The 72,089-nt window shown below is 43.5% G+C and overlaps 1 protein-coding gene across 1 annotated transcript; it reads left to right on the forward strand.

The window, feature by feature from the left end:
- Positions 1 to 20,992: 20,992 nt before the first annotated feature.
- Positions 20,993 to 54,954, forward strand: APCDD1 (APC down-regulated 1). Its single transcript, XM_055238496.2, has 5 exons — positions 20,993 to 21,422; positions 34,655 to 34,838; positions 37,723 to 38,254; positions 51,724 to 52,045; positions 53,847 to 54,954. Exons 1-5 carry the CDS (start codon positions 21,365 to 21,367, stop codon positions 54,293 to 54,295), a joined length of 1,545 nt encoding a protein of 514 aa, XP_055094471.2. The 5' UTR covers positions 20,993 to 21,364; the 3' UTR covers positions 54,296 to 54,954.
- The last annotated feature ends 17,135 nt before the right edge of the window (positions 54,955 to 72,089 follow it).

Consider the following 72,089-nt stretch of genomic DNA (forward strand, 5'->3'; position numbering starts at 1 on the left):
CCTTGGAGTCCTCCTACATTCTTCCATGGGTCACTAAGTCCAGTGCACTCAGGCTTCCAGCATAGTTTGCCTCTTTCCCTCCTCATCCATGTGCTGCCCCCAAACACCTGCCTCAGGTCATGGCATCTCCCACCCAGGTCACCTCAGGAGCTTCCTCCCTGCCTGAGTCTCACCCTCTTCTAATCAGTCATCCACATGACTTTCAAAGTGATTTTTTAAAAACAAAAACCTTGTGCCGGGCACAGTGGCTCACGCCTGTAATCCCAGCACTTCGGGAGGCTGAGGCTGGCGGATTGCCTGAGCTCAGGAGTTAGAGACCAGCCTGGGCAACAGGGTGAAACCCCGTCTCTACTAAATACAAAAAAATCAGCTGAGCGTGGTGGTGGGTGCCTGTAATCCCAGCTACTCGGGAGGCTGAGGCAGGAGAATTGCTTGAACCCAGGAGGTGGAGGTTGCAGTGAGCCGAGATCACACCACTGCACTCCAACCTGGGCAACAGAGCAAGACTCTGTCTCCTCACTGCCACCACCCCCCCACCTACAGCAAAAAAAGAGAAAAAAAAACAAAAAAAAAACACCTTGCGATTCTCCCGTTTACCGCCCTTTTTATGGCTCCCAGTGGCTTTCCAGTTAAAGCCCCTTGACCTGGCCCAGGACAATCAAGGTGTGAATTATGCCCACCTGTCTGGTCTCAGCCTCTTGCTGTTCCCAGGTGAACAACTCTCCAAGTTTGCCCAGGACTGTCCTGGTTTTGGTCCTGCATCCTGGGGAACCTCTCAGCCCCTGGCAAGCCAGGGAAATTGGTCTTCTTACCTGGGCCCTTCCCTACAGCCCTAAGACTTCCCCAAAGGCTTCCTACCTGGGGCTTCCCCCTTGGCATTTACAAAAGTATGCCTAGGATGGTCCTCTCCTTTTATTCCTCCTGCAAAACCCACCCAGCATCTCCTCCTCTAGGACAGTGTTTCTCAAAGGGTAGGCTCCCAAACACCAACAGCAGCAGCCCCTGGGGGACTTTCTAGGAATACAAATCCTTGGGCCTCACCCCAGATCTATTGAATCAAACTGTAAGAGTGGGGCCCAGCAATCCTCCAGGGGGTTCTGGGGCACGCTGAAGTATGAGAACCACTGCTCCCTAACACCTTCCCCAAGCAGTGACCGGCTTCCCAAAGCAGACTTGCCTAGTCCCCTCCACACATTACCATGGGCCTGGTTCCTATTTTTATTATTGTACCCATTCCACTAAATTGCAATTATCTGCTAATATGTCTATCTCCCCAATCCAACTACAATTTCTTTGCAGTGTTGCCACTTTCTGTTGCTTTCCAGGTAATATCAGTCTATGTTTATATATCTTTGGCAGTTTTATTAGCTCTTTTATTAAGAGAACATGCTTCTTAAGTTATATTTAGTCTCCTAAGTCAAACCATGTCAGAGAGAAATATGTAATCCTAGTGAGAGGATTGTCAGAAAATGAAGAGAAGCAGGTGCTTATATGCTTCCTTGAAGTATCTGTATGGGTAAATGTTGCCCTAATTCTCAATAAAAGTCACAGATCTTGGATACTGTCATTTAATACTGGAACAAGAGACAGCTTTTATCCTGCTCTAAAGATTGCCACCACTTTTCAAACTATCTTATCCCTTGAACTCTAAGGCTGTACACTGAACTTTCAGGCACTTTAAAAAATAAAAAACAAAACAAAGCCTCTGACTTCTCCCAATCACTCCTGAGCATTTCACAGTCTGAGTTTGCACTGTCTTTGTACTAGGAAGAACCCTCACTTTTGATCTCAATTAAAAACACTACCACATGTCTGCTGTTAATAATGACAGCAATTTACTTCTGTTGAAATTGAAAGGCTTCGATTCACTTTGAAAATCCTAAATGCATTTCACATGGTTTACAGTCATATTTCAAAGCTTTCTTCTCCTTTATAGGTTTTTCTTTCCTTTGTGTTTTTTAAATAGGCTTAACCTTCAAAGTTTATGGTGGCCATTTGGTGTCTGAAGATATAGATCTAGACATACACATATGTATGCATATGTGTGTATGTTTATATTGATTTTATATTGATGTTGATATTTATATGTTGTGGTCAAACAAATAGTTCTGCCTTCTGGGGCAGCTTGTTATTGTTCATGTGAACATAATTTAACTGGTTTTGTTTCCAGAATTTTTACTTGACATGTTGAAAGTCAGTGAATCTAATGAAAAAGAAAAAGAAGGAAAAAAAACCTTGCAATGAGGAAACATAATTGTTTTCAGCAAACCACATGTAACATTTCAGATGTATGTTTTATATGGTATTGTCTTGAAAGAGCATACAATTGGCATGATTTTTAAAAGTAAATCATTAGGAGAAAACCTAAAACAACTAATTAACATTCATCAAATACATAAGAAGAAATGTGATTTTAACTACATCAAATGGCCAATCTTCATGCGCTGAACATTCGAAAAACAGATCCTGATTCAAAAGAATTTTTTCTCCCCCAAACAAGTGCTAATGTTCTGGAAGGGCTAGATGGGTCCGGAAAGGACACCTAGAAGCAGTTAGGGCAAGACTTCCCAACATTCAGTAGGAAGCAAATCCTATGCCAGGGCCTTGGCTTTCCGAAGGACTCAGAAAACAGGGTCAGAACGAGGTAAATGGCTTGTAAGGTCATAACTTGGAAGATTCACTTTTAAAGTTATCTTAAAGCCGTTAACAACAAAGTTTGGGTTTTTGACTGGAATTCATTCAATCGAGTAGCTTACCTGTCCCATTTTTGCTGAATAGACACAAAGTAAGCCCGTGTGCATTCATGCAATTAACTGCAATATAGTTAATCCAGGAAATGTTCTATCTTTATGATGGAACAGCTGAGCATTTTAATTTATTCATTAATTTATTTGTTCATTACTGAAACAGTGATTGGGTCCATTAGATGCTCCACAGATTAAATCTTTTTGTAACTGTTCAGTAACTATTGTGAATTCCTAACAGATAGTATATTTTATTATATTGCCTTTTTAACTTAAGTTTGTGCCCAAGGGTTGAACCAATCAAATATTTTAGGATTATATATTCACGGAGCCATAAAGTGAAAGGCGTAGATAGATGTTGGGGTGGTGATTAATGAGAAACTAGATGGAAGTGACAATATATTGGTGAATCAAAAGTAGGCAGGTAAATAGACTGAAAATTCAAATGCTGCTGTATTATTGTCTCCACAGGAGTGTGCAATTAAAATCAACTAAATATTAATCATAAAGAGCTCAGTTAAAATAACCAGATTTCAGTGAACATACAGAATATGCAAATCTTTGCAATAAAGTTAACATGGCATACACTATCCTGAACAGACTAATGCATGAAAAGAAAACCGAACACTGCCTGTTCTCACTAATGAGTGGGAACTAAACATTGAGTACACAAGGACACAAAGAGGGGAACAGCAGACAGTGAGGCCTACTTAAGAGTGGAGGATGGGAGGATCAAAAAACTACCTGTTGGGAACTATGCATATTACCTGGGTGTTGAAATAATCTGTACACCAAACCCCCAAGACATGCAATTTACCTATATAACAAACCTGCACATGTATTCCTAAACTTAAAACCAAAGGTTTTTTATTTAAAGTTAATGTGGCATAAACATTCACCAAAATTCCACTTTAGAGCATATCATTTACATGAGCCCTTCAAAAAAAAAAACTGGTATTATTTAGTAAACCAATTATTTAAAATGTATCAAAATTAGAGGCTGGAAATAAGCCTTTTAAGACAAATGCAATTAAATTAAACAGGTTACTATATTCAAGTGGTCAACAATTTCTGTATGATTTTTCATGTACTGCTATCAGCTATTTTTGACCCTTGCTTATTAATGTAATGTTAAAAATCTCATAGTCAATGTGTTTATAAATAGTTAAACATTTAAAATTATACACACTTTCTCAGGTTAATACTCTTTGTCCTTCACTTCTTATTTGAGACATGAAATTAGCAAATTTCAGTAATCTCCTTGAAGTTTTAAATTTAGCTTTAAATTTTATATGGTGCAATTAAAGCACCTTCTAACTTTAGAAGGAAGTTCAGTGGAGAAGAGATCATCTTCCATTTGCCTCACCTGAAGGAAAGAAATCAAATTTCTCCAAATTTATAAAATATTTAGAGCTGAAGTCTCTTATTACTATTTTTTTTTACCACATTAGTCCTATTGATTAAAGAAAAAAAAAGTGTCACACTGCTATTTCCTTAAGGAGACATATAGGAAGACTGAGATTTTTAAAATGATGAGATAAAGGTAAACCAGGCAATATTTTAAAGGTTATCAATGATACATAAATCTTGTTCCTTCGTGGTTGACTATGCTTCTTTGAAAATCTTGCCTTAGCACTTTGTGATAAAATGATTTAAATATCTGGCTCTCAGCTGATTTATCTGATTCTTTGCTATAGTGGCTCTGGTGGCTGAAGATGGCAAGACTCACATTACATAGCTACAAATGGAAGAAACTCTATTGGCTGGGCATCCTAAATCACAACACTTATTTTTCAATCCCATCCACCAATTTTATCAGTGTTTTAGAAATTTACATAAAAAGTTTTCATTTCCTTATTTCAATCAAGATTTTGCAGTGTTCTGTTTCTTTGCAAACTAGTCAGAAAGTTTTGCACTTTAATTTTTAGACATTATTAAATTGGACATTTTAGAGAATTTTCTTTCCAACTGGAAAGAGTTTGGAAGAGTAGAGATATGAAGGTTTTTGTATTATTTTAGTAACAAAATCATATAATGATTGAAATAATCACAAACATCTACTTTCATCTTTTTCTACAGCAAGTGTTTTTTTTGAAACCCTTCCTTCCTTCCTTCCTTCCTCCCCCCTTCCCTCCCTCCCTTTCCTCCTTTCTTCTTTCTTTTGTAAGTCACTTTTAAGTCACTTTTGCTATTATTTATTTTTGAGGCTTGCTTCTCTAGGAGATAGCTTCCCACCGACCACCCAACAAAAACCCTGCTAGGTAGCTCTCCACTGACATACAATGAACTTTTGTTATAGAAAAGGTCAGAATTTCTAAAACATGTTGCCTTTTATTAATAAGAAATAATGCACTACTTATTTGTATATTAGACAACTTTTCTAAGAACTTTACCATAAAATAGCAGTAAACTTCAGTGTGGTACAAAAGATTTTCATGTTAACTCAGAATCTCATTACAAAATATTGTAAGTATTTCCATTTAAGATTCTTAGTGAGGCCAGGCGTGGTAGCTCATGCCTATAATCCCAGCACTTTTGGAGGCTAAGGCAGGTGGATCACTTGAGGTCGGGAGTTCGAGACAAGCCAGGCCAACATGGCGAAACCCAGTCTCTTCGAAAAATACAAAAATTAGCTGGGCGTGGTGGTGTACGCCTGTAGTCCCAGCTACTTGGGAGACTGAGGCAGGAGAATCGCTTGAACCTGAGAGGCAGAAGTTGCAGTGAGCCAAGATCACACCATTGCACTCCAGCTTGGCCAACAGATGGAGACTCTGTCTTAAAAAAAAAAAAAAAAAAAAAAAAAAAAGATTATTAGTGAATATTAGTGAAAGAGCCAGTGGCTGACACCCTAGGCAGATGACATGCCACCTGTCATGGACTGGAAGGGAACAGGGAGAAAAGGTGCCTCCTTCTGTGTGGGGATCCCCATGGGCACACGGCATTTGATGTATGATTCGAGACTTCCTGACATAGAGACCAACTGAGGATGATGGGCCAGCCTATGAATTAAAAATTAGGGAATCTTCAGTATTTCTTATTTTTAACATAAGAATAACAACAAGACAAAGTACTACTATTTCCTTCCTGTCCTGACTAAGGCAGGAGGCACAAGCACACCACCTTGGAAACCTCCTCCCTGGCTTTCCCAGTCATGCCCTGTGGTTCTATCCTCCAGTCTCCAACCTACTTTCCGCCCAGGAAGAGGCAAAGCTATAGCTGCATTGAATGGTGTAGCATCAACACGTGCCAGTGATACCCTAAAAAGCTCTAGCTAAGTCTATGTTCTCCCTAGAAAACCTCTACCTACTTGGGGTTAGGGAAAGCTTTGATGATGTTCCATGAACTTTGCTGGCAGGGCTTATCTAGGAGTAAAAGCTCACTGAGCACAGGGAGGGACATGGGGAGTTTCTTCAACCTCTCTCAGTACACAGGGTTGGGACTCCAATAGCCCAGGCCTGAGCCTGTGACAATGAATATGACACGCTGAGCTCATCTCCCGGCAACCCAGGCATCCCCGACTTCTCAGGACCACAGTCCCAGGTGCCGGAGATTTGAGTCAGCTCTCCCGTCTGACCTCTCATCTCAACGTCCGGCGTTGTCTTCCATCTTCACGTCTCAACACGTTACTTTCTATTCCCAATTTGTTCTCCCTGGCTTCATCTCCTAGATACCTTCTATAAGGAGGCCTGCCAGTTTCCTCCTTCTGAGCTTTAGAGAAGATGGAGGGAGTTTCAGGTGGGTTGAGTCAAAGGAAAACACGTGGGCCTGCAAAGCCCAGGTATCAGCCAGTCCTCAAACCTGGCTTCCTCTTGACACGGTCGCAGGGGCTGGAATCCACTCGGGAGCTCCAGTGAAGAATCAGGCAGTCCCATGAGACAGCCACGCAGAAAGCCTGAGTAACTTCAAGGGACCCCAAGGCAGAAAGCCCCCAGGAACACAAAGGGAGTCCTCCTATGCCTAATGCAGTCAGTAAGAAAGGAACTCTCATTTCTGTGTCTTGTGAGGTGGTTGCACAGACCCAGCCCCTGCCTAAGCCCCATTGCCTCTCGGCTCGTGTCTCCATGCCTGGACTATATGCCTTCTCTGTCTTTTCCTCCTATCTTTGACCTCTTTCCTGGTTCAGGACACAGCTTTTCTCATGATCAAAGAACACTTGGATTCTGTTGGAGACAGGAAGCCCAAACCCAGAGCATGAGGCTCCCATAAACGATTTATTCTTCAAGTGTGCTAAGAAGTACAAGAAGAGGCCATGGGAGAGGAATCTTAAGGACCCTCCAACAACACAGGCATGATTCTAACCATCATCTCAGGAGGTAATCAAAGCTCAAGGACCAAACCATCTGAGGGCACCGAATGCCGACTATGTCCCAGGGACTGTCGTAAATGTCATGTAATTTATTCTTACAGTTCCCTTAGATAGTTATGATGATGATGCTCATTTTTCAGATACAGCAACTGGCATCCAGAGATCTGCTGTAACGACTCCACAAAGCTAGTAATCTCACAAAGCTAGTAAGTGATAGCCCGGATTGCACCAGGTCTCCTGACTCTGTCCAGTCCTCTTTCCGCCACCCACACTCTGTCTCAACTGTCAGATACGTAGAAGGTCTTTAAACATGCGAGCTCACTTCCCACTTCTGAGGCTGTGAGGAAATGGTACTCCCTTCACATTGGGCGTAAAAGCAATGAACATAATCCAGGATATGAGAGAAAATTTTCTGCCTTGTCAAATACTCCAAACATCAGTCTATCATTGGCCTCTAGGGAATCAGTTCATTATTACAAGCTGAGTGTGCAGACACTAAGTAGACAATTACAGGAAACTCTAGGGACATCTGCCAGGGTCCTTGTAGTAGACATTTGTCATTTTTTCTGGCCTCCCAGCTCGTGAACTCCATGGACGTGATTAGTGGAGGAGCCCGCCCCCCACAGAAAAGCTAAAAATGCCTGCCCCCTCGCAGGTAGGGGGTTCAGGCATGAGATCTAGGTATTGCCAAACAGCCCATCCACCCTAAGTTTGGATCATAAGCTCATGGTGATAAGACAGGTTCTCTAGGAATCCTTTCTGCTATGGGTGGGGGCAGCAGGGGCAGCCAGCCACCATTTCAGAGGGGACAGGGCCATAGTTCTAGTGGCTATTCCCAGAGCCCAATGTCAGTGGTGTCTGTGAGGCAATCTGCACGGTCTGGCCTGATGGTGCAGTGACTATGTCTTTACCAGGCCAGCTCTAGGCTTTGTGATTAAATGAACCAAACTTAGCCTCTGCTGCTCTACAACTGAGGGCCCTCCTAGCTTGTGCAATCTGATAAGTGGATCCAAGTCTGTGTGGAGTACTGCAGTCTGCTCTCATAATTGGCTGTGGACATGGGCCCAGGCAAAGGCCAGCACCGGGAGGAGCTCACCTGCTCAGCTTCTCTCTGGGCTGCTCACCCATCACCACGATTGAACTTTCCATGGTCGTCTCATCGAATCTTCACAGCAGCCCTCAGAGATCAGCTCTGCTGCTGCTACCACTTTACAAAGGAGAAAGTGGGTGTTCAAGAGATCCAGTGACAGTGCTGGTTGCGGTGGCTCATGCTTGTAATTTCAGCACTTTGGGAGGCTGAGGCGGGCAGATCCCTTGAGGTTAGGAGTTCAAGACCAGACTGGCCAACATGGTGAAACCCCGTCTCCACTAAAAATATGAAAACTAGCCAGGCGTGGTGGCGCGCACCTGTAATCCCGGCTACTCAGGAGGCTAAAGCAGAAGAATTGCTTGAACCCGGGAGGTGGAGGTTGTAATCACCCGAGATCGCACCACTGCACTCCAGCCTGGGAGACAGAGGGAAAGTCCATCACAAAAAAAAAAAAAGAGAGACAGAGAGATCCAGCAATGCATCAGAGTCACACCGATACAATGAAAACTTCATTGCAGCTCATCAGACACTAACGTCCTCACTTCTATCTGCTTCAGCACTCCAATCTCACCAGCCATTCCTCCCAGACTCAGAGATATTTATTACTACGCAGATCAGCAACTCATTGCTAACCCTGACAGGGGTCTCACCTTTGATCCAGCATGAACTGATTTTAAAATGGGGAACAGGTTTCAACCTAGACATTCAGACCTCTGCTGCCAACAGCACAAGTTTGAGACACACCTCAAACAGCCAATTCAAGTCATGTCAAATGCAGCTGTGACTTTCGATGTGACTGAAAAAAAGTTTGCCTAAAAAACTGTTGAGTACTTAGCCTTAAGGAACAGAATAGAAAGTTGCTCTTCCACCATTAGGCAGTCTGTGGCACTCTCTCCTGGGAGCCTGCTACAACGTCCTGCCTTAGAGACCAAACACCCTATCACTGATAACGCAGTCTAGTGGTTTTATGTTGCCAGACCATGAAACATTATCAGAATCCTCCCTGTGCCTCTGATCAGCTGCCTGTCTGCCTTGGCCCTGTGGGTCCTAACTACTGTGGTGCTACATCATTAAAAATCTTTTTTGTCATCTGTGTTGAGGCTGGGCGAGGCCATCATAGAGTTGGTACAATAGAAAATCAGTGCTCTGAATGCTCATTCAATGCAGATACAAGGCCCAATAATGCCTCCCTGTGCATGGATCTTTTTGAACAGATGGTTTGTTTTAGTGTTACAAAGCCATGTTGTCTAATCTAGTGACACGTCTCCACTTTATGTAAAAGGAGTGGGCTCTGGACTTTATGGTTTTAATATTGTCCTTTTTTGTATGAATGTTCATGTTAAAATGCTCAAAGAAGATTGTAAACTGGCTGGCAGTATTAATTTTGTCCAATTCTGCTTTGTTTTTCTCTAACTTATTCAGTTTATTCATATTACCATGTGTATTTTGTAAATGTATGAAGTGGGCACCACACACACGTGCACACACACACAAAGCTTGATTGTTTAACAGCTGCCTGAAGATGGCTTCATTTGGGTAATAATATACAATGTCATTTAATACCATTTTTTTCGTGTAAATTCAGGCTGTATTTTAGTCATTCTGCATATTTTATGAACTTTAAATTAAATTGCACCCCAAAAAGAAAATGAAAGCTAAACCATCCCATTTCTGCTTTTGTAATGGAAGTTTTGTAAAAACTTTGTAAGAACTTGTATCTCCATTTAAAATGAAATTAACTTAATGGGTTGAAGACACCACATCTTCATAGTGCTAGAAAAAGTTGTTCTACTTCGAAAGAAGAAAATAAAGGGGAAATTTCAAATAAACATGGACAGTACACCTCTCAGTAGGACTAAAAGAAACTTCTCTTTGCATTTCCCATGTCTTTTAAAGAGTCATGAGGCTTACTGCAGTCCAGAGAAATGTTTTTAGGTTTTTTGTTTGTTTTTGTCTTTTTGTTTCTATTTATTTTAACTTCAAAGACTTTTGTATCTAAATGGAATAGAAAGTGCAAAAAATTACATGGGAATTCTGGTAAGAACATATCTTTGCTTTCATCTGCAAGACTGGCAAACCTCTAGCAATCCTCCGATGTCTGTCAAGGTCTGTACCACTTATTTATTTAAGCCAGGTACACTAATTTTTATAATGAGCTATAAATAAGCTTGTTATGGCAGACATTTATGAGATCAAGGTCCCAAATGTAAAGATAGACTATTTGTCTTTTCCTTAGATAATAGTGAAATACCAGAGTAATCTGTTTGGGTCTTGGGCCAGCCATCACTCACTCCACCCAGCCCCAGGCCACTGTCACCACTTTTGGGGCCCTTGACACAGCTTGAGATCCATCTAGAGCCTGCAAAATCCATCCTGACACAGCCTGCTACTTGCAGGTATCCTCAGCCTTTTCCATCTCACAGTGTTCTTGGACAATACGGTGGATCATCACCATATTCAATGCCAGCTCTTGCCAGGTGTGGAATGCATCAACTGCTCATCTATTGGAGAAGACCTTAGGAGTGGGGCCACAGGCCATCAGGGACAAGCACTAGAAATCACAGATCCCCAGCTTGCTAGTGATGGAGAAATCACCACTAGGAAATGGAAGACAGTGATCAAGGCAAAGCGTGGAATAAAAAGTTGGTAGTCTTTGGTTACTGCCCTGAGTGTGAAGTCTTTCTCAGTAATACCTTATATCCCCTCTCTCCCAGGGGAGAGTGAGGAGAAGGGAGGGAAAGGAAGGGGAAAGAAAGGGAGAGTGAGGGAGGGTACTGTATGTGAGAAGCAGACAATCCTAAAAATCCAACTAACGGGTGTGGTGGCGATCTGTAGACAAGTCCCGCTCTTCCTTTTTGCTTTCACATGGGAAACAGAAAGGTTTTGCAACCTGATTAATGGCTCAGATAATTGAGATCCTGGATCTATATTACATAAAGTGGAAAACAGAATAGAACTAGATAACATTTACAAGTTAGAACAGAGCCAAAAGACAACACTCAGTGACGTTACCAAATTCCCCACCCCCAGCTAAAATCAATAAATAAAACGACCACAGCTATAATGTAAATGAAAGAGAAATCTGGCTGGCCCAGGGCTCAAGATAAACACAGCAAAGCCAAGTCTCCACCACTCCCTCCAAACTCACACTCCAAGAGGGGGAGGGCGGTCTCTGAAACACAAGTCAGTGGTTCACCGGTGGTAAAGGTGACAGTGACACATTGTGAGTGCCATGGAATTCCACCTTTCCAGGTCTCTTCTGGCTCAGGGCTTCATTTGCAGTTTAAATGCAAAAATCCAGATAAAGGCTAATGCTTTTGGACTTACAAATTGTTTATATTTTAGCATGAATGCGTTTATAAGATCAGTTCTTATTCTGTTAAGAAAGAAAGACAGAGGACATAAGAATACTCTGGTATCTTTCGGGAGGATAAGGGCAGAAAAAAGAAGCCCAAATAGATGAATGTTGAGCCCTGCAAAGCAGAGCACAGCACAGGGGACCTGGGAGTGAGAGAAGCTGGAAACCACTTCTCACTGAGAGTCTTTCATCTAGTCTGGATGCTCTTCTGTGCCTTCCTAATGAGAGTAGTGGTGCACTTAAGTACCTGGTGTCTGAAATACAGTGGATGCTAAGTAAATATTCATTGAATGTATGAGTGACTCAAAGTAGACATGGAAAGCACATGTCCATGTTCCAAGCAATAGTCATAATAGGTGGCATAGAATGTGGGAGGGCTTAAACGGAGGCAATCGGAGCTGCAGCCCCTTGGGCCACCCCACTTGACCGTGGATGAAGCACATTCATGAATCAGGCAGTGCATTAAGTACTTTCCATCATCTGCTTCCCTAACCCACCATCGACTCTAGGCAGCAACTCGCATCACTCTTGCACTGGCTTGCACAAGGAGTCACAGGTGGCAAGTGATAGAATCAGAATTTTCATCCTGTTCCAACAAACCCCAAAGCCTGTACTCTTAACCACAGGTGATGCTGCCTCCCTTCTTGTGGAAAAAGTGAAAATATCATTATGATTCTTTCAACTCTTATCACAAGTGTTTGGCAAGACCTTAGATATAACTCGGTAGATTCTCTTGGGAAATTCTGGAAAACCACTGGTTTTCAAATGAAGAGTGTATCTGCCGGCAGTAGTTCCCACACATGTGACTAGACTTGTCACTGTAGAGATCTTAATTTTCAAAAACATACATGTGTAAAAGGAAGAATAAGATTTGGTTCTCAGTAAAGCTTTGTGGAAAAAAAAAGGTCTGACATGCTTCTCTCTCTTTATTGCTTGGCTCTCTGTAGACAGCATTCTTCAAGGATTGCTCTGCAACATTTCTTTTCCTTATTCTTCTTTATTCTCATATCTACCTATTCTCTGGCTGGTTAGAGAGAGAGAATTTTGTTTCCAAATTATTTTGGTAATAGATGATTTCAGTTTTTGCTTGTCTAGAAGTCTCTGGCCACAGCCGTGCTTAACCAGCCTCCTATCTCTTGGAGCTAACCTGGCCAGCAGCAGATAGAATAGAGCATATTTGTCAGCATCACTTATTATCCAAGGTGAGGACTTAGGTCTTGGAGCTGGACAACACATACGTGGATGTGTCCTCTGGTGGTAGTTGTAGTAACTCCTGACTGGAAGCACTTTATAGTTCTTCCATTCCAGCATCTTCTACACCCCAGAGGTCAGACCTGCATGAATGAATGCTTAGGTTCCATGGCAGGGATTTCTTTCTGGCAGAGTGGGAGGTGAATGTGTAGGAGGGGATAGGGGAGGGTCTTTAACGCAAAGTTTTGTGCAGGTGATTGGTCAAGATTTAAAACCCAAGCTATTGAATTCAGTACAATAGGCTGGGTCAGCCATCTTCAGACGGCTTTATAGCAAGAAGACCCACCTTGAAGAGTGTTTGCTTTCATGAGGTCTGTCTGCCACAGTGGCTTCCATGGAATCGGTGACAATGTGCACCAACTTAATTTCAGCTTGGGATGGGAATAACTTCGTCTTTTTTCCATAAAGCATGAACCAAATGCTGCCCTTATCGTCCCCTCCCTGTATTCTTGGAGGGCCACTAGTCTTAGCATACTCCGCACATCCAGCTATGCAGTAGCAAAGAACGTTTTCTGTACTTTATTCTGCATTAAAATACAGGAAAGACAGTTTGAGGACCTACAAAGTATGGCAGATTGCACACGGGAATGTGGCCTCTGATGTCTCTGCTTGTCTATCACTCTCCCAGTCAATCCAGGCCTGCTCTGCAACAAGAATAGATTCTTCTGGAATGTTTTCCCCATGGCTCATCCTCATGGAAGCACAAAGGCCATCCCACAGAGGGGCACAAAGGAAACAGCTACGACGAGCAAGGCCAACACAACACAAAACAACACCCACAAGTACCACAAGTAAGACTGACATTGCTTAGTTTACTGTGTTAAAAGACTGTATAATGGTTAGAAACCAGGGGCTTGTGGTGAAGTAGAAAATACTTGGATACCAGAACAGGAAAGCCTAACATATCTTTAGAAGCAGCAAAGGTGGAATTGATGCAATGAAGAAAGGAATTTGTGATGTGGTATACACATTTAACAGGAATCTGGCAAACAATTAATTGAATACACATAATATTTCATAAGGCCCTTGCTTTCCAAGTTTTTAACCATTATGAGAGATAAAATATGACCCTGAAGCACGGGAAGTGGAAGTGGAGGTGGAAGAGGCCCTAAAATGAGATGAGGAGACCTGGAATCTAAATAAGAGTTCATACTCAGGAGAAGGTCTGACTTCAAGGGGTCTCGGTTTCCTTGTAGCCCTAAACCCTCCGCTGAGACTCAAGGCTCTCTTGCACCCATCACGGGTGGACACCACCTCCGCAAGATGAAGAGTTCCACCTGAGTGCTGCTTGCATCTACTTCTACTGATGATTTTGGAGTTGCTCAACCCTTCTTGAGTTCCAAGAGAAAAGCACAAAGGTCTGGTCTAAATGCCAGCAGTCCAGCTTTACAGTTTACCACCTGCTGCATCTCTGGGGCACCCTGTGGACACCACATCTGATGGAGACTGTGCTCATCCAGCTGTCTCACTGGGGGAGATGTTTTGTGCCCACCGCTGTATGGCCATCCCCACTGACATAAGATCAGCCAACTAACTGATTGACCTCTTATGCCCAGAGACTCCTGCCTAAACCTGCTGTCCTGTAGCTCATTCTGGATGAGCTCATAGCCATGTTGATCTTTTGTTCTATAAATTCTCCAGAGTTTGGTTGGTGTCCTTGACCCTGCTTCAAGAAATTTTCCTTCCTTGCCACTGCAGAACAACGTGTGCTGAGTATGCAGACTTAGAGGCTCTCCAAGAATACAGGGATTGGGAGTAGAAGCAGCAGATAGTTCATGCTTTACACAAGTAAGGCTAAGCCATTCCCAGACCAAGCTGAACTTAACATGGTGCACATTATGATGCTAGTCTCTTCTCCAGTATGATTTGCCACCATATTTGCTGCTGCTCATTTAACTCAAATGGGTCTGCTGGAGTAAAACATTTGGTTTCATCTAATCAATCAAGAGTCTATGAAGAGTTACTAATTTAGGCACTGGGCTAAAGCCTATGAAAAATTTAGAGACACATTGTAAGACAATAAACTATACAAGCATATAAGGTTTCCTTAGGTTTATAGGGTTAATTTATTTTTGACTCTGGGGCATTTTTTTTTTTCTTAGAGACAAGATCTCTGTCTGTCGCCCAGGCTGGAGTGCAGTGGTGCAATCGTAGCTCACTGCAGCCTTGACCTCCTGGGCTCAAGTGATCCTCCCACCTCAGCCTCTCAAGTTGCTGGGACTAGAGGCATGTGCCACCAAGCCTGGCTGATTAAAAAAAATCGTAGAAACAGGGTCTTGCAGTGTTTCCCATGATGGTCTCAAACTCCTGATCTCAAGCAATCCTCCAGCCTTGGGTTTGTGTCTGTTTATAGAAGTTTTCTCTTTTTGTAAGGACAGAAGCATCAAAGTCACCAAGTTCTGTATGTGAAAATAGAACACATTCTAAGTTAGCGCCTGGTATGCTCTCGCAGAACAGAAGGTACATATTCTCAGCGCCTGTAGAGGCATCTCAAAACTTTCTGAACTTCAAGTTTGCGTCTCCACATTAAACAGCCTTGGCTGTCCTCTGACCCTCAAAAAAATGGCATGGTGATCAAAAGAGACCATGTATTTGAAAAATCTTCTGAGCATTTCAAAGTGTTACATAACTATGGAGATTAGGCATCATGTTAACTTTGTGATGTTGAATTTGGTGGCCCAGAGGACTGTTCTGTTTTCGCTTAGCTCTGCTTTAGAGACCTAAGCTTCAGCTAGATGAAATGTGATTTCATATGGCTCCTCTCCCTGAATATGCACAATCCAAAACATACACACACAAACGTGTACATTCTAAAAGGACTAGTCAAGTCCTAATACTGAAAATTTCAGAGATTCATGGCAGTGGGCAGCATTTTAGTAGTTAGCTGGTCCACTTGCCTATCTTATAGAGTGCAATAATCTGTTTTAAACACTAAAACGTTTGAATATTTTATGCATGAAATAATGAACTATACTACCAGATACCAACTGCAATAAATGTCCAAATAGCCTATGTAACATTCCTACCTTTCCCCTTTAGCTTGAATGTCTCAAAACACATCTAAATCAATTTTTCTACTTTCTACTTTTTTTTTTGGTCTAGCCTTAGAGCTGCAAATGGCACCTCACTGAGAGCCAGAAAACCCAGTGACTCTACTCCTTTAAAGTTGTGACTTTTAGGCAAACCACTCTTTGGCCTCAGTTTTCCCATCTGCAAAGAGAGACTAGTAATAGCTGAATTATCTCAGTGAAAGATAAACAACACTGAATGTAATGTTACAATGATGTAATCAGATGGTAGATTGCCACTCCAGATGGTCAGTTGAAGTAAAACATATTTGGTTTCAAATAATCAAAACATAGTGAATTAAAGGAACAAAGTTATTAAAATGTTTGATACACGATTAATTGTAATACGACTAATCTTATAATTTTTCATCTTATACAATGTTTCTCGAACTTCCTTTTTATTATTGCCCCTGAAGGAAGCTTTTTAAACATTTTTTTCTACTCATCCCATTAGATTGTAAGTACCATGGATACATTTTACATCTGTTTAAGTACTGTCTTTTTGGAGGGCTATAAATCATTGTAATATCTAAATTTTTTCACCTCTCCCTCTAAGAACCAATTTTTGCTCCCTTGGGGGCAATTTTGCTATTGGTGAGAATGTATGGTCTAGTCTAAACTCATTATTGTCAGTGAATTATTATTTAGGGTACACTTATGTAATGCTTAACTATGTGCAGGTATATGCTGCTATTATCCCCATGTTATAGATGGGGAAACTGGGGCACAGCCAGATTAAGTAACTTGCCCAGGGTCATAGAGCTGAGAGATTGTGCCCAGGGAATCTGGCTCCTTAGCAATTGTGCCAGGCTGCCTGTTATTTGTTGCATTTGTTTGAGTGTTGCTATGTGTGCCATAACAACCTCGGGTGTGCTCGGAGTGAATACCAGAGTTTTTGTATCTTCCTGTTTCTGTAGTTGGGTGCCAAAGTGGCTTAGGGTGGTGTTGGTTCATAAAGACTCTTTTTTGATGGTCTGATCTTATCCTGCCTCATTTACGAGTCCAACAAATGCCCATTATGGAAGGACTTGTGAAGGGGCTGGGGGAGGAGACACACACATAATACCCGATTTTCTTCCTGCCTTCAAAGGGCCAGATAATTTAGTTGTGCAGATAAAGCAGTTGGACATAGAAGGCAATCAGCACTAAAAGGAAGAGTCGTCTCTAAGTCACATGAAGGTACAGACAAAAATGCTGTTGAGGTCCTTGAGTGTCTCCTGTCCCTGAGTAGGTCTCATATTTTCTTCCAAAGGGAAGGGTCCCTAGTCTTCTCATCACTCCCCCAAACAGACTCGTGACAGAGGGTAAATGAACAGTTAAGCCGAATCCCCTTCATACATATCTGTTCCTAATTTCAGATGGTTGTACGTATGTATCTGATACTCAGCAGTTGGTCAAAACATGAATGAATATTTGCTAAGCTCACAAACATTTTATTTGTTTTCTCTGATAAACGCCAGGAGTATAAAATGGAATGTAACATTTAATTTCTTAACCTCAGAGGTTGTGTTGCTCAGGGATATATCTAAACTGCATTTTATGTTCAAAATAGAGCTTGTTCTAGTTAATGTGTTTAAAAAATGTAACTCCAAAATATGCCCCCTTCTAAGGGTCCCTCAGGATAATTTCATTGTCTTTGCCTCTGAGGGAGCCGTGTAGGATTCTTGAAATTTTATATCTACCATTTCTCAAAGTCGTGCTGTGGGCAAAAGACTGGAAATACTGGCTTAGGTGCTAAAAGGGGAATGGTGATGACTCAACCACTCCTGGCTTTTGGATGCTTCCAGTCTGTGGGAATTTAATGGAACCTCACAAGCTTGGAACTGATATCTGACAAGTTTCAAGAAAAGTCTATTCCAGGTGACATTTTGCAGGCTCTGAGGACTCAGAGGGTAGTCAAATGCTTTCGACCATACTCATAGTTGACTGTGTTCTAGAATCCATGTTTTAAATACCCTGGCTCTTCTTAGAACCAAAAGGCCTAGAATCTCAGAAATTCCAAATGACTAAATGACTTGCACGATGGCCCAACTTTATACCAATTTTCACAGTGACTCCATTAGAAAACCAAACTGTGGCCCAGGTTTTAAGGGGCATTGGTCCTTGTGCCTCCCAAGACAACAATGAAATAGAGCGTTCTACTACTCTGTACTCACTAAAAATCAAGGCACTCTCCTAAGAAAATCAAGCCAAGGTGATCACCCAAGCTCTACATCCCAGGAAATTTACTCATGATTGAGCGTTCCTAGGGAAAAGCAAAGGACTGGTTCTGACTCAAAGACAGGCGATTATAGAGGCTCATAGGGCAACTGCGTTTGAGGAAAAAGACTGCTTGGTAGACATGTGACAGGCCTCGTGAGTTGGTGACTGAACAAATCACAGGCGTTCCAAGAGCACTGGTGATGTGTTGTGTGGCTGGGAACTTAGCTCCTTTGAGTTTCCTCTTCTCCATCAGCATGGCCAAGGTTATTTACGAACAGCTCTAGATATTCTAACACACTTGTTGATGCTCTTAAGGGGATCCTGTCCAGCTGTCCCTGCCAAAGACACTCCCATTATCACCAGGACCTGGGCTCCACATGCTCCTGCTTGAGGCTTGGGTTCTCATAAGTGGTTTGGGAAATTCCCTGTGCTTATTTCAGGGGTCCCGATTCTGTGCCCGATTTAACAGCCACTTCATTACCTCCCTAGCAATGCCTTCTTCCAGTTCTATTCCTCTAAACATATATCCACAAATAACGTAAAACAAATTTACATGTCTTCAAGGAGGTACATTAACAGCAAAAGTAAAAAGTAATGCAGAAAATGAACCCCTTCCTCGGACAAATCTAGATCTTCTCGACTGTTGGACGTTGTGGGGACATTTTCAGGGAGTAGTAACTCTGGCAGGATGTTATGTTGAGGGTCGAGTATTTAAATCTATGACACTATATGGGGAAAATAAACTGGCAAAACAAATTTCAAACTGCTGACTTCATTCTGGCTACGTTTATACCACACCAGTAAAACCAGTTGGAAAAACAAAAATTGAAGGAATTTGACTGTCAAAATGACATCAAATTACAGCTGACCTGTTGGTTTTATCTTTTTTTAATAACAAAATCAAAAAATTGAGCACATACATGACCTAACTGTTCTTCTAATATGTGATGAATAACCTAAACATTTTTCCATTACTGTCAACCAATTTGCTTATACAAAAATGCACCATCCCTAACACTCTCTTAGCCATTTGTTTGTTTCAAATATTCTTTGATGGACTAAAAGGCATCAAATGACTAAAAGACATTGAAAAACTAAACACTGCTTCATATGTGTTCTTGGTGACAAGGCTTTTGTCCTGCATAACCAACCAAGTATGCTGTTTACATCGTTTCCAACTGCCCAATATTCGTGAAGAAGTCAAGTTCTTGGTTTAAAATGAAAATGTGATTGGCCCTTGGCAAACATTCAAATCTTACAAATCATAGTCTGCTACCCAAGCCTAGCAACCGGGATGAGAGAATGATCAGGTACAAAGTCAGGCTCAGAAAGATGTGGCAGAGCAAGTCTAACGCAAAATAATGCCTGCGCTCACAGGCATCGTTTTCATGATCTTCTTTTTGCCCACACAGGTATTCTTTCATCCTCAAGATTTGCAAACAGTAGCACATTAATCTTCACAACATCCTTGTGAGCTGAGCAGCTGGTACATTTTATGATCCTCTATATTAATGATGGAAAGATGATAATGATGGTGATAAAAATTAAGGCACATCAGACAGCGTCAGCACTATCACATCGAAACACCCATGGATTTCTCAAGTTAAAAAAAAAAAAAAGTGGAAACTGTCAAATGAATTCTCATCTATTTTACTATCATACCGTTGCTAAGATCCAACTAGTTTTGAAAGTCTAACACATAAGGAGTTGAATTATTGCATTGTTCAAAGGGGCAGAGAATTCTCTTGGGAAATCAGACATTTATTTTAATTTTTTTTTTTTTTTAAATGAAAAACACTAACAGAGTTGCGTCAAGAAATGTTCTCCAGACTCCACTGGGTCTCCTGTCTGCTCTTTATCCTAGTATGGAGAAGAGGTGACATTTACCTTAGGAGAGGGAAAAATGCTGGGAGAGGGGTAGGGCTCAAGCAGGCCCTTGGCAGAGGAGGGACCTTCCAGGTAAATCAGATGGCCACCGCCTTGTACCCGCATTGGAGAACGAAGGACCCCAAGGGAAACTCTTCCTGCCTTTGGGTCTTAAACACTCATGTAGTCCCCCCTCCCCCACAAGACCGCGAACACAAATAAAATCAGCGTTGATTGTAGTGATTCAATTTGCTCTGGGAGAGAAGAGGACTCGGCGAAGGGGGCTAAGTGCACGTTCTTAGAGTGACAGGGAGCGTTTCCCGGAGATTTCTCCCCTGTTTCAACAAGTCATTTGCCTCGTGGAAAGGGGAGGAAAAAGTGAACGGGCTCCTGCCTCCTACACCGTGCCCTTCGCAGGTTGGGGCCTGTGACAAGGTTCTGTGTGTTCCCGAGAGGAGCCAGGCACTGGGCCGGGGTAGGCGATTTGTAGTGAAGACCTGCACGGCACCCACGAGGGGGCCCAGCACTGAGGCATCCTCACCCCCAGCAACCCTCCAGGACTCTCTCTTTGGTCTCCCCTCTCTCCCATGGCTGGGCGCTGGCACACACCCCGGCTCAGCAGGCCGCTTTGCTTGGATCCCACGCGAGGCCTCCAGCCTCGCTGCCCGCACCCCCTTTGAACACCTTTCCCCAGTGGCGTGGGCGGAGGCCGGAGGGTGACCCGCGCATTCTCTTTCCTTGCGAGCGGGGTGCGGGGCCAAAGGCTCCCATCCCCTCCAAGGAGGAAGCGCGCCCGGAATGGGGGGCGGGGAGTAGAGAAAGGGGTGCGCAGAGCCAGAGGGAGGCAGAGGGGCCTGGAGGGAGGAGAGGAGGAGGGGAGGATGGAAGGGGTAGGAAGCTGGAAGAGGAGGGGTAGGCGAGAGAGGGGAAGGAGGGAAGCGGGAGGAGAGCGGGGGGAGGAGGGGCGACCGGAGTAGGAGGCGGGGAGGCGTTGCCCGACGCGCCCTTTCAAGTCTCCGCGCTCCCCCCGGCGGCGGCTGCCCGGGGGCGGTGGCTCGGCGTCGCCTCCCCCAACCGCCCCCTCCCGGGCCCCTCCTCCGTGCCGCGGCCAGGCTGCCCCGCCGGCGGCGCGCTGGAAATATGAAGAGACGCTGCAGCTGCGGTGGCGGTGGCGGCCACTGCAGCTCGGAGCGGCGCACGCGGCGGCCGGGGCGGGACGCGGGGCCGGGCGCGGAGAACTCGGGGAGGGCGGCAGAGAGGCCGGGACGCGGACCGGGCCGGGGCGCCCACAGCCGCCCGACGGCGCCTAGGGAGCGCGCGCCCCGCAGCCCCGCGCCTCGCCCGCCTGGCATGGGGCGCGCGGCAGCCGCCTGAAGCCCCGGCCTGTCCCGGCCGGAGGCGGAGGGCAGAGCGCGCGCCCAGTTGCCCCAGCACCAAATCGGAGCTCGGCGTGCGGGAGGGCCCAGAGCAGGACTGGAAATGTCCTGGCCGCGCCGCCTCCTGCTCAGATACCTGTTCCCGGCCCTCCTGCTTCACGGTGAGTTCCCGACGGCCACTCCAGCGCTCCCAGCCGGAGGGGGCAGCCCGGGCGCCGCGGAGCCCGCGGAGGCATCGGGTCTGGATCGCGGCATGGTCTACACTGTCCCCTTGGCGGGGCGGGTCCGAGGGGAGCCCCGCGCCTGCCGTCTCAGCCCTGGGAGAGGGGGCTCTGCCCACTTTCCTAGGCTCGGGACCCCTCTCCCCCAGGGCGCCCGGAGCTCTTTGCTGCGTGACTGTTCTTTTTGGAAGGGTGGAAGCTCTCCCACGCAGACATCTTTTATGTCCAGAATCCGTTGCATCCAGTCCGAGGGAAACTTTCGTCCACTCTGCTGGATTTTCCAACTGTACACTGCCATGAAATCGCCGGCTCTGCGAGCCTTTTTCCAAAATGCCAGAATGCAGCAGGCTCTTGATGTGTTCCAAGCTTTTAGGAGAGTGGAAACAGAAACTGATCATTTGGGAAAGACACATCTGTCTGCCTTCTGAAAACTAGTGTTTGTTGTCTGCCTGCACTTTGCCTCGCGATTGAGGCGGGGTTGTGGGGTTTTCTCCTAAGTGGACTGTTGCGTTCTCTGGGTGTAATTTTAAGAAACAGGGGACTCCTATTAGCCAAGATTTAATCATTATAACCAGTCTCCTAAGGTGCACCCCAACTTGACGTCCCATTTCCTGGGCTACCTGTGCCACTTTTCCCCAGGGGTTCTAGTAAACCTTTAGCTAGAGAACATCAGCCCTTTCAACGGGTTCCAGAAATTGCACTGAAAACACCAAGACAGAATTTATTTGGGGTGGACAAGGCAGGTTTTATGGCGCGTCGGGTTCATAATCCTGACAGGCCGTGGCAGATCACGTCGTGTTGATGTGGATGTCCTGAGCAAACTGTCCCTAATGGTCAGACACCTGACGTTTCAACAGCATGACTTCATGGCTCTCCTTCCTCAACACCCACCACAGCCACCCCAAACCTGTAGCGGTTTCCGGCTTCAGAATGCATGGTAGCCAGGACTGAAAGTCAGGCTGAGGACCTTCCCTCCGGAGGATCAAGGAAAGGGAAGAACTGTTCACGCACAAGCCACCGGGATGCTGTTTTCTTTGTAGTCCTGCCCCAGGTGGATGGCTCGCATAGCTCCACAGGCTTTGTGAACTTGTCTGGCTGGGCCAGACCTGTCCAGTTGCCAAGGTGTACTCAGAGCCCCAGTGATCCCATCATTTTAACAGTCGGGATGGAAGGCTTGCTGTTCGAGGGCAAAAAGAGAGAAGGTATAATTATAGGGTTGGAATCCTAGGCCCATCTGCTTAGAATTACAGAGCAGTTTTAATCTTTGGCTGAAATATGAAACAAATCAGAGCCAATGAACAGATCAAACAGCAGCTGCCACACACACAAGAAAAAAGAGAGAGATGAAACAGGAAAAATGGTCCCCCTTAAAAAAATTGTTGTAATATCTGTGAAAAAAAAGATAGTATGGTCAAATGATTTTAAAATTTAAAAAATTACTTAAAAGCTTGGCATGAACAGCATTTTTTGGGGTAAAATCATTGCCTTTTAAACTACAAAAGTGATCCTCAGAGATGCAACCTAGTGTAACTCTGAACATGTTCTCCCTCTTTTGAGAGGTAGGGGTTGTAATTATACTTCTATTTAGCAGTCCAAGCTGGGGTAGTAATGGCTGACAGGTAACAAGAGCCCAAGCATATCCGCAATGAGGACAGGAGCCCCAAATCTCATGAGTTTGAGAATTTGAGTCTGGAATCTTCCATAACTCCGGGGATCGGGGGGAGGAGGGCTCCCCAGACCCAAAGGTGTTGGGAGGGGGATTGGGGAGCAAGGAAATAACTGGGAAGGGCAGTCTGAGCTATAAATGGGAGCACAGTGGAGCCAGACCGTGTGCGTGCTGGTATGTGTGTGTGCATGTGTTTGTACACGTATATGCATATGTATATATGAAGATAAGATAAAAAGGGAGGTTTGCAAAGTTGAGTTGGATGACGTGGATAAACCTATAAAAAGTTATCCAATTTCAGAATGAATCTGCAATGGCACAATTATTAAAACTAATGTTGCTCAAAGATCTACTTGGATCCAGCAGAGAGTATCAGACTCTAGTGCAGAAAATAAACAGAGGAAATCATTGTTCAAGTTGTAAATCCTCAGGATTTAAGAAAGGTTTGCCATAATTAGCAAGGATAATGTAAAGCACCAGAAAAGAATGGGATATTCTTCCTTTCCCCTTTCCCCCATGACATCTACTTGATTGAAGCAGTTTTAACAGCAAATGGGTATTACTCAACCTAACCAAGGGAATGGTTTGCTGAATATGTCCTACTCAACTGATAGGCACTTTGCAGGCATTTAAGAATTCTGTAGTAAAAGATGGAGTGTGATCATATATTTAAATAGAAGTTATAAATCTGAAGGCAATTCTTGAAATCTTCTAATGAATTAGTGATTTTTTTCCTGATAAATAGCCATTTTATTTTGCTAACCATAGGATACCATTTGTCTATTTATAGGTCAACTTAGTAGATAAAAGCATTTGTTCTATGGTGTTGAATGTTCCCGTGACAAACTTTAATAAATTTAGTTTCACACATCATTTAGAGATTATTTGTTACACCACCAAGTCAGGTTAAGAAGTGCAAGAAGTGCATCCTGTGTGAGGATGCAGTAGATAACCATTATGTTTGGCATCCAGTCTTTGTTCAGTTTTGTGGCTACTTCTATTTCAATTCATTGCAACTTATAAATCACCCCTAAATCCTATCAGTGAGTGAATGAGGCTCTGGCAAGACTTGAGCCTGTTGTTTATTTAAGACTGCAAATGTGGTGCGAGACCCAAGTTCAAAATTTGATGGCATAAAAGTATACATGTCAGTTTTACTTTCCTCCTCTTCAAATTCTGAAAACAATTGCAGTACTTAATCCAAATAAAGCCTATTTAATGTCATGAAGGTATGCAGCTGGAAGATGTCCATTATCACTGTTTTCTTTGCTTAGATAAAAGCCACAGAAGTTTCAGATGTCAAATTCTAGAAATCATTCAGCTCCAAAACACAGATTAGCATGAGGTATCCAGAATAAGTGTGGCTGTAATGCCGCAGTGAAGTGCCTGATTCTCTTTGCTAATGGAAACATTTGATTTTGAGTTTTGGAGCTGACGTTGGGAAAGATGTTCTATTCCCACACCCTGTTTACTTTTGTAGAATTCGTTGACTTTTCTGAGAGGTGAAGGCTCTTTCAGCTCTCTCCTTTCATTAAAGCTTATTCTGTCAAGACTTTTAAAAACTTTGCTGATTACCAAATGAGAGTTTAACCGGCATAATGTGAGGAAACGTTTATACAGGGTAAAATAGAAATCATTGAAAAACTATTTTACTAAGGACAGTTTTTGTGACCAAGAAAACATTCTTTCCTGCACTTTTTTCCGCCTCTCTTAGTCATAAAAAGAAAATGAAATCTTGAAAAGAAGCATGACTCATCTGTACCCAACAGGGGCAAGGGTCTTAGACAGATGTTAAATATCCTCTTGTTAAATAGATTGACAAGCCAATTTCATTATTTTATACTAGCTAAGTTCGTTCTTTTTCCCCTTAAATGAGAAAAGAACTAAATACAGGTGGGTGGTATGTCTGTGTAATTACATACTACTATTTAGGGACAGACTTCATGACAATATAATCAATCAAAGGGAGGCATAAAACATTTCAGACCAGAAATAGAAGATGATGTATTAGTGATTGTCTACATCAGTTGAAAGATACACAGCAGGGCATGTCTTCAGTAGACTCTTCCCCTGGAGTTGAAGTGATCGCAGGGAAAACCAGGAAAAAATCCACTACCATCCTCCACGTATGAGTTCTTCATGGGTTGGTTTTGTGTACACAGGCCATTGCTTAGTCCTCTCCAATTTGGGAATAAAATTATTCTGGAAAGTCATGTGATAGGTATGTACATCTGAAGGTTGGAGAAAGGATATGGTATCACCCTAAAATTATTAAGGATATTCTGTTCTGCAAGGGTTTTCCAGTTTCATTCATTCAGCTAACCATTTATTCAGTAAGTTCATCTATGAGGGCCTACTATGTGCCAAGTGCCGCCACTTGCCAGGTCCACTGGCCGAAAGGGAGCATTCCCCCTTCCTTGAGGATTCTTGAAGAATATCTAGGTGAGGGAAGGGAAGAAATACTGATTGTAGAGCCCCAGAGCTGAGTGGATGGCACACTGCAGTTGATTGCACTATTTTCCCTGCTGGGAATCCCACAAGCCTGCACACACCCACACACACACACACACAGACCACAACTGTGCTGAAGAGGGTGGATGTGGCTAGTCAGCTGCAGATCCAACATGCAAACTTTGCAACATCTGGTTCAGCCCCAGTGTCCACCCTGAGGACTATGGCACTATAAAGTGGCACAGAAAAGTAACTTGTTTTCAACTAAAGTCAAATGGAGCCAGGAATTTGAAAACTTGACCTTACTATATTTCTCATAAAGAGAGATGACTTTTAGATATGAAGATTTCAAGATGGGCAAAAGCAGCAAGCTTACTGCAAAAAAAAATGGAAATAAAAACAAGAACTTGATAAGCAGAAGTACCACAATGGTGCAAAATTCAGTACAGTCTGCAGTACATACATGCTTTTATTTCAAAAAAATGGAAACCTGTGCTGGAGTTTATCTACCAGCACCCACTTCAAAGCACATATTTACAGTAATGACTGCTTATTTAATTGGGCAGGCAATTTCATGGCTAAGTAATTACCTGCATTTAATCTAATCAGTCACATTTTATGTATCACAACAGTTCTAACTTGAGAACACTTTTCTCAGTCTGATTATTAAAGTATACAGGGCACATTATATAAAGTACAGAAACTTGCAAAATGAACAGAAAAGAATCATTTTAAGCTCTCCGTCATGGTTGATATTTTGACATTATACTTAGTCTTTTTCAAGTTCATGTTTTTTCCCTTAAGCCTTAGAGTACATGTATAGAGATTAACCTGATCAAAGATTAGTTTAGCCCCAAGTGTGCTTGAAAATTATTGTTTCCTTCCCAAATAATTTTACATTTTATTATGTGTAAAATAGATCGGAACTTTTGATTTCTCAGTCAATATAGATAGGCAGGTGAAAAACCATGGAATATATTCATCTAGATAATTCAGATTGTTAAAACTTTATTGAGGACGGGCATGGCGGCTCACACCTGTAATCCCAGGCCAAGGGCCTCCTTTGGGAGGCCAAGGCGGGCAGATCACCTGAGGTCAGGAGTTGGAGACCAGGCTGGCCAACATGGCAAAACCCTGCCTCTAGTAAAAAAAAAAAAAAAAAAATGCAAAAAAATTAGCTGGGTGTGGTGGCGCATGCCTGTAATCCCAGCTTCTTGGGAGGGTGAGGCAGGAAAATCGCTTGAACCCAGGAGGCGGAGGTTGCAGTGAGCAAAGATCATGCCACTGCACTGTAGCCTAGGTGACAGAGCAAGACTCTGTCTCAAAAAAAACAAAAAACAAACAAGCAAAAAAAACTTTATTGAAAAATCAGGGACTTGTATATGGAGTATACTGTCCTATTTCACTTTTTCCTGTATATGTAGCAATGATTCAAGCCTAAGAGATACCTGAGCACATAGTAGGCACTCAACCATTTGTTGAATGAATGAATGTTGACTTGCGAAAGTCCAGCAGGCACCCCACCCTTTTTCTTCTCTCACTGTCTACAAAGGCTCTGTTTGGTTTCCGGGTACACTGGCGTGCTTCCTTAGCGCACCATGGGTTTAGGAATGAGATCTGCTGCGGATGGCTCTAGCAGAAGTACTGTGTGTGTTCCCTTTGGAAACTATGCCAAGGACTGCTTTCTATGTGCATGATCTCGTGAATTCAGGGAATGTGAACAGTTAACCTGACACACAGGCCTTTTATTTAGGGCATAAACCTCCATGTAAATGGTCAACCCTGTGCTTCCTTTCATTTAGGTAACTCTGTTTTTAAAATGTGATATCTTTGGGAATTTTCCCTCTCTGGTAGACTATTGTGATTATGATTGTTGTTACAATCATTGTGCAGTCATTTAAGATTGCTATCATGGGGTAATGTATTCCTTGGGAGTAAATCACTAGTGCACACATGCAGGTGCACACACTTACATACCACCGAGCCCTCCAGAGCTCCAGGATCTCATTTAGTGCTCTGGACATGGTTGTCTATAAAATTATGTCCTAAAGCACACAGGGCTTAATTTGTTTCTAACAGATGAACCATTCCTTCCAGAATCTACTTTATTCTCTGACATTCATTTGGAAGAAACTACTCCCTTTGCCATAATAATTTTATCAGGACCCCCAATGTTTGAGACCATTTTATGGTGGAATCATTTGGATAATCTTATTCAGAATTCCTCTGGACTGGGAACAGTCCCTGGAGAGCTTCAAGTTTAGACAGTACCATGGACTGACTTTATACATTCTCAATCAAGAGTGTCTCTGTACCTGTATAGTAGCTAGCATTTGATCAAATGAGGTGATATATGCATAAAGTGAATCGTCAAGTGTAATGCAAACATTAGTCATTATCATCATGATCATTATGTTTATGGAGGAAAAAGAAAGGCATATATTAGATGACTTACCCAAAACCACTTTGAAGACCAAAAACTCACAGCCATTTTCTTAATATTTGTTTAATCCTTTCAGATAACTCTTTTTTGCAGATTCACTTGCAACAAAATAGTAGTGAATGGAAACTCCATTCCCTAGTCCCCTTAATTAACATCTAGAATCTTCAACTAATCAAAATGTTGACATTATTTGTGTGTGTACTCTCACATATAGTATCTGGTTTCTAACTCTTGTTTTATCTGTAAAATAAGAGGAAAAAACTCCATAGTTTACACAGCGTCGTTAGGTGTTCATTCCAATACCTTTCTATCCACAGCCCCATTCTACAGGCACGGTAGTACCTTAAGGCACTTTCAAGAACTTGAATCATCAAAGAAAGATCATAAGGTCAAACTGCATTTGACATACAATGGCAGAAGTTTCAACAACCGAATATTGTGATTAACCAACACTTCCAATTACACAAGAAATCCAATTAAGTGGAGGGGCTTAAAAACTTAGCATTATATGCAAGAAGCACATTTATTATTATAAATAATAGGTGTACTCACACAGGAACGGTCATTATTAGTGCGGTCCTTGAACTTTGCATGGCTAAACACTGGGATGATTGATTTATGCAATTTAAAATGTATTAAAGGAGGCTGTATATATATTTTACAGAAGTTCCTTTTCAGATGCAGATGTACTGCTAAATTACTTGCTTCCTTCCTGTCTTCCTTCCTGTCTTCCTTCCTTCCTTCCTTTCTCCCTTGCTCCCTCCCTCCTTCCCTCCCTCCCTCCCTCCCTCCCTCCCTTCCTTCCTTCCTTCCCTCCTTCCTTCCTTTTTTAATATAACTTTTTGGTAATTCTTTCCCCCACAAGATGCAAAAGATGGTCAGTGCCTCTCCAACACTACAAAAAAGATTTACTGTAGTTTGTTGGGAGCTGTTCCCTTCTTTTATCTTTCTCATTTATCCAGTCAATAAATCATACAAGACTGAACCATTGCAGTAGCCTTATCACTGATCTTCCTGCTTCCAATCTGTCCCCCATGTCCCTCCAAAAAACCAGAAAAGTGATTTTTCCAAACTAAAATTCTTACCACACCACAACATTGCAGAAAATCTTTTGGTGGCCCCCCCTTCACCTTTCCAGTGAAGTCCCCACTCTGCGTAACAGATGTGTGGTGCTCTCAACTGTGGCCCTGCCTCCCTCTGCCCCTTGTCCTAGGTCACCCTGTGCCCCCTTCTCTTAGAGCCTCCTATGCGAATCTCTCATTCCTGCCCCCCTATGCTTCAGTGTGCTCAAGCACACTCCACCTAGACCACTTCTGTTCCATATTCAAGACAGAGATGCCTCTCCATGAACCCTCAAGGAAGAATTCAGACCCTGCCCCCTCTGTGTAGAGTCCTCTACAACTAACTCTACAGTTTCTTGCCCAACTGAGACTCCCTGGGGCGAAATGTTTGTAGGTGCTATGTCCAGAACAGTTCCTGGCCCTTCAGAGCCTTACTGATTGGATGAATGAATGATTCGCTAGTTCTAGTCCCAAATTTGGAATTGACTTACTTCAGGTGATGCAACAAACACAGGAGCTCCTTAGCTGACCAGAAATCTAAGACGAGTGACCTTGGACGGCACACCGTGACTGATTCTTGAGAAGGAAGCTTTGGGGTTTACCAGTCTAACTTTTATGCTTGGCCTCTGCTGCAGCTGAAATTGGTGCTTCAAATGACTTTTTAATTCCCAGCCATTTAACAGAAGTAGTACTCACAGGAAAGTCATCCACATTTGCCACATCAGATGAGCCAAGTAAATACTGGATACCACTTGCAGTGGTGAACTGAAGCCCTAAGAGTCAGTTTCTCCTGCCTTACTGCAACTTCTTTCACTTGACCCATTTAATTTTGCTCCTTAAGAGTAAAATTAATTTTGCTCCTTAAGAGTAATGAAGATGTTGGGTACTTTGAAGGGAAAAGATAAAAATGGAATAAATACCAACCCCATTTTTCCATCTTAGAAATAGAATATCACCCTAGAGTGTGAGCCTGAAATCACTGTGTCCTTGGGGAGCTGTGCCAGCCTTGGGGTTCTCCATCTGGCCGCTCACATGGGTGCCCTGGCTGCACTGCCAGCCTCTCTGGGTTCCTGAGCTGTGCTCATTGTCAAATGTGAGCAATAGCAAAATGGATATTGATCTTTAGAAACCCTGGGCTATTTAATATCTTTTTTTTCTTGCTTTCCAGTGATTTGCATATTGGAGGTTCTCAGATTTTATTTCTTCCATCGCTGGTTAAAAATGTAACTGTAGGCCTCCTTTCCCGTGTGACTCTAGTCTTATGAATGACCCATACAAATGCTAACCACCGCTCCCTCTCTCTCTTTGAACTCCCTAACTTCCTTCCCAGAACCTCCTTCATCATTTTGACCCTTGTTCTTTGACATCCAGGCCAGTGAGACCTTAAAATCTTCAAAGTAAAAAAAAAAAAAACCACACATACAAAACATCTTTGTTAGTCTTTATGCTTCTGGTTCCTAAAGTGTAGCAAATAAAGGTTAATAGGTATGTTTTATTTGTTTATTTTAGAGACAGGGTCTCACTGTGTCACCCAGGCTGGAGTGCAGTGGTGCAATCATAGCTCACTGCAGCCTTGAACTTCTGGGCTCATGTGGTCCTCCCACCTCAGCCTCCTGAGTAGTTAGGACAACAAGCATGTGCCACTATGCCTGGCTATTTTTATTTTCCTTTAGAGATGGGGTCTTGTTATGTTGCCCATGCTGGTCTGAAACTCCTAGCATCAAGCCATCCTTCCACCTCAGGCTCCCAGATTGTTGGGATTACAGGCATGAGCCACTGTGCCCAGCCTCCTTGATAGGTATTTGTTAAACTGGGTAGAACTTAGCAGCAACTGCAGAGCTTGGCACTTTGGGCCTCACTCTCTTCTACATTGAGGGTCATCATTTAACTTTGCCTAGAGGCCCTATGTCCTTATACTTTGTCCTCCTCAGAGCTCAGAGTGAGCCTGGCTCCTCCATGTAACTTTACCATGATTTTAACTGTTCTGTTAGTTAGAGGGGACTTTTTGAGGGTGGTCTAAGAGCCTTATCATTATTTCAAATAATACCAACCAACATGGAATGAAAGGCAGGGTGCTAAACTGAAACCAACCTTAAGAAGTGGGTGATGTTTTTATCCCTTCATCACTGATGAGTAGACAGAGGCTTGGAGAGTTAAGTGATTTGTTTAAGGTCACTGCGCTAATACCGTGTTTTATTGACTGCAAGATACCCACCTTTCTCGTACTTTAAGATCTCTGCAGGTGGTGTGCATCTCACAGTCAGTGGGGGCCCCAGTCTCCGCTGGCCTCCAGGCAGTAGCCATGAGGGGTGACATTCCCTTTGCCTGTGTGAACCAGAACACAGATGCTCATACTGTCCCCACATCACCTCCTTTATGTCCATCCTTGGGACTCATCTGGAGATTCATTGCAAATAGGCTGGTTTTGAACATCAAGAGACTACACATCTGAGTCAGCAAGCTTGGTTTTTTTCCTCCCTCACTCATAAATTACACTCTCAGCACTGAAAAGAAAAATCACAGAGAAAATCAGACAGATCTTTTAATAGAGCAGTAGAGTGTTAATTTGACATTAGTGAAGCAAATATTTATTGCTGGAAGAATAACTGCAACTCCATATTTTCTCACACAGCATCAATCAACTACTTGGAAAGGTGAATGCCCAAAAAGTATGAGGGATTGTTTTTGTTTTGTTACTGAGATAAGTGCAGAGCAAACAGATTACCTGTCACACATGCAGCAGTGCCACCAAATGCAAGAGAAATTGCCAAATGTCTTTGACTAGATACAGAAATGTCAGTGCCATCAGAGGCTGCTGCAAATGATTCACGGGTATCTCTGTTGTTAAGGGTATCTATGACTGTTGTTAAGGCATCATGTCATTGTTTAAATGTGCATGTTTTGTCACTGATAATAAAATAATGATACATCTTAACACTCCTTGATGTCTTGAATTCAATGCAATCCTTCAAGTGGCAGATCTAGTTTCAGACTCAAGCAGCTGAGCTATAGAGATTTTAATACACATCCACTACACTCCTGGCTTTTATTATCTTCATGGGAAAACACTTGCAGGGTGTAGAGTTTACAAATCAAGTTTTAGAAGACAGCTTGGTTGATAGTGAGATGATGGCTTCTTTACTGAATGCTTGGTAGCATATTTAAAGCAGAATCTTCCCCAACTCCCAATACCTTGTAACTTTAGCTAAAATCTATTTTCAGTTAGCCACATCAAAATCGATCATACTGTTGACCCACCAGACAGCAGGTTATACTCGGTTTCATTCCTTGACTGCCTAGCAGGGACACTGAGGAAATGTTGACAGTTATCAAGATAACTACAACTGTTGAGGCTGGCAGAGGTCAAGTAAGTAGTCCCCTCTCCCCTACTCTGGTTCAGAACTAAGGGAGCTTTCAACACGAGGGTGAGGCACTTGGGGATTAAAATGTTAGCATAGTGATAAATACTTAATCAAAAGACACAGTGTAGATGGGTGCTCATGATAGGAGTGCTCATAGTTCCCCCCAAATGTTTCAGACTTCCCATCTGGCCCAGTGCCACAGCTGAACAACTAAAGGGGCATGGTCCTCACCCCTGATGGAACTGATCAAAAGGCATGTGCTTTGTAAATAGGCTAGTTTTGAAAAGAGAAAAATGACTGAATCAAGCACGCTTGCTTCCACTTCCATAACTCGTGGCTTCACCAGGGGAGGGCAGAATGAGGGACGGGGAGGGAATGCCCAGGAGTACCACTCTAGTGGAGACCGCTTCCCTCAATGGAACTCGAGGACTCAGGAAAGGAAGCCCTGGCTTAATAACCATGACCATGAATAACAACAACACTAGGCAGAATTCTCATGTTTAGAGTTTGCCCCATTCTAGCTCAGGCCAGAATCAGGGGACTTGGCTAAACAGGGCTGAGTGAGGTTGCCTTTAACTTGAACATGGCACTGTCCTCTTTTGTCTAGAATCTCTTTTCGCAATTTTCATTTACTTGAGTAATACCCTGAGGTATATTTGTCTCACTGACATTCATTGCATGTAAAATCTGTAAGAACGATCAGAAGCTGTCTTTCCATCTCAAAGCCAGAATTCTACTTTAGAGGGAAAATCTGGGAGTTCAGATACGGAAAATTCTGTCTTCTCAACACCAAGACTTTCCATCAAAAACTAGTTCAGTCTTTTGAATGTTTTGTCCACATGATGGTAAATATCTGAATGTTTAACAGATATCTGAAGTTATCATCCTGCAGGTCTAAGTTTATCCAGGTAGATTTTCATCATGTTGCTGTAAGTGACTATATTCTGAATCTAACTTCTCATTTTCAAATCATCTCTCAGAAACCGTGCCTTCTCTATGAAGCTATTTATGTGTTGATTAAAAAATATAATTGCTTCCTCACCAGTAGCATTCTAACAGGTACATTTTATTTATTTTGTGTATTTTTAAAACGTTTGTACAGTTGTCTAACTAATGTCTTTTCTGCTAACACAGGGCTAAATACGTAGTAGGTCCGCCATAAATGCCTGTTGATTTGTTAATCACTTCAGGAGTGAATATCAGAGGAGACCGTGGCTTTCAGAGAGTAATTCCACCAGTTTTAATTGCTTTATTCTGAACATTAGGCTGGTGGTAGTTTTGCATGGGTAGATTGTGGCCAACCTGCATGACTCGTTCTGAAGATAAGCTTATTGCTAGTATGTCTTTACCCCTGGGAAATAAACATATGTAATCTTCTTGCCATTATTCTTAATTTAAAGCCCTGTATTATATGTTTAGCTTGTTTCTGGCCTTGTAAGGGTGAGGGGCTGGACTTGGAAGACAACTGGGGGGAAATGTCACACCACGTCACTATTGTAGGAGGGTGCAAGGCTCACACCCTGTGGTGAGCAGCCCTGTAGAGGGCGTCCACTTGAAGACAGAGAACCAGAAGATGCATGGCTTGGTGTAAGCAGATGGAGCCAAGCCAGCAAGCAGATCCCAGCTGGGAATCTTCCTAGTCCCCTGGGCCTTCTCCTTCCATCAATGCCCAGGCTGCAGTTTCATTGAGGCTGGTCTCCTTGCTCTTTCCTTTCCTCACCTAAATCTGTCATTGTGTAAATTCACCCTTATTGATGACACCTCTTTCACCTCTCCCCACCTCCTCCACTTTGGTGACTCCAGAACATGTTCATATCTCTCTCCTACAGTGCCAGCCACATTCCCTTGGCCACCCTGCACACACTCCTTAGATGCACAACCTTCACTGTTGCTTCATAGATGCATGGATTTGATCTCTGGCTTCGCCAGGAACTAGCTAAGTGACCTCAAGCAAGTTATGTTGGTGATCTCCAAGGACCTCAGTTTTCTCACCAGGGAATTGATCTACAATGACACTTGCCACTTTGGAATGTGCATCCTATATGAGAGCGTGCACTGTGATGACACCTTGTAGAATAAACAATCATTTCCCACCTTCGGCCACTGTCTGCTGCAGAGGTGGTTGGTTGGCCTGATCCATGTCTGCTGCTACTTCTTCTTTTGGCTAACTTTCCACTTTTATTTTTCAGGGCTGGGAGAGGGTTCTGCCCTCCTTCATCCAGACAGCAGGTCTCATCCTAGGTCCTTAGAGAAAAGTGCCTGGAGGGCTTTTAAGGAGTCACAGTGCCATCACATGCTCAGACATCTCCACAATGGTGCAAGGATCACAGTGCAGATGCCACCTACAATCGAGGGCCACTGGGTCTCCACAGGGTAAGAGGACAGGTGGGGTCTGGGAGAGGCCAGAGAGCACACCACTATGGAAGACCCTTCTTATGGGTTCTCAGATGCATAGAGACTTTATATCATTTACAATGATTTAGGTGTTGTCTAAGTTCTAATGAAGAACCAAACCACTCTTTGAAATTATGGTTGGTTAAGAAAAAGAGCTAAGTACTGTAGAAATCTTATGCTAAAGCAGAGATTATATTGTACTCCTGTTAACCACACAGTGTGAGTGAATAGATCCTTGTTTACTGAATTCTATGGGACCACTTGTGTATAAAAAGAAACCATTAGCAAGTGAAATTAAGAGTCTGTGTTTCACCAGCCCTGAAACATGACTTGCAAGCTCCGGATGGTCTAAATATTCTAGCCATATTCTGGTAATTTAATATATGGCTTCAGGGTTCTAAGAGTAAGTTAAAAGCTACCTCTACTACCCAGGGTGCCGTTCTTGGATTCTTTTCCATGCTATGAAGCTGAGATTTATCCCAGTTTGAGCTCTGGCTTATCTTCCATTAGAGCTTTTAAAAATAGCCTAGAGGCAGATCTGCGATTTTTTTTTTCTACCCATTAAATTGCTGAGAATTAACAAGACTAACTCTGGGATCTGATCACTTCTCCCTGTGCGCTGTTCCTGGGATATGGATAGCAGCCTCCAAGTTCCTTGGGGAGGGATCAGATGAATATGGAGAAGAGAAAAAAAGAAATTGTATAAGATGATGAAGACCCAGAATTTTATTTCATAAAAATGAGGTCTCTCAAAATAACCATGATAAGCAATTTGCATAAACAACCTTCATGTTACATACTTTTAAAATATTTATCATTTTATTCAACAAATATTTATTGAGTGCCTACCATATGCCAAACACTATTTTAAGTTTTGTTTATATAGCAGTGAACAAAACAGACCTGGTCCCTATCTTCAAGGGTTTTATAAGTAAATACACAAGAAGTACTATGAAAGTGGAGGGGTGGGGGCTGCAACAGGTGCTAAAAGAGAATACCAGGAGGCCCCATTTTAAAATCAGGGTGGAGTTCAGAAAGCCTACCAAGGAAGGGGACGCTTGAGCTGAGACATTGTTGGCTGTGCAAAGACTGTGGGAAGAGCTTTGTATTTAAAGAACCAGAGGCCAGGCTAGATGCAGAGTGAGCAAGAGGCTGACTAGATTGGAGGACCGGCTGGCTGAGAGCCCTGTGGCTGGGATGCAGTAAACCAGGGCAGACAGCCTCAGATGAGGCTGCTGGGGAGGGTAGGCCAGCTCTAAGGCATCTTGCAGACCAGATTTTGTAACCTAAGAGAACTGAAAAGTCACTGAAGAGCTTTCAGCAGGGGCCATGCTTAAAACATGATTCAGCTTTTTGAAAGAGCATTCTGGCTGCTGTTTGGCAAATGGATGGGAGAAAAAATGATTTGGGGGTGACCAGTTAAAAGACCTTTGCAACCGTTCTGGTTAGAGAGGACAGAGGCTTAGGTAAGAGGAGCTGCAGGAGCAATTGAGAGGTGAGTGGGCCTGAGATCCACTGTATGTGGCAGGCAGAATCAACAGACTGTTGATGCTTAGATTAAGAAATTAAACATAAGGGATCTTCTTTTCGAAACCTCATCTAACATGAATCACTGCTTACACTAAACTTCTCTTTCCTTGTGGGAGAAATCTGGGGTGTTTGCTCTCTCCTTTTTCTAAGATTACAGATAGCCCAGGTATCTGGGCTGTTGAGTGCTTTATGTCCATAGGATGTTACTCGACATCAGTTCTCAAACTTTACATAGCAATGGTACCCCTGTCTAAATAATGCTTATCTTTCACTAATCCATCAATGAACAAATTTAAATGTTAGCAATTTTGAAAACCACTTGTGTTTGGCATTTTAGCCAGACTGCTTGATTTAGCAGTGCTTCGTCAGTTCAAACAGAATCTGTGTTAGCATCATAGATGAGAGCAGAGTGGGAAGGCCAGAATTGATGAGCTGAAAGTCATGGCGTAACTGAGACTAGGAGCTAACAAAAGGTTAAGGCCAGGTTATTTGGCCAAGGCTTTAAGTACCTGCCCGTACCCCCGTTGCAGCCTCAGCTAGTATATATGAATGGCTGACAGAGCCGTTTGTGAAATCCCTCAATTCCATCCCGCTGCTGTTATGCTCTGTAGATTCTGTCTTAGTGCTTCTGGCTCAGGAACCTAACATTCATCTAAGGCCACACTGGCAACCATCATAAACAAAAGGAACCCTTATTTCTGTTGTGCCAGTTTTGCTTTTAGTTAATCACCCCTTTACTTTTCTACTAGAGAGAAAATTAATTTTGAATGGACAAGAAGATGCTAGGTGACTAGATTCTGTCTCAGGATGACAGACATTTTGCACCTGCCTACTGTAGACAAGGTCCATAAAATAAAATTGTTCAGGAAGTCGACCGTTTTTGAACTAGCGTAAGGGAACTTCTTTTATAGGCCAGCACAGCACTCATCCTCCTTATCCAGAAAGAAATGCCTGCATAGGGCAGCAGGTGTTTGCCCTCCTGGCCTGCTCGTGAAGCGAGTGGAAGGCTGGCTGAGGCAGAGTGATTTAGGAGCACAGCGTCACAGCCAGGCTGCCTGGATTCATGGACTGGCTCTGATACTTGCTGGTCATGTGCTCTTGGGCATGTTCCCTAACCTCAGTTTCCCCAACTGTAAAACATGGGTGATGATAATACCTAACTCCTAGGTTGTTGTGAGGAGTCAATGAGTTGGTATCTGTAAAGGGCTGACAACAGTGTCTGGCCCATCGTCAGCACTTTATTATTATTTCTGTAATTTCTTGATACTATAATGAATCTCTTTCCCATACCTTCAGGCTTACAAAGGTCTTTTCTTCCCCTTTTCTTTCCCAGCTGTGAAGTAAGGTCAGGCCCAGAGTTCATCACCAGGTCCTACAGATTCTACCACAATAACACCTTCAAGGCCTACCAGTTTTATTATGGCAGCAACCGGTGCACAAATCCCACTTATACTCTCATCATCCGGGGCAAGATCCGCCTCCGCCAGGCCTCCTGGATCATCCGAGGGGGCACAGAAGCCGACTACCAGCTGCACAACGTCCAGGCGATCTGCCACACAGAGGCGGTGGCCGAGAAGCTCGGCCAGCAGGTGAACCGCACGTGCCCGGGGTTCCTCGCAGACGGGGGTCCCTGGGTGCGGGACGTGGCCTACGACCTCTGGCGAGAGGAGAATGGCTGTGAGTGCACCAAGGCCGTGAACTTTGCCATGCATGAGCTTCAGCTCATCCGGGTGGAGAAGCAGTACCTTCACCACAACCTCGACCACCTGGTCGAGGAGCTCTTCCTTGGTGACATTCACACTGATGCCACCCAGAGGATGTTCTACCGGCCATCCAGTTACCAGCCCCCTCTGCAGAATGCCAAGGTACCTCAGAGCTCTGTGTTCTCCTCTTTATTGAGTAAAGTGGGTGATCCTTCTTAAAGGCTTGACATGGGGGCCCTAGGGCACCCTTGAAAGGGGGAATTCAGCATCATGGCAGGGCAGGCCAAGGTGGGGCTGCTGCGAGGTGGGAGGAGATGGGGAAGACTGGGCCTGGGGGGCTGTAGCCAGTCAGGAGACCTGGGTCTGCCACCAACTTGCTCTGTGACTTGGAAGCTCGGTTATCCTACTGAAGTGGCTGGTGGCATGGGATGATGGTTCTAGAAAATTCCTAAGGCTCCTTTCAGCTCTCCCATCCCAGGAATCTCTTCAGTGATTCCAAGAGGACAGTGTGAAGGCAATGTCATATCCACACCTGGAAAAGATACTAAACAATAGCAGCTACCCGGGCCCTGGAGGAGGCGGGGAGGGACAGAAAGGGGAGGTGACAGTGGGATTTCTGTGGGGCGTTAGACTCCACGGAGACTGTCCACCAGAGTCACCCTGGTGAGTCCCGACACTCTTAGGCAGAATAGCCTGCTGAGGTCCCAGGGGTTATGGCTCCTGCCCAGGCCATGAGGCTACTGAGTTTTCCTGCTGGACCATGAGTCCAAAGGTCCTTCCTCCATACCCCACGTTCTTTTCATTTCACTAAGGAAAATGTAAAGTCACCATAATCAGGAGAGGGGACTAAGGAGGGCAGGAAACAATTAAACCTTATAATGTCTTTTCCTTGAATGATATTCTAGTAATTATATTTGGAATTCACAAGGCATTTCCTTCCCGCAAGATTAGAGTACATGTCCATGTGTAACTTGATCGCCTCCACCATCTCCCCGCAGAGCCTGTGAAGTCCCAGGCAGGAGGGGAGTGGGCCTCTGCCCAGTGCGCAGTGTGAACGTTCAGACCCGGGCCTGCTGCGGGTGGGTGGTGGGCAGGTCTCTGTGAATTATCTCCCAGGGCCATCCCCATTGACTTCGTGGAACACTCTCTAGCCCAGTGGCTCTGTGACTGTGGAGCCCTGCTTAACTTTTGTTTGGTGGTTTCTTCATTTTTAAAAAATCTTTTTTCTTCTTAGTCCTCCAAGACCACTCATAACCAATAGAGGTATCACAGGGCACTTCCTCTGCCAAAGACTGCCCTGTGGTATCTTTTTTAAATCTATGTTATTGTGAGCTTGTGCAATGCAAGTGGCTCTTATTATAATTATGAAATAGCTGCTGAGAAAGCCCACTTGGTGGAGGCTGCTTCCTCTGGATGAATCTTTTCATGGCTGTGTCCCCGCGTGTGAGATGAAGCCCTGTGCTCAGCCCATGTGCTCAGGCCCAGCATTCCCGCCGGCTCAGGATGCCCTTGGGGGTTTGTTCCAACACAGATCAGGAGCCAGGCTCATTTCATTCTGCCTTGTAAGTTTCAAATGCACTGAAGAAGCCAACGTGAGTTAGGGCAGAGAGGGAGGGCAGCCTCTGATGCCCGCTCCATTGCTGCCGCTGTCAGGGGGCCCCAGAGGTTTTCCTAGAATGGGACACAGGGAAAGGAGACCAAAACTCTGCCCTTCAACATGTTGATTCCCCAGGGCAGGTATCAGAAGGAGAATCGGCTCATAGGGTGATACCTGGACTGGGCTGTGCTTTCTGGGTCAGGCTTGAGTGGGTGTCTTGGGAAAATGGGTAGGAATAACGGGCTTCGAATTATACTTTGGGACCTTTCTGGTTGGCAGCACTGCCCAAAGGCAGCACTGGACACCGTCGCCGCATAGCATTTCTCTTGTGTTATACTGGCCAGGTCCACTTGGTTTGAGATAGTAGCAGGAGAAGGGGCTTCATACCTACCTTTGGCTCTCTCTGAGTATAGTCTAGCCACCTTGCTGGGATTTTTTCTTTTTTTTGGACGGAGTTTTGCTCTTGTCGCCCAGGCTAGAGTGCAGTGGCACCATCTCGGCTCACTGCAAGCCCCGCCTCCCGGGTTCAAGCGATTCTCCTGCCTCAGCCTCCCAAGTAGCTGGAACTACAGGCGCCCACCACCACACCCGGCTAATTTTTGTATTTTTAGTAGAGACGGGGTTTCACCATGTTGGCCAGGATGGTCTCCAACTCCCGACCTCAAGTGATCCGCCCTCCTCGGCCTCCCAAAGTGCCGGGATTACAGGCATGAGCCACCGTCCGCCCGGCCGCCATCTTTCAAATGACCTCAGGTAACGGGAGGAAGGTGTGAATGTCATGAATAAAAATGGCCTACAGATAATCCAGAAACCTGGGGTTAGCCAGGAGCATCCCCGCAACCCGCCGTTCCCTCGGGGCCTTTGTGAAGGTCTGCTGAATAGGAAGAGCCTGCCCACCTTCGAGCAGAAGACACCAAGAAGCCGCAAAACACCAAAAAGCATGGGGAGCCTTGAGTGCGAGGTGTGAGTGAGGAGGCAGGTGCGGCCAGGGAACTTGCTGGGCCGGCGTGGGCCGGGCTGTGGGCTCCGAACCTGACCTTGGACTAGTCCTTTGCACCCACTCAGGTTATGGTTCCTTTTCCTCACCTTCATGCGCCTGCATGGGCTCTGATCTCTTTTGCTCTTTTTAGTACTGGGGGAAAAATTAACCATCACCACGTTTCTTTTCTTACCTGCCTCTCTACGCTGTTGCACTCCTGGGTGTGGCTCCGCAGATGGAGTCTGAAAGCCCAGTCAGCATTGTTAAGACTGGCGCCCAGTGGTACTCCAGGAGGGGACACTTCATTCCCGTCAGTGTCCCTCAGCAGACCTGTCTGTGGCTCCTGGAGGGAAAATGCCCCGCAAGTGAAAATTATTAAATATTGGCATGGCAATTAAAGACAGCAATTGTAAAGCTCACATTTTTAGAATTTAACACCTTTTGGACAAATTGGCAAGTATGTGGACTTCAGAAACGGTAGCCAATCCTGGCAGCTAGTTCTGCTGTCATCAGCCGTGTGGCATCTGACCTACTGGAGGCTTCGTTTTCCTTTTCTGTAAAATGGCAAAAATATAAGAATCAATAGGGTTAATGTGCAGAATCCTGTGGGCATCAGGATAGGGCCTGAATGCAAAGCTCCATCTCTCTTAACCTAGAGTAAGCCGCCCTTCTGGGCCAATGGCTCAGAGAGGAATGAAAATGACAATGTCGACTGACCAGGGAACATCAAAGTGTTTCATGATGCCTAGCCATAAAACACTTCCTCCCATTTTCTCCTCCCTGCTCTGCTAAGGCAGCTGTGGGAACATTTACCCAGATTCTTAAGAAGTAGACTCTTTAAATCCCAGGCCCGATTCCTTGATGACAGAAAATTAAGGTGGAAAGAGCTTTAGGACCTTAGATACTACACGAGACACATTGTTAAGTAGGAAAAAAGGAAGTTACAAAATAGCATGAATAATATGATACCATGTGCATAAAACTAATAACGAAAGGAGAAGAGGGACTCTTTGCAAAGGAATCAGATATTTATGGAGGAAATTAGTGACTGCCTCAGAGGAAGTGACAGAGCTGTCTATCTGGGATGGTCGGACAGAGACGTCACTTTTGGTACCTGTTGCATTTTGTGCTGTGATCTTCTATTACCTAAGCACAGTCATCACGGAAAATTTAGATTAAAAAAAAAAAAAAGCCAGCAAACACTCCCAGACCCAGAGGAATGCTGTGGCCACAGATACAGGTGGCAGCCCAGCTGGGAGGAGGACCCAGGCTTCCTGAGCCAGCCAGGCTGCCTCGCAAGATGGCTGGGGGGTCAGTGGAAGGCCGAGTGGCTCTGGGAGCTGAAAGAGTCCATTCTTCTCTTGTCTCTCGCCTTGTACCTCTTGGCCTGCAGTGTGCAGCGGAGTCTTCAGGAAGTTTTCAGATCCTTCCCCAGGACAGCTCTGAGAAGGAACGAAATGGACTCAGCCATTGGTGTCTTTCCAGACCCGGGCACCAGAAAGACTGGGCACTCTGTGCCCATGCAGGCCCAGCCACAGCAGGTTGTCTGAGCTTTTTGTGGCCGCCAGCGGAGACAGGAAGAAAGGCTGGGAGAATGTCTTCAAAGACCGCACATGCCTGCCCAGGAGAGGCTGGAACCTCCTCCTTTGAACTCTTCTCCTTCCCTAATTGCTAGTCCATAGAGACCAAGCTGAAAATTAGTTTAAATGCTAAATTGAGTTTCAAACCACGAGCCTCAGCCCCTCTAGAAACAGGACACTGTGTAAAAATAGAAACTTTAAGTCAACTTGTTTTTCTAAGCTTTATACAGCTTTGCTGTGAGGTCCAGAGTCCTTTGGCAAATAAGTGATGTCTGAAGAGATTCAGGTGTGCTGGGAGGGTTCCTTCAGGATGGAACTGGCTACTCTTCATTACAAAAAAAGTCAAGACAGCCTAAAGTAACCCTGAAAGAAGATGCTTTGCCTGAATCAAGTTTAGCATCAGAGCAGCCATAATCCTCTGCCGAGATTCTTCAGAACTATGCAGTTGGAGGGGTAGAAGGCAGGCTCATTCTTTCAGGGATGGAATCAAATGGTAATTAAAAGCAAACGATTGCCAAGGTCATTAGAGATGCCAGAGCCTCAGGATCAGACTCGTAAGCAAATGGAATTGGTCTTTCTCCAAAATCCTGCACTGATTTAACCACAGGATCGTAAATCAAAGGGGCTGTCTGAAAACCAGACAGCCTTCCCCAGGCCGTGCATCTGAAATACTCCATCCCAGCACACATACAGCAGGGGAGCTACACACGGGAGGAAGAAAAGCACCGGGCTTTGGGAGTACCTGAGCGCTGCAGGAAAAGAGCATGCTGCACTTTCTCTCTCAAATTCTTTAGGAGCCGCTAGGCTGTGAGCCAGCATGTGTTTTTGAGGTAGCTTGCCTCTCAGAGGCTTTTTAGAGGATGTGTGACCTGTGCGGCTTCCTGATATCAGTGACACCATGGGGATGTTGAGTCAGGTGGCCTTGGGGCCTGGACTTTTCAGCCCAGCTGCAGGAGCCAGCATGGAGGGACGTCTCCTGAGCATGTGCTTGGTGTGGCTCCTGGGTGGGTGGGCGACCGCGTCTCTGGGGTATAGAAGGAGCCAGGTGTTTGTGGAAGAATTCCATGCCACTTTTCTTTCTGCTAGTGTGGATTTGCAGAGGTGATGGGAGATGGAGGAGGTGGTGGACGACCAGAAGTTCAAGATATCATGACCTAAGACGGTTTCAAGAACTAGTCTTACGGGAAGGAGAACCCTAGAAGAAAACTGTGACTGCTCCCTGGAGCCAGGTGTTTCCTATAAGGCAGCAAATGTTGCACAATTCTATGAAAAAACAGAGCTGGCAATTGGGATAGGTTGAGGGGGTCTTGACCCTGAAGGGGTTGCTTTTGTGGACGTTTTATCTGGGCTGAGGTGTGCAGTGTCACAATTGCTGGGCTACAAGGCTGCTGATATACACTTTTATTGCAGAAACAGCTCATTATATTTCTTGACTCCAGAGTATTTCAGCAGATAAACAGGCATGCAAGGTTGCTTTATTTAAGGAGTTAGGGGATCAGGAAATATTTCTTGTCAGGGACAATGCAAGTGGTAAACATTTTATCCCTTAAAAGGCAAGAAAGCTCAGAGGACATGAGGAAAGCCTGCAAAAGCAGGAAATTGGCCATTTAAAAAGTACGCATGAGGTCCCTACTCCAGGGAGTGTTCGCTGAGCCCCGAGGGGAGAAAGGAAGAGGATGGGCCAGCCAGGAGTGCCCAGTGGATTTACAGCCGATCTAATAAGTCTACTTTAATCATTTAAATGAATCAGAATGCATAGGAGTGGAAGAAAGAAACAAGTAAAAATAAATAAAAATTCTTTTCGGAAACCATTCTTAAAGTCTTTTCTCTTAAAGAACCATCTTCTTAGGGTCCTTGGTCTCTAGCTGCTGGGTCAGTGGTCATGTGAATGCATAGGAAAGGTAGAGGCAAAATGGTCTTTTTTATTATTCTAATGTTAACTAAAACAGAAAAGGCCTTTGTGAGCTCACTTCTCAGATTCTAAGCTGCCTTGGAAGCCCATTTCCAGAAGGCTAATGTTGCTCTTAAGGACCTATCAGCTGCCCCTGCTGAACTCCAGGGCGCAGAAGTGTTTGGTTGAGTTTTGCTCCCCTCTGCTTCATAGCCAACTACAGACTCAGGAATTAGCAGCCTGGTTTCTCCTTTTCTCCCTTGTCCTCCTGGCCCAGGCCCCTTCCTGGACAGTGGTAACAGGCCCGGGGTGGCTGTGCAGCCTCCCTGAGGCTCTCTGAGTCTCCCTGGCACCACAGAGGTGCCTGCATCCTGGCAGGGATGACGCAGCTGCACAGGGTCTGTACACTGAGGGGCTGCCCTCACCTGCGGAGAGTGGGTGCTGGGCAGCAGGTGCCTCCGTCCATCCAGGCTGCTATAGCAAAGCAGCATGGACTGGGGACAGCCACTCACTTCTCACAGTTCTGGATGTTGGAGAGCCAAGATCAAGGCACCAGCATGGTGGGAGGCTGGAATCCTGGTCAGGGCTCTCTCCCAGGTTGCAGACTGCTGACCTCCCTCTGTATCCTCATGTGGCAGCAAGACAGCTGGAGAACTCTCAGGCCTCTTTTATAAGGGCACTAATCCCCTTCTTAAGGGCTGCACCCTCATGACCTAGTCACCCCCCACAGGACCCACCTCCTAATTTCCTCACATTGATGGTAAGGATTTTAACATGGATTTCGAGGGGACACAAACGTTCAGTGTGTTGGATAGACAGCAAGCCTGCCCGGGCAGTCTGTACTTAAAGCCACAGCTCTTCACCCACTTCCTTCTGAAAGTGGCATCATCATGCTCCCTTTAGGTGATCAAAATGAGCCCGAATTCACAAGCTCTTAGAATCCCAGATATGAAAAGCACCCTGAGTTCCCTCCCACAAGGCAGGTGGGCGCCCATCATTTGTGATGAATGCTAGCTACTCCATTTAACTCTTTACATATCCAATGCCAGTTTTCTCTCCATTTGCCTATTAGCCGAGAACCCTGTGCAACTCTCTCCTGGATGTCATGGGAAACATGACAAAGAGAGAATACTTGGTCTTGGCCTCAAAGGACTCATAACACAGAAGACCCGAGAAGGATGTACCTGCGGGGTTATCTACAGCAGAAATTTAATCAAATACTCGGCACATCGCAGTTACAAAGAAAGCTTTCAACAGGGGCCATTGGCCACTGCAGGTTTCTTTATGAGAAACATTTTTGTGTTTTTTATCCTAGGGAACAAAACCCTAGGAAAGGAAGTTTCCATCATCTGCTCCCATTTTTTCTCCTTCTTGAACAAAACTTTTAGCTCAAGGAACACTGTTTTTGAAGGCTTGTGTTTCATGCAGCCTGCTTCCTTAGTTGATCTGTTCACAACAAGATCACATCAAGTAATTTCTTCCATTCTGGGAAGATGGCGAAAACAAGCGGATACTGTCAGCAAATGTTGTTGATGAACCACCTCTCCAGAAATAAATATTGGCAGGGAACAGAGAAAGCCTGGAGAATCCCCATCAGTCATCAGCTGGAGAAGACCTTTTCCTGGGCTGGAGTCTTTGCTGGGGAAACGTCTGTTCTCTGCAGCCTGTGAGGCAGCTCTGGCCAGGAGGCAGTACGCAGCAAGTCCTAAGACCACATTACCATCCTGGCTCCACTTTGGGTTTGTAAAGTCATCTGACTTTTTCTCTCCAGGTGCCTTAGTTGCCTCATCTGTAAAATGTATGCATGGTCTCCTGGGAGGTTGTAAAGTCTAAGGAGATGCTGTACTTGAGCCCCCGAGACTCGAATATCCTGTGAACGCGTGTTGTAGTTATTTAACTTGCTACCCGGAGAATATCCTGTGAACGCATGCTGTAGTTATTTAACTTGTTACCCGGAGCTAAGCAGGAATCAGAGAGCAGAGTAGGCAGAACCCCACTCTTTGCCTAGAACATTGCTCATTTATAAAGTATAAGTTTCTTTCTCATTTTTAGAATAAGTTTAATTTTTTTTCCAGAGATTATTTGCATAGGATCTTTTTTCTCCCTTCCCCTTTCTGATGAAAGCTTTTTATAGTGTGTGTAAAGAATAGCAACAAGGAAACACTTTCTGGTTCCTCTGCTTTAACCTTCAAATCTTCTGGGTACAGAAGCTCTGGCTTTAAATAGCCCTTTCTAGGATTCGTGGAAAGGGGATGCCGTGGAAGCCAAGTTGGTGAGCCTGGGAGAGGACACTTCTCAAATGAGAGTCATGTCTTGGAACATGGATCCCCAAAAAAGAGGGAATAATTTTACAGAGCAAATGATATTCCACAGTACCAATCACTCATCATGTTTAAAAACTGCATATGTAATTCTCTTTCCATGTATCCATCTTGGAAGAATACTGTTTCTGAAAAACATCTTAGAAAAGAGAAACTTTAGAACCAATACAATATACAGGCTTTAATTTCTGCTTCTCTGTAGTTGTGCCCGTAGGTCTCTAATTTTTATTCAGGTCAAAGATTATGAGAATTAGCATAAATGATATTTTTAAAATTTGTTACAATACAGAGGTGTCTCCTTATTCAACGGTAGCTAAAATTGTCCCCTCATTGACAGTATCCACAGAGGCCAGAAACAACTCTGCTTGTTACAATAACTTTGGTTTCTTCATGACTGCTAAAGAGTTGTCCCAGCACTTGGGGAGGCTGAGGCAGGCAGATTGCCCTGAGCTCAAAAGTTTGAGACCAGCCTGGGCAACATGGTGAAACCCCGTCTCTACAAAAAATACAAAAAAAAAAAAAATTATCCAGTCATGGTGGTGCACACCTCTAGTCCCAGCTACTTGGGAGGCTGAAGTGGGAGGATTGCTTGAGCCTGGGAGGTGGTGGTTGCAGTGATCTGAGATCGCATCACTGCCCTCCAGCCTGGGCAACCCCCAGACTTTCTCTTTCCCACCTCCAACAGAGTGAGACCCTGTCTCAAAAAAAAAAAAAAAAAAAAGGTAACTAGTCAACAACCAAAAAAAAAAAAAAAAGTAAAAAAAATTGGCAAAGAAAAATGTAAATTAAAACCACAATGAGATATCAGCTTACCAATTAGGGTGGCTATTACAAAATACAAAACAATCAAAACTAGAAAATATCCAGTGTTGGGAAGGATGTGGATAAATTGGAACTTTATACATTGCTGATGGAAATGTAAAATGATTGAGCCACTCCAGAAAATGGTACAGTGGTTCCCCCCCAAAATTAAACATAGAATTACCAAATTGATCCACCTATTCTCCTTCTGGGTACATACCCAAAATAATTAAAAGCAAGGACTTGAACAAACATGGTCCTAGCAGCATCAATCACAGTAGCCACGAGGTGGAAGCAACCTAAATGTCCATCGACAGATGAATAAATCAACAAAATGCGGAATATTCATACAATGAATATCAGCCTTAAAAGGATGGAAATTCTGACACATTTTACAACATCGATAAAACTTGAGGAGCTTATACTAAGTGAAACAGGCCAGATACAAAAAGACAAATAGTGATAGTTTCCCTCAGATGAGGCACCTAGAATAGTCAAATCCACAGAGACAGAAAGGAGAATGGAGGTTTCCAGGGGCAGGAGAGAGAATGAGGCGTTAGTGTTTAGTGGGTGCAGATTTTCAGCTGGGGAAGATGAAGAGGTTCCAGGGGAAGCCGCACAACAGTGTGAATATACTTTAAAATGGCTAAGATGGCAAATTCTATGTTAGGTATTTTTTTAACACAATAATTTAAAAAAAGCATCTAGTTTAGGGATTTGGCAAGACCAATACCCAAGAGCCAGGTTTCTCCCACTCCCTGTACCCTCCATAAATTCTCAGGCCCACCTGATGGAAAACAAGCCTCCCTGCGCCTGTGCCCCCCACAAAACAAACAAATAAACAAAAACCGTGCCTGTCCTGCTCTTCTCTGCTATGGAACAGCAACACTTGAGCCCAGGACCATCATTCTCCTGAAGTGACCAAGTCCCACTGGGTCCTCATCTCGGATCTCAGGACCCCGGCCTCATTATTCCTGAAGGAAAGCACCTCTGAAAACACCCATTCTGGAACAGCCCAGGCGACAGCAGTACACCCTCTCCTCCCCCGAGCCTTTTCCTTGTCTGAGCCAAAGAGCAGTTGCTCCTCGACGTCGTCCCAGAAGCGTCTCTTGGAAGAACTAACATCCCTTATTTCCTTTCTCTCTCCCACCCCCAACTTAGAAGCTCTCTGAGCTCTTCCTGAATTGATCCTGGTATTTGAGGAATTAAATGTTTTCAGGAATTGAGACTCTCCCCTCCTTAGAATGACCAGAAATGAAGGAGTCGCAATTGATGTTTTTAAATTCCCAAATTACAGATGGCAAACCAAGTTGTGGGGAATGGCGCAGAGGGGAGGTGAAGGTTGGGGTTGGGGAAGCGGGGCTGCCAGCTAGGCTTTGAGGACCTGCCGAGGCGGAGGGCGTAGCCACTACCAGTGATGAGCTGCAAATTTTAGGAGTGCGCAGCTCCTACTGGCTGACTGGGGAAGATCTGACTCCGCGCTTCTTCTTACCCTGATGGTATGAGTGCTGCATGTGGCCTCTCTTATTTCAGCATGTGCTAGGCTCACCTGTAGGTGGTGGTAAGCCGCCCCGGCACAGCCTGTGTCTGATAACAGGCATCACAGGAGAACACCACCTTCCTGGCTGTGAAGCTTTCGTGATTGGAATCCAAGTTCCCAGCCAGTGTCAGAGGGGGTGTCACTGGTCCCCACACCAGGACCACAGGCCTGATTTCAATGGTGACTGTTCCAGCACTTATGCAGGAGCCCTGGGCTGGGCACACTATGTCATATTAACTTTCCATCCTGTGTTTTGAATATCAGAACTCTTGTTGAGGTGGAAACTCTGGAACCTTTACCCCATAGTAGTTGACCAAGGAAACATAAAGGCAAAGCTACCGTACTCAGTGATGCTTTCTTTTAACTCAGTTTATATTTTCTTCACCTTAAGGTGCATTTGAAAGATAGTGGCACATAGGGTGGCAGATAGGCCTTTATTTAATGTTCACGCCAAGTGGGTGCACTGAGTGGGAACCACCTTAATCTGCTGTTCATTTCTTGCAGCAGTTATGCAAGTAAGTATAATGATCACCATTGTATAAATGAGGAAGTTGAAATGGAGAGAAATAAATAACTTGCCCAAAATCACCAGCTGTGAAGTGGCCGGGGCTGGCCTCGGCCCCCAGGAACTGGCCGGAGACATCTTTCCGTGACATAATTAAGCACTGGCCTAATGGGCCTCATGCAGGAGCTCATCTCTATTTCTCCTGTAGCTTGCAGAGGGCAGCTCACTGCTGAGCACAGGTTGCAGGCAATTTCTCTGTGTGCCCCAAAGCCCTCTGTAGGAAACCGCAGGCCAAAAAATGCATGTAGAGCCTGGGGACGCCCAGGACTTGGCCTTCATCTCAATGCTGGAGCTATTTGATCCAATTGTCTACAAACCACAAACCACTTTAGCAAAGGAAACATTCTCGCGCATGAAGTGCAACTCTATGCCCATCTAATGCACACAGCAGCAGAGCAAGTTAGCGAGCAGCAGCTGGGAAGCCCACAGCTCCTCCTGCCCTCTCTGGGAAACCAAACAGCCACCACAACGAAATCACATGTTGAGTGAGGGCTCTAAACCCAAAGACCCTGGTGACTGAGATCTCCAACTTTAGACAACTGCTAGAGAACAAGTGTGTGCCTGCCCAGTCAGTGGGTGCCCCTCAGCCTTGGCCGCAGGACAGATGTGAGGCCATGAACTGATGGCATGAGAGTGCGGGGCTGGGGTGGCCCAGCCGTCCCCAGAACACTGAGCTACCAACTTCTACCTCCCCACCACAGCCTGATCCGATCGGCACGTGCTGCTAGTGGTCAGCGTTCTGCTAGCCTACCAGCTTTGCAACCCCTGGGTGGGAGGAGAATAGCAGAGGGATGACCCAGGTGCAGGAGGAGGCAGCCCGGGCTCAGAGGTGTCTGAAGACCTTGGTCAGACAGCGAGGCACTGGCACTGTGTTCAAGCACCCTGTGCCCTGACTTCCAGCATCTCTGATGTGTGCACCCCTCACCAGAGAGGCCTTTCTGTGCCACAAACCTAGACAGCCCTTGTTCCCTGCTGTGTTCGTGTTATAAAATAGACTAGGCAAGAGAGGGTCTTCTGGAAGGTCAGAGCTGTGGCTGTGTTGCTTAAAGCTGAGAAAGCAGGAAGCAGATGAGGAACACAGAAACCTTCTGACCCTGGAGGCGGGCAGACCAGGACAGAGGGCAGTGTGCAGGTGCGCTTGCTGCTCCGCAGCCTCCAGCTCTCCGTTCTTGCAGGCCGCCTCCTCCATTCCCTCTTCTAAAGGACCTTGCCTTTCCTACACAACTCCATTTCTTCCACAGCCAGTGGAACGCTGGCCTTTTTTTTTTTTCCTTTGTGTCTCCTAACTTTTTTTATTACAATAAATTTTAATTGTGGTAAAATACGCATAATATAAAATGTATCGTTTAACCAGTTTTAAGTGTGCAGTTCTGTGGCACTGAGCGCATTCATGTTATTATGCAACCATCACCACCATTCACTTTTTCATCTTCCCAGACTGAACCTCTAGTCCCATTAAACCACTTCTTGTCCCCCGACTTCCAGCCCCTGCAACCACCATTCCACTTTCTGTCTCTATGAATTTGATCACTCTAGGAACCTCATATAAGTGACATCATACGGTGTCCTTTTGTGTCTGGCTTATTTCACTTACCGCGATGTCCCCAAGGTTCATCCCTATTGTAGTGGGTGTCAGAACTTCCTGCCTTTCTAAGGCTGAAGAGTATTTCATTGTATGGATAGACTGCATTTTGTTGATCCGTTCATCTGTCAATGGACACTTGGGTTGCTTCTACCTTTTGGTTATTGTAAATAACCCTGATGTGAACATGGGTGTGCAAATATCTATTCAAGTCCCTGCTTTCAACTCTTTTGGGTACATACCCAGAAGTGAGATTGCTGGGTCATATGGTAATTGTGTTTTGTTGTTTTTTGTTTTGCTTTTTGAGGAACCGCGTTACTGTTTTCCATAGTGGCTGGACCATTCTGTATTCTCATCAGCTGTGTTTAAGGGTTCCAGTTTATTCACATCCTTGCCAGCTTGTGATTTTTTGATAGCATTTTTTGATAGTAGCCATCCTAATGGGTGTGAGGTGCTGCCATCATTTCTTTTTGAAATCAAGTGTCCAGTGCATGTGGTCTGAAAACTTAATAGGATTCTAAAGAGTCCACATCACATCTGAAATGTTTGCGTAGGTCTGTACTGTCAGGCAAACACGTGTGCACTTGTGAGTACACAGGCACACATCACTGTCACCTCTGTCTGTGCCCGGAGCATGATTCCAGTTGGTTCTTGGTGTCGAGGTTGTTAGTGATGGTGACCTGGTACCTAGTGAGACCCTATTTGCCGGAAGCACGTGTGCACTGCTCCCTTGGGAAGATAGAGGCCTCTGAATGTGTTTGTTTCTTGGCTTCAGAACCATGACCATGCCTGCATCGCCTGTCGGATCATCTATCGGTCAGATGAGCACCACCCTCCCATCCTGCCCCCGAAGGCGGACCTGACCATCGGCCTGCACGGGGAGTGGGTGAGCCAGCGCTGTGAGGTGCGCCCCGAAGTCCTCTTCCTCACCCGCCACTTCATCTTCCATGACAACAACAACACCTGGGAGGGCCACTACTACCACTACTCAGACCCGGTGTGCAAGCACCCCACCTTCTCCATCTACGCCCGGGGCCGCTACAGCCGCGGCGTACTCTCCTCCAGGGTCATGGGAGGCACGGAGTTCGTGTTCAAAGGTAGGATTCCCATCTCGAGTCCCAGTATCACAGCCGATTAACAGCCCTGTGACATTTTTGTGGAGGCAGAGCTGAGGCAAAGGACCTCTTTTCTGCCTGAGTTCCTAGGAAAGAAATTGGGGAGTCATTTCTGCCTCAGTCCTTCCCAACGCCCTCTGAGTTTCTCCCTGCTCAAAATGGATCAGGTGGACAGCCTCCGCTTGCAGGCCTGAACGCGGGAGGAGTCCGCACCACTGTGTGTGGGAAGTTGCCAGCCAGGGAGGATGTTACTGGGAATGAAATCTCTGGCCAGGTGTGGAGGCTCATGTCTGTAATCCCAACACTTTGGGAAACCAAGGCAGGAGGATCTCATGAGGCCAGAAGTTTGAAACCAGCCCGGGCAACATAGTGAGGCCCTAACTCTATAAAAAAATAAAATAAATTAGCTCGATGTGGTGGCATGTGCCTGTAGTCCCAGCTGTTCTGGAGGCTGAGCTAGGAGGATCGCTTGAGCCCAGGAAGTTGAGGCTACAGTGAGATATGATCGTGCCACTGTACTCCAGCCTGGGCAACAGAGCAAGACCCTGTCTCTAAAAAACAAAAAAAGAAATCTCAAGTCTGCACTTTGTGTTCTTCCTACACAACTCTGGTGGATTCCATGCTGCCCCTCTAATAACACTGCGTTTGCTTGCGTGCCACAGTGCTTTCTTGAGTGAGCAGTAAAGAGGTGTTAGTGACACCTCAGGTGCTCAGAGCTGTCCTTTCCAACCCTGAGCTTGTCGTGTAATTGAGAGGTTGTCACCTGCTTGGAGGTGGGAGCATCTGTGGGAAGGTTCAGGCTGTGTCCTTATCACTAAACGAGGAGGGGAGGAAGGAGCTGCACCAGGCTGCTAGCAACAAAGCAGGACTTGTGGTTGCTATTTTTAAAAGGTTGCTTTTTTTTTTTTAAGTTTGAGCATCTTTGTAAAATGGTGTCAGCCCTATCATGCCAAATAAAGAGGGATAGCCTCGATCCCAGGTGACTCCTCCAGGATGGCATTCCAAGGTTCAGTGCCATTACTATAAAATGCTTCGGTTAACCCAGAAAGTCCTGGAAGACTTTAGCCCTCCTTTTGGGTAGCAAGGTTTGCTCCAGGAATACAGGCCCTTTGAGAAACTTAATTGAAAGCAAGCAATCTTTACTTGACTCCACCCCGAAGCTCATCATGTGATACACAGAAGTGGCCCCCCGGAGGGACCTTCAAAAGCATTTCTCCACAAAAGCTGGGATTTGTATTTAATTTATTCACTCACATTTTTCTTGCTTGCAGCCCAACTTATTTTAGATGCCTGATGTATGGGCCCGTAGGAATGTGTGAGAACGCCAACTAGAATAGGTGTTTGACACCAAAACTTTTAGAAACCCAAAAACCTTTTGATAAAAGCAAAATTCCAGCCTTTGTTGAATATTTTTTTTCAATCCCAAGGAGTCAGCATCACCAAATAAAACTCCTTAGGAGCACTCCGAGCTGTAGTTTTATTTCTGGCCTGCAGGCACTCCCAGCCGTATTCTGGGCTCAGTGTTTCTACACCAGATGGTCTGTGTTGCGTGGCCACACCTGCAGCATATCGGTGTGACTGCCACCCAGATCAACAGGTTGAACTCTTCTCCGCCTGACAGTGCTTTGATGACTACTGCGGTCAGATGGATGGGTCTGTAAGTGGGATTGTTTTTGGAAAAGAAAGCCTTGTCTAGTTAGAGTGTGGCCAGTGTTTTCTGGGTGGGTTTCTGGATCCCACGCCTACTCCCTGGAGTCATGGAACTCTCCTCTCTCGTTTGCAGTGAATCACATGAAGGTCACCCCCATGGATGCGGCCACAGCCTCACTGCTCAACGTCTTCAATGGGAATGAGTGCGGGGCCGAGGGCTCCTGGCAGGTGGGCATCCAGCAGGATGTGACCCACACCAATGGCTGCGTGGCCCTGGGCATCAAACTACCTCACACGGAGTACGAGATCTTCAAAATGGAACAGGATGCCCGGGGGCGCTATCTGCTGTTCAACGGCCAGAGGCCCAGCGACGGGTCCAGTCCAGACAGGCCAGAGAAGAGAGCCACGTCCTACCAGATGCCCTTGGTCCAGTGTGCCTCCTCTTCACCGAGGGCAGAGGACCTCGCAGAAGACAGTGGAAGCAGCCTGTATGGCCGGGCCCCTGGGAGGCACACCTGGCCCCTGCTGCTGGCTGCACTTGCCTGCCTTGTCACTCTGCTGCATTGGAACATCCGCAGATAGAAGTTTTAGAAAGTTATATTTTTCCAAACCAGGATTCCCTACTATTGACAGATTTTCTTTACCAAAAGAAAAGACATTTATTCTTTTGATGCACTTGAATGCCAGAGAACTGTCCTCCTTTTTCTCCTCTCCCTCCCTCCCAGCCCCTGAGTCATGAACAGCAAGGAGTGTTTGAAGTTTCTGCTTTGAACTCCGTCCAGCCTGATCTCTGGCCTGAGCAACTTCACAACAGTAATTGCACTTTAAGACAGCCTAGAGTTCTGGACGAGCGTGTTTGGTAGCAGGGATGAAAGCTAGGGCCTCTTATTTTTTTCTCTTAATTATTATTATATTTCTGAGTTAAACTTAGAAGAAACAACTATCAAGCTACAACTTTTCCTGCCATTTTCCTGTGGTTGCAGCCCGTCTTCCTTTGAAATTGTTTTACTGTCTGAGTTTTATATGCTGGAATCCAATGCAGAGTTGGTTTGGGACTGTGATCAAGACACCTTTTATTAATAAAGAAGAGACACAGGTGTAGATATGTATATACAAAAAGATGTACGGTCTGGCTAAACCACCTTCCCAGCCTTTATGCAAAAAAAGGGGAGAATCAAAGCTTTCGTTTCAGAAATGTTGCATGGAAAAGTATCTGTAATTAAAATTTTGAAGTAATTTAACCTATTTTTACATCATTTGTCTTACCTTGTTGAGAGAGGAGACTCGCTTGTTGGCTTCTGGTTGCTGCAGGAGGCATGTGGCTTCCTAGCCTTCTCAGTAGACAGGATGATTGGGAAAATAGCAACATCAATCCTGTTACACAGGAGCAGTGACACAGGAGTGGCTGCAGTGTGGTACATGCCACACAAATGATAGAGAAAGTGCCCGTTCATTGCAGTTTCCTCTTCCTGGGGGACCTGAGCCCTGACTCACACTGTCTTATTAGGGGCAGGCGGAAGAAGCTGCACTCTGGCATCCATGCCACCTTCTAAGATGAACACGCAGAGACAGAACTTCAGCTGCTCAGAGAGAGTGCAGTGGGCATGGTCTGCCCTGGGGGCTTGCTCCATTACACCCTGACTTGGCGCACAACCAGGTCTTTGTGTAAAGCCATCCTGACACCGCACATACTGGCTCACTCAGTGTCTTTCCTGCTGCTGATGTGGCTCTGTGCTGGCAGTTTCAGGGTCAGTGTGCTTCTTTCCCAGGAACATTAGAAGGGCACAGAAGTGCATGTCTGCCCATTCCTTTGGGTATCTTGGATGATGCTATCCAATATCAAGTGTTACTGCTCACAGAGACTGGGAAAGGGAAACGGGAGTAACCGAAAGCCAGATGGAACGAAAGCAAACATGGAAACCATGATCACGGCGAAGAGCCATCCTTGTATTTAAGAAGTAACTTTGGCCGGGCGCGGTGGCTCACGCCTGTAATCCCAGCACTTTGGGAGGCCGAGGCGGGTGGATCACGAGGTCAGGAGATCAAGACCATCCTGGCTAACACTGTGAAACCCTGTCTCTACTAAAAACACAAAAAATTAGCCGGGCGTGGTGGCGGGCACCTGTAGTCCCAGCTACTCGGGAGGCTGAGGCAGGAGAATGGCATGAACCTGGGAGGTGGAGCTTGCAGTGAGCCGAGATTGTGCCACTGCACTCCAGCCTGGGTGACAGAGCGAGACTCCATCTCAAAAAAATAAAAAGAAGTAACTTCATGAAATGCCAGAGCATTCAGTGTGGCATTAAGTTATAACGACCACATAGAGTACCAAAGTGCTTTAGATTATATTTTAAGTTGTGGTGCAGACTGAGGGGGCTTATTCAAAATGAAAATACTAACTTAAATGTCTACCAAGTTCAATAAACAAAGATGTCAAAATACTCTCAGAAATACAACTGATACTATCTGTAAAAGACTTAATAAAATCGTGAAAAACTTTATTCACTGCTGAAGAATACCTCAGTGATTTACCACAATGCAGTTCACAAGCACTCCCCTAGACTCAGCTATTTGTGCTCTTAAAAATATGCAACATATACGCACGTACACATATACCCAAATATATAGATATTAACATGTATACAATGTATGTATATGTATATATTTATTAGGGATGATATGAAATTTCTGTGGTCTTACCACTTTCTGATACAATACAAATCCTTACCAACAAGAAACAATAGAATTTACTCACAGATCACTGGCACCTTGGCTTTCTGCCTGTTGCCATCTCACCCACATACACTCCATCTTATCTTGGTTGTGTCATGTTAGCACAAATAAGACTCTAAATTCCCCAGTGTCCCACGATGATCTCCACGTTACGGGATTTCCCATCACCTCCAGGAAACAGTGATTGATCTCTAAGAGCCATTCAGGTTTGAGTGTCAGAAATTTTAACTCAAGACCACGGCGCTCTATCTGAGGAAGGCATGTCTGGCCCTTAAATATTCCATCACAAGCTTAAAGTACACAGCATGCAATCAGTGCTGGCCAGCCTCCCCCTCAGTTAGGAGCAGGTCGTTCTACGTGGGAATACCAGATTCAGGGAAGGTGGTGAAGAGTGAAGAAGACCTGCTGGGACCAGGCTTCCTCCCCTGGGGAGCAGGCTGACGAGGGCCAGGTCAGAAAACTGTTCTTTGGGCAATAGCAAAATCTGGGTGTCACTTAGACTTCTACTTCATACAATCCAAGTTGACCTGGGGCTCAAAAGGAAATTCCTGGCCTCCTGACTCTAGCTGGTACAGAACTAAAGGTCAATTTGCTCAGACACAACAAGTTCCTGTGTCAGAGAGCAGGATCACGCTTCACGCTCAGGTCTGCCACCTCGGGGTGATGTCGTCGTAACAGTCTGCAGCAGTAGTCTGATCCCCTGGTGGCATGCTAGGGTAACTCAGAAGCGCCACCACAAAGGGCCTGTCAGGGAGGCTGGCAGCCCAGCACATCTCTGATAGGGACCACATACACCTGTGGGAACGACTTGACTGTCAGGCTCTTGTGGTTTCCGGGTGAAGGAAGAGTTTTACTGATAACAAACCAGCCATTTTCTACTCCACTAGCTCTTAAAATACACTCTGAAAACAAAGGTGATCTTCACAACAGTGTTGTATTTTAACATTGCAATGTTTTGTCTTAACATGGTACACCCAATCCTCGTAAGACAAAATAGGAACACAGCGATGGGATACCAAAGCCAACAGACAGAATCTAATTAGGCGTTGCAGGATACTGTCCTCAAAGGAAAATGCCAAAGAGCCTGGGGATAGGGAGAGAGTGGGTCCACTCACAAGCAGAGACATTCCCTACCCCACACAGCCTTCTCTGGCTTTTTTGAGACACCTGAGCTTTCATGAGTCCAAACATCTTTCATGGAAATATCTGCATCAAGAACAAATGCAGTTTGGATCAATGTTCTCCACCAATTTCTAGATTTATGAGAAAATGCCAAGCATTCTTTTCTTACCAGTAAAAGAATCACATGTCCTAAATAAAAGAATTAAATTATTTAAATCCCCAAATCTAAGACTGTTCCTGAGTGTTCCTGGCTTGGGTCAACAATCTCTAAATATAAAATTGGGCTTCTGTTTGGTCACAATCCCATTTTCCTGGTGTTTGACTAGGCAGAAGTAACACTGTCTTGGAAAAAAGCTAGATAAGTATGGCCTCCAACTTCTCCATTGGCTGAGATGTGATCAGATTGACACATTGCACTTTATATAGTCATACCTAGTCAAGAGAGACCAACCTGAGGCCCAGTGGCACACCACCCAAGCTGTGAAACTGGACGCACATGCACCTCGTTTACTCCAGTGCACAGTTGCTCTTGAAAGCAGGTTGCAGTGTCTGACTCCTAGCCTCCCATTCCAAGAATAAGGCCATGATTTCCACAGGTTCAACTTGGTTGCGTTGTTTCTGATGTCTATTGAACAACCACCTCCACAGCCTATGGCCTCTGAAAGACTCCATGAGCATTTCTACCCCCTCTTCATTTAATGAGTCTCATGCAGCTGTTACACTGGAATTCAGAAACACAAGAGAGTTCGTGGGCACCAACTGCTATGCTTTGCAGCCTCAGCCTCTGAAACAAAATCTTATCTTGATCAAAGTCTTGTTTTTCTGAGCTGGAGGAAGGATTGGCACTGTTGTCACACTCTAAGGAGTTGCTCTAGCCTTTTTCTCAGTAAGTTGCTTCTTCTTGAGTGAAATGAAAGGCAGAGGAGAAACTTCCAGAAGGTTGGAAATTGTATTTTCCAAGGGCTTTAGGCATTTGAGGCCTAGTCTTCTTTCTGCAGCTGATGAGGCTACATATGCAAGACAATTGAGACACTTTGACCTTCAGAAAATCAAGATGATAGCAAACTAGTGAGGACCACTATCTACTAAGAGAGCTCACGTAGAGAACATCTTTCTGTCTCCTCAATAAAACAGTCCAAGTTCTCACAGGCTAGGACTAGGGTAATACATCTGCCCTGAGATCAGTTTATTTAGATTGAAAAACTGAGATAATTGTTGCGTGTTGAAGTTTTATTCTCCAACTCATTTAGGAAATGAAGCTATTTTATATCTAGAGTCCAGCATTACCTATATGAAAGAAAATAGTTCATTAGCTTCATAGTATCCTTACTCAGTGCATTTTTTAAAGTCCCTTAAAAGAGCCTATAGTCTCCTATGGGTTCTAATGCAGAAGAGGGAATACCCCGTTATATCAGAAGTAAGCAGTTTGGCAGGGTAAGATTGGGTAGACAGTCTGAGAAACAGAACTGTAAAAAGATAGCTCTCTTCCCACACTGCTGCTGTACTATGCCCGACAAACATGAAAGGCACCTTAGTAAAACATGGGGCTCGTTTGTCTTGACAGTCATTTGCGCAGCTTTTACACAACTTTTAGGAGGTGTTTTCTTCCTAATATCAAATGGAGAGCACCGCAATGCAAGTACTAGAGCCCATTAAAAAGCAATACTATTCGTCACAGCATCCTCTGCCATTTATGTAGGAAGAGAAGCAGCCAGCATCCTACCTCCAGTTTAAACCTTTATCCATTGTCGACATGAAGATCTTTTCTTCTTGCAGTTGCATATGTATTTCGCCAATGTACAAAACAATTCTTCTTCACTACATGCACTGGATTACATAGCCCAACAAATCTGGCTAGCTGTTAAAATATTTACTAAAATAAGGGTAATTAATACTGCCTTGAATGCCTTGGAAACTTCAACCAACTGACAAGGTATCATTAATCTCATGTTATAGGTGATAAAAGTGGAGCTTTCTGAGCTTAAGGGCTAAGGAGCCAAAGAGCATTGATTTAGCTCTTCTCCCTTTTTTGCCCCAGAATTTTAGCCTGGCTTTCTCAAAAACAGCAACAACAGCCATTTCTTGAATGCACACTAAATCATAGAGGTCTTGTACTCAGTTCCATACAAGCATACTTGATTAATTTTCATAACAACTTACTACAGCAAGATACTTTACAGTTTTAAATTCTTACTAAAAAATCTGGTTATGACTTCCCATGTTCTCGCCCCAACCCCCAACAGCTTTTTATTTTTAAGGCCTCTACCGCTGACCCCTCCAGAGCATGTGAACTCAGCGAAGCTTACAAAGCCTCTGGCCTGGCTCCTGACTTGGGAAGAGAAAAAGTAGAGATCAGTGGGGCATCAGACTCTGCTTTTCAGTATGAGAGTGGGAATCACCAATCTCAGTCCCTTGATCCAGGCTGAGGAAAGTCAGAGGAAACTGTTTCCTCCCAGAAACTGTCCAGGCAGAACAATGGGTGCCCTCCTACAGCAGGTAGGTGATTTCACCTTTCAAATATTCTCAGGTTTGAGTGACCCTCAGCTCCTGAGCCAGTCCAAGAACAATTCCTTCCAGATCTCTCCTGGCCCAAGGTCTCCAGGCCAGTGAGGGAAGGTGCCTTCAAGGTGAGCTCCTGCACACACGCACACACACTTGATTTTCCATTTCAAGTGACAAATGTTTGAACATCTCAGGTCAAGCTGGAGAAATATCTAATGTCCTTAATGAAGCTCCTCACATAACTGTGTGTTGTGGACTCACAGTTATGTGAGGGATCCTCTGGGCAGAAGTGTGTACCCTTTCATGTCTGCACTCTTCTGGGCCACCAGTATACTTTAGTGAATTGTTCTAGCACATTACTCTCATATTGGCCCTGGCCTATCCCACCTTCTGCGTAAAGCCACATTTGCAAATGGTTAATAAAGTATCTGTTGCCTAGTCATCACTTACTCAAACCCTCCGTAACTTCTCCCAGTGTTTGCACCCAAGTCAAACATCCAGCCATTGCTTCCATCTGCAAGGCAGTGCTGTGAGTTGGGCCATGGTCTGGTTACTTCAAATATGCAGGCTTGCTGACATTTTGAGGATGAAGTACTCAAGAAGGGAGGCCAAGCTCAGCAGAATAGGCTCTGAGGAAAATCCAGGTGATGCTCTCCATAGTAAGTTATGAAGACATTTCCTAACGGTCCCTCCAGTTTTCCTCTCCACCCCCTCCCATCCTCCTTCCCCACACTGACTATAGCAGCGGGCTCCCTTGCCTTCTGCCTTCTAACTGGATTCAGCTAACAGGGTGTAGGTGGGTGATCCCTGGCAGGAGGAGAGGGTAGAGGTGCCTACTCCCTTCACATGGCTCTCTCCACAAGACCTCCCTGTCTAGGTTACCAGCAGCCACTTCCTCCTTTGCCCCTTCAGATCTTGGATATATTGGTTCCCACTGTTGCTGGCCCTAGAGAACTGCACTAGCTTTAGTTGATTTTTCTAAATTTGTGGTCCCCACTTTTGTAAATAATCTTCATTTTTCCCTTTTGATGAGGGACTCTTGAGTTTGATTTTCTGTCTTTGTAGCATATCTGATTTTATTAGAGGGAACAAGTGAATATAAGCTAGAATCACTTTTTTCAGATGAGGACTTCCTGCTTCAAATTTCGTGCCAGCCTCTCTGAGGATGTGTTTCATTTCATAAGTAGTAAAATCCTTCTTCAGCAAACGCAATCTTCTGGTGCATGTCTCCACCCCAAGTCACCTCTCCTGCACTTACAAACCCTGTTAACGTGTAGACAGGTCAGCTACTGGGCAAGAGGAATGGACAGTAGAGAAGAGGTGATGCCACACAGCAAGCTGAACTGCCCAGGTTCCACATGGACAAGTTTGATGAAAAATATTTTCCACATTATATAAACTTCACTCTCTACTCTAGTGGCAGACTATATATCTGATAATTCAGATTAAATTTCATATTTTTACCCAAGCTATTTTCTATGTGTATCCATTTTTTATCTTCCCAAAAATGATGTATAGTGTCACTGTGACTTTGAACTAATCAATACTCTTATTTTCAATGTGAAAAGTTCAATGACAAGACATTTAGTGTGTTTTTAAAAAAGACATCTTTTTTATTGTAGTAAACACTTCACATGAGATCTACCCTTTTAATAGATTTTTAAGTGCACAAGACAATGTTGTTAATTATAGGCACCATGCTGTACAGCAGATCTCTGGAACCTACTAATCTTGTATAACAAAACTTTGTGCCCTTTGAACAGTACTTCCACTCCAGCCCCTAGAAGCCATCATTTCACTATTTCTATGAGTTTGGCTATTTTGGATTCCTCATATAAGTGAAAAACACAGTATTTGTACTTCTGTGATTGGCTTATTTCACCTAACATAATGTCCTCCAGGTTCGTCCATGTTGTCACATACACAAGATTTTCTCTTTTTTAGGGCTGAAAAATATTGCATTGTGTGTGTAGATCACATTTTCTTTACCCATTCATCCACTGATGGACAATTCCGTTGATTCCATATCTTACATATTGAATACTGCAATGAAAGGGGGAGTGCAAATATCTCTTCAAGATCTGATTTCAGTTTTTCTGGATATATACCCAGTAGTGGGATTTCTGGATAATATGATAGTTCTCTTTTTAATTTTTTGAGGGACCTCCATACTGTTTTTTGTAGTGGCTGCACCATTTTACGTTTCTTCCAGTCTTGCACAGTAGCTCCAATTTCTCCACATTTTCTCCAGCACTTGCTATCTTTTTTTTAAAATAATGGCCATCTTAGCAGATGTGAGGTAATATCTCATTGTGGTTTTGATTTGCATTTCCCTGAAATCTTTTCATATTCCTGTTGGCCATTTGCATGTCTTCTTTGGAGAAATGTTTATTCAAGTATTTTACCCACTTTTTAATTGGGTTATCAGGATTTTTTGCTATTGAGTTTTAGGAATTTCTTATTTATCTGTATATCAGATATATGGCTTGAAAATGTTTTCTCCTCTTCTGTAGGTTGGCTTTTTAATCTAGGAATAAACTTAACTAAGGATGAAAGACTTATACAAAGAAAACTACAAAACATTAATGAAGGAAAAAAGACACAACTAAATAGAAAGACATTACTTACTCATGGAATGAAAGGCATAATATTGTTACAATGTCCATACTACCCAAAGTGATCTACAAATTCAATTCAATCCCTATCAACATCCCAATCACAGTTTTTACAGAAGTAGAAAAAAGCAAACTTAAAATTTATATGAAAAAAACCCAAATAGCCAAAATATATTGAAAAAGAAGAACAAATCTAGAGGCATCATTTTTTTTTCTGATTTCAAAATATATTACAAAGCTGCAGTAATCAAAACACTATGGTACTGACATGAAGACATAGACATACAGACCAATGGAACAGAATAGAGAGACCAGAAATAGACCATATATATATATATATAGTCAACCACTTTTCTACAGAGCTACCAAGAATACACATAGGGAAAAGATAGTTTCACCAATACATAGTTTTGGGAAAACTGGATATCAACATACAAAAAAATAAATTGGGACTTTTATCTCACACAATATACAAAAATGAGCTCAATGTAAATTAAAGACTTGAACATACAACCTGAAACTGTAAAACTCATAGAAGAAAACATTGGTGAAAGCTTCATGACACTGGTCTTGACTATGATTTCATGTACATGACACTAAAAGCATAGGCAACGAAAGCAAAAATAAACAAGTCAGATCACATCAAACTAAAAAGCTTCTGTACAGTAAAGGGAACAATGAGCACAGTGCAGAAGCAACCTACAGAATGGGAAAATATCTGCAAACCATTCATCAGATAAGGGATTTGTAAATAAGATATATAAAGAATTCCTACACTCAATAGCAACAACAGAACAAACAAACAAAACCCAAGTAACTTTATTTGAAAGAATGGGTGAGAGACTGGAATAAACATTTTTCCCAAAAATATATTACATTTTACATTGTCTTCCTTGACAATTACTTTTTCACTGTGAAAAACACTCAATGATGTCACAGATGGATTTCATAAACATGGAAGTTCAGACTTCATGAAAGATTTGGCCAAAGACAAAAAATAGCTCTGATTTCCAAATACAAATCATTTCATTGGGCAAAAAAACAAAGTGCCTGCTATGATAAAATGCATTCTCTCAACCTTCTTTGAGTGTGTTCCAGCACAAATGTCTATCTACAGTATTCATAGCAAATTCTAGCCAACCTCTGCATTTCCTTATTAGCTTGAAACTAAATGGCAGGAAACACCCAGGGGCACTAGTAACACTAGAATCTTGTGCCAATTTAAAACTGGATAGACAGCAGTGTGGAGCTAGTTTCTTAATACTTTGAAAAATTCCATTGAAATGTGAGATAACAAACTTGAAAGGAAAGTACTTTTTGTATCAATAAATAAAACATCAAAGTGATTATTGAGCCAAAGATCCAAAGAAGTCCCGTGCAGTTTTCAGTATAATAAAGCACTGAGTATGAATTCATATGACCAGCCTAGTTTAAAAAAATAGCAATACTTTCTATTTCTGGAACAACCTTTCTCCTAGGGAATGATGGAGGCACTAATATCACCATACTGTGCCCAATTTAACACTTGGGCTTTGTTTCTGATCGTTTTCCCAAATAACAGAGAGCCAATAAGTTAACTTCAGTTTCAAATCACTTGACAAACACCAGGATGTTAGAGGAAATGGTGGTGATAAAAATAATTAAAAAACAATATGAATTCTGCAAGCCCAAAGTTCTTGTGACAATATATAAATAGAAGAAGATAATATGAAGTCTTTTTCTTATAATGATTAAAGACGGCCAGCAAGTCAAAGCTATTGCCCTGGAGCCTGCTTTCTCCCTTTGCTGTTTTCTCTGAGTGGGTTGGGCAGCGTTGCCATCCACTTCCTCCAGGTCCCTCTGTGGATGCCTGGGCTCTTCAGTGCTCTGCTTTTGACTTTCTTAGACGTGAAGTGGAAAGAGTATGGGCTTTGGAGCCAAACAGGCCCATGTTTGAATTCCTGCTCGTACACTGTGCACTTGCCCATTTTGTAAGTCATTCAGCTTCTCTGTGCTTAGCTTCCTCACTTATATGATGGGATTCTTAACCCAGTAGGACAGAAGCTGGACTTGCATTGACCAACTTTCTGGGTTAATGGCACTCCCATTGCTGCAGAAAAGTATGCTGGCTGCTGCGCATAGCCTGATACAGTGACTTGTTCCCCACACTGCAGATCCTGGACCAGCAGCATTGCAGCAACTGGGAGTTTGTTAAAATTGCACAAATTCAGGTTTGTTCCAGACCTGCTGAACCAGAATCTGCATTTCATTAAGCTCTCTAAGAGATTCCTGTGCAAAAGAAATATGGAGAGGCAGGACTTGACTCCAGCACACCCAGGTACTTCTACTGCCACCAGCTAAGTTGTGTGCCTCTTCATAGTAAGTTTTAATTCCCAAGCTTCTGTATGCTTGCTGTTCTTTTTGTTATAATTGTACAATAATTTTAAAAGTTAATTTTTTGATGAAAACAAAAAATAAATAAAATAATTATTTATTTATTTTGTAAAGAAAGTTGTTGTCCCCGTGAAACCCAAGGTGAATGTGATGAAAGACAATATGCAAAGTGACTTAAAATATCGCTGTTGAGTAAGGTATAAATAAGACTACCGTTAGTTACTGACTGAGGTGGAGGGATGTAAAAATATAGAAGGAATCTGAACTCTAATGATTTCACATATGTCTCTAAGTTATCCCTTCTCATTGAAGAAACTCAAACTGGAAATTGTAGACCATGCGTTACAAGTGAGATGTATGCGGAAGTTGGTGCAACTATGGGCCCAGATATGTTCCTGGTCTGTTATGAAAAGATTGATGAATAAATGTATGTTTACATGTTTTTAACTAAAATAAAATATTCAACCTATATTGAAACTGTTTATGGTATTCTCACTTCAACTCACTCTTTTGTCTTAGCAGACTAACTATTATCCCTGTGGCATGCTGGTGGACCTACCCACAGAGTTGATATAGAGATTAGAAATGGTGAGTGTGCGTGGTACAGGGTAGATGCCTAAGAAGTAGGAGTTCTGAGAGGGTGATGTTATGCAACTTATCATGGCGCATCTTGTGGTTTTGACGCCTTCCTCTTCACCATGAGTCATTTTACTTTAGGAACTATTACATACGTGACATTGAAAGAGGCACCGTGAGAACTACGGAGATTAATACATACTGACTCCTCTCCCAAGAGGCTGCAGTTGAATACTGATGATAAGGTAACAGAAATAATAATCATTTAAGGCAATGTGTTATCTGTTTTTCTGAAAGTTAATCACTTTCGGAAAAATTTAACATACAGTTGATGTAGACAAAGACAATGTTTATAAATAACCATTTGAGTAATAACTTTTTACTGTGTTAAAATCATATAAAATACAGCATTTTAACCATATTAAAGTATACAATCAGTGTACGTTTGTAACTTTATGCAACCTTTGCCACTATTTAGCTCCAGAACATTGTCATCACTCCAAAAGGAATGCTGTACCCTTTAAGCAGTCACTCCCATTGCTACTTTCTAGCCCTGGGCAACCACTAATCTGCTTTCTGTCTCTATGATTTGCCTATTCCAGATATTTTATTTTAATGGAATCGGACATTACGTTGCTTTTTCTCTCTGGCTTCTTCACTTGGCATAATGTTTCTAGGTTCATCCATGTTATAGATGTATCAGGACTTTTTATTCCTTTTTATGGCTGAATAGTATTCCAGTGTATGGAAGACCACATTTCGTTTAGCTCTTCATCAGTTGATGAGCATCTAGGTTGTTTTCATCTTTTGGCTATTGCAAACAGTGCTGCTATGAACATTCATATACCAGTTTTTGTTTGACGTTGTTTTCAGTTCTTCAGGGTGTATACTTAGGAGTGGAGTTGCTAGGTCATAGGGTTGTTCCATGTTTAACTAACTGAGAAACTACCAAACTGTTTTCCACAGCTTTACCATTTGACATTCTCACCAGCAGTGTATGAGGGTTTTGGCTTCCCTGCATCCTTATCAACATTTGTTAGTCTCAGTTTTTTTTTTTTTATTATTGTTATAGCCATCCTAGTGGTTGTGAGGTAGTATCTCATTGTGGCTTTAATTTGCACTTTCCTGATGACTAGTGATATTGACCATCATTTTATGTGCTTATTAGCAATTTGTATATCTTCTCTGGAGAAATATCTATTCAAGTTCTTTGCCTATTTTTGAGTTGGGTTGTTGTTTGTTTTTTAGTTGTTGAGTTGTAAGTGTTCTCTATATATTTTGTATCCTAGATCTTTATCAGATCCATGATGTGCAAATATTTTTTCTTATTCTGTGAGCTGTCTTTTCCCCTTTCCTTTTTTTTAAGAGTTGGGGTCTCACTCCCATCACCCAAGCTGGAGTGCAGTGGTGTGATCATGGCTCACTGCAGCCTGCACCTCCCAGGCTCAAGTGATCCTCCCGCCTCAGTCTCCTCATAGCTGGGACTACAGGTACGTGCACCAAGTTCTGCTAATTTTTAAAATTTTCTGTGGATATGGAGTCTTACTGTGTTGCCCAGGCTGGTCTCAGACTCCTGGGCTCAAGTAATCCTCCCACCTCAGCCTCCCGCCTCAGCCTCCCAAGTAGCTGAGACCACAGGGACGTGCCATCATGCCCAGCTTTCTTGATTGTGCACTTTAATGCACAAAACTTTTTAATTTTGAAGCCCAATTTTTCTTCTTCTTTTGTTGCATGTACTTTTGTTATTATAGGCAAGAGACCACTGCCAAATCCAAGATTATGAAGACATACCCCTATCTTTTCTTCTAAAAGTGTTATAGTTTAAGCCTTTACATTTAGATCTTTGATACTTTGAAGTTATTTTTTGTATACAATGTGAGATCACGGTCCAACATCCTTTTGCATGTGGATATCTAGTTACCTCAGCTCTGTTTATTGAAGAAACTATTCTTTTCCCATTGAATGATCTTAGCATGCTTGTTGAAATCAAGTGATAATAGATGTATGGGTTTATTTCTGCAATCTTAATTACATTTCATGATCCATATGTTTCTGATCTAACCTACACCTTTATGGTACATCCTAATGCCAGTAGCACATTGTTTTGATTACTGTAGCTTTGTAGTAAGTTTTGAAATTGGGAAATGTGTGTCCTCCAACTTTGTTCTTAAATATTGTTTTGGCTATTTGGGGTCCCATGCAATTGCTTATGAACTTCGTGATTGGCTTTTCTTTTTCTGCAACAACAAAAAAAGAAACTATTGGGATTTTTGAAGGGATTGTATTGAATCTGTAGATCAGTTTGAGGAGTATTGTCATCTTAACAATATTAAGTCTTCCACTTTGTAAATGCAGGCTATATTCCATTTATTTAGGTCTTCTTTAATTTCTTTCAATATTTTATAGTTTTCAGTATACAAATCTTGCACCTTCTTGGTTAAGTTTATTCCAAACTAGTTTATTCTTTTTAATGCTATTGTAAATGGAATTGTTTTCATAATGTCCTTCTAGGTTGTTCATTGCTAGTGTACAGACATATACTAGACTTTTGTGTGTCTTCTATCCTGCAATTTGCTGAATTCATGAGCCCTAATAATTTTTATGAGGAGTCTTGAGTACTGTCTATATATAAGATTATGTCATCTGTGAATAGCGATAGTTCGATTTCTTCCTTTACAATGTAGATGTGTTATATTTCTTTTCTTGCTTAATTGCCCTGAACAGAACATTCAGTAAAATGTTGAATATGTCAAAGTAGAAATTACTGTATTGTTCCTGGTAATAGGGAAAAAGCGTTCAGTTTTTCAGGTGAATATGATGTTAGCTGTGAGGCTTTTCATGAATGCCCTTCACCATCTTGAGGAAGTTTCCTTGTATTCCTGTTTTACTGACTGCTTTCTTTCTTAAATCATGAAAGACCACTGGATTTTGTCTGATATCTTTTCTGCATCAATTGAGATGACTATATGGGTTGTTTCCTTTTTCCTTTCTTCAACTAATGTGGTGTATTATATTGATTGACTTTGTTATGTTGAACTACCCTTGCATTTTTGGGATGAATCCCACTTAATCATGATGTGTAATCTGTTTAATATGTTTCTGGATTCAGCTTGATAGAGTTTTGTTAAGGATTTTTACACCTGTATTTGTAAGAGATTTGTATGTAGTTTCCTTTTCTTGTAACATGTTCATCTGGCTTTGGTATTTGGGTGATGCAGAACTCATAAAATATTTAGAAGTGTTCCCTTCTCTTCTACCTTTTGAAGAATTTGAGAAAGTTTAATTTTAACTTTCAAATGTTTGGTAGAATTCACCAATGAAGTCATCTGGTACTGGGATTTTCTTGGCTTGTTTTTTTATTACTGATTCAATTTCTTTACTTGTTTTAGATCTGTTGATATTGTCTGTGTCTCCTTGAGTCAGATTTCATAGTTTATTATTTTTAGAATTAATTCATTTTATCTAGATTATCTAATTCATTGGCCTACACTTTTTATAGTATTGCCTTAAAATCTTTTTTGTTTCTTTAAGGTTGTATTTTTAATTCTAATGCTAGTGATTTGAATCTACTCTCTTTATTTTTCAGTTTGTTAATTTTCTTTTTTTTTTCTTTATTATACTTTAGGGTTTCAGGGTACATGTGCACAATATGCAGGTTTGTTACATATGTATCCATGTGCCATGTTGATTTCCTGCACCCATCAACTCGTCATTTAGCATTAGGTGTATCTCCTAATGCTGTCCCTCCCCCCTCCCCCCCCACCCCACAACAGTCCCCGGAGTGTGATGTTCCCCTTCCTGTGTCCATGAGTTCTCATTGTTCAATTCCCACCTATGAGTGAGAACATGCGGTGTTTGGTTTTTTGTCCTTGTGATAGTTTACTGAGAATGATGTTTTCCAGTTTCATCCATGTCCCTACAAAGGACACGAACTCATCATTTTTTATGGCTGCATAGTATTCCATGGTGTATATGTGCCACATTTTCTTAATCCAGTCTATCGTTGTTGGACATTTGGGTTGGTTCCAACTCTTTGCTATTGTGAATAGTGCCGCAATAAACATACGTGTGCATGTGTCTTTATAGCAGCATGATTTATAGTCCTTTGGGTATATACCCAGTAATGGGATGGCTGGGTCAAATGATATTTCTAGCTCGAGATCCCTGAGGAATCGCCACACTGACTTCCAAAATGGTTGAACTAGTTTACAGTCCCACCAACAGTGTAAAAGTGTTCCTATTTCTCCACATCCTCTCCAGCACCTGTTGTTTCCTGATTTTTTAATGATGGCCATTCTAACTGGTGTGAGATGGTATCTCACTGTGGTTTTGATTTGCATTTCTCTGATGGCCAGTGATGATGAGCATTTCTTCATGTGTTTTTTGGCTGCATAAATGTCTTCTTTTGAGAAGTGTCTGTTCATGTCCTCTGCCCACTTTTTGATGGGGTTGTTTGTTTTTTTCTTGTAAATCTGTTTGAGTTCATTGTAGATTCTGGATATCAGCCCTTTGTCAGATGAGTAGGTTGCAAAAATTTTCTCCCATTCTGTAGGTTGCCTGTTCACTCTGATGGTAGTTTCTTTTGCTGTGCAGAAGCTCTTTAGTTTAATGAGATCCCATTTGTCAATTTTGGTTTTTGTTGCCATTGCTTTTGGTGTTTTAGACATGAAGTCTTTGCCCACGCCTATGTCCTGAATGATATTGCCTAGGTTTTCTTGTAGGATTTTAATGGTTTTAGGTGTAACATGTAAGTCTTTAATCCATCTTGAATTAATTTTTGTATAAGGTGTAAGGAGGGGATCCAGTTTCAGCTTTCTACATATGGCTAGCCAGTTTTCCCAGCACCATTTATTAAATAGGGAATCCTTTCCCCATTTCTTGTTTTTGTCAGGTTTGTCAAAGATCAGATAGTTGTAGATATGCGGCATCATTTCTGAGGGCTCTGTTCTGTTCCATTGATCTATGTCTCTGTTGTGGTACCAGTACCATGCTGTTTTGGTTACTGTAGCCTTGTAGTATAGTTTAAAGTCAGGTAGCGTGATGCCTCCAGCTTTGTTCTTTTGGCTTAGGATTGACTTGGCTATGCGGGCTCTTTTTTGGTTCCATATGAACTTTAAAGTAGTTTTTTCCAATTCTGTGAAGAAAGTCATTGGTAGCTTGATGGGGATGGCATTGAATCTAAATTACCTTGGGCAGTATGGCCATTTTCACGATATTGATTCTTCCAACCCATGAGCATGGAATGTTCTTCCATTTGTTTGTATCCTCTTTTATTTCATTGAGCAGTGGTTTGTAGTTCTCCTTGAAGAGGTCCTTCACATCCCTTGTAAGTTGGATTCCTAGGTATTTTATTCTCTTTGAAGCAATTGTGAATGGGAGTTCACTCATGATTTGGCTCTCTGGTTGTCTGTTATTGGTGTACAAGAATGCTTGTGATTTTTGTACATTGATTTTGTATCCTGAGACTTTGCTGAAGTTGCTAATCAGCTTAAGGAGATTTTGGGCTGAGACAATGGGGTTTTCTAGATATACAATTATGTCATCTGCAAACAGGGACAATTTGACTTCCTCTTTTCCTAATTGAATACCCTTAATTTCCTTCTCCTGCCTGATTGCTCTGGCCAGAACTTCCAGCACTATGTTGAATAGGAGCGGTGAGAGACGGCATCCCTGTCTTGTGCCAGTTTTCAGAGGGAATGCTTCTAGTTTTTGCCCATTCAGTATGATATTGGCTGTGGGTTTGTCGTAGATAGCTCTTATTATTTTGAGATACATCCCATCAATACCTAATTTATTGAGAGTTTTTAGCATGAAGAGTTGTTGAATTTTGTCAAAGGCCTTTTCTGCATCTATTGAGATAATCATGTGGTTTTTGTCTTTGGTTCTGTTTATATGCTGGATTACATTTATTGATTTGCGTATGTTGAACCAGCCTTACATCCCAGGGATGAAGCCCACTTGATCATGGTGGATAAGCTTTTCGATGTGCTGCTGGATTCGATTTGCCAGTATTTTATTGAGGATTTTTGCATCAATGTTCATCAAGGATATTGGTCTGAAATTCTCTTTTTCGGTTATGTCTCTGCCAGGTTTTGGTATCAGGACGATGCTGGCTTCGTAAAATGTGTTAGGGAGGATTCCCTCTTTTTCTATCGATTGGAATAGTTTCAGAAGGAATGGTACCAGTTCCTCCTTGTACCTCTGGTAGAATTCAGCTGTGAATCCATCAGGTCCTGGACTCTTTTTGGTTGGTAAGCTATTGATTATTGCCACAATTTCAGAACCTGTTATTGGTCTATTCAGAGATTCAACTTCTTCCTGGTTTAGTCTTGGGAGGGTGTATTTGTCGAGGAATTTATTCACTTCTTCTAGATTTTCTAGTTTATTTGCATAGAGGTGTTTGTAGTATTCTCTGATGGTAGATTGTATTTCTGTGGGATCGGTGGTGATATCCCCTT

This window comes from Symphalangus syndactylus, chromosome 1 (genome assembly GCF_028878055.3).
Source record: "Symphalangus syndactylus isolate Jambi chromosome 1, NHGRI_mSymSyn1-v2.1_pri, whole genome shotgun sequence".
Lineage (NCBI taxonomy): Eukaryota > Metazoa > Chordata > Mammalia > Primates > Hylobatidae > Symphalangus > Symphalangus syndactylus.

Bases quoted from the DNA above. Each gene is read 5' to 3' on its own strand.
- APCDD1 (XM_055238496.2), top strand. From the start codon at position 21,365: ATGTCCTGGCCGCGCCGCCTCCTGCTCAGATACCTGTTCCCGGCCCTC. The intron at 34,839-37,722 runs GTAAGAGGACAG...TTTCTTTCCCAG, and splicing joins GGCCACTGGGTCTCCACAGG to CTGTGAAGTAAGGTCAGGCC. The intron at 52,046-53,846 runs GTAGGATTCCCA...TCTCGTTTGCAG, and splicing joins CACGGAGTTCGTGTTCAAAG to TGAATCACATGAAGGTCACC.